The sequence below is a fragment of the Dreissena polymorpha genome, chromosome 6 (assembly GCF_020536995.1).
Source record: "Dreissena polymorpha isolate Duluth1 chromosome 6, UMN_Dpol_1.0, whole genome shotgun sequence".
Taxonomy (NCBI): Eukaryota; Metazoa; Mollusca; class Bivalvia; order Myida; family Dreissenidae; genus Dreissena; species Dreissena polymorpha.
The window spans coordinates 65,191,248-65,263,336 of NC_068360.1; the positions used below are offsets into that span (position 1 = coordinate 65,191,248).

Here is a 72,089-nt window from a genome sequence, read left to right on the forward strand (position 1 = left end):
ATAGGTATTAATATTGTTATAGTGTTTGTTGGTCGAGTGACGAAAAACGAAATTTGAAAAAAACAACAGCGGAATACGGAATATTTCATAGTACAGGGTGAAACCAATGTTTGCCTGAGAAAATTTGTACGCTAGTTACAGGCATGTTAACGTTTTAATTGTGCGTAGAACGAGAGGTAGTATGTTAATGAGAACATACAAAATTCATAGAACATAGAACATTCTCAATAGCTGTAGGAGTTAAATTTGCGTTCTCGATATTTTACGCACGTTTTATTTATAAGCAGAACATAAATAAACAAACTAGCATTTAAACTAACACAATTTAAGGAATACTTGTTTCTTTTTAACTTCACCACAATAATAGTAATAGTATGTTTACTTTAATTAACCAGCAGGTGAAGCGTGAAGTGACATATACTACATAAAGGACAATAACAACGCTGTGTACAATAGTCATATCATGTTACACGTAAAAAATGTCACGAGTAGAGTTGCTATGGGGTACACAGAATGCAGACTGAGGAGAAAAAAGGCATTAACATCGCTTATGTTATATCGAGATAGTTAAAATTGTTTCCACATCCATTTAATTCTTGTCCGCTCGGTAATGTGATATGATATATAGCAGTTAATTTATCTTGTTCTACACGGGGTCATCGGATGGATATAAATTTACAAAAAAACACACCATCAGAACCATGCCGCAAAACACACAATCATCAATCAAACGTGAATTATTTAATAAAGATTGAACCATTGAAGTTTATAATTCTTTATGATATGACCAGCGAATCACATTATGTTTATAATATACATACTTTAAAGCTAAGTGTCTCCATGTCTACACAATATAAATAAAAATACTAACCAACCTTTATCAATCCATAAATTTAATTATAATTGACAAATGTGTAGTAATTGTTGTCATATTTTAACGTTATATGGATCAAACAAACAGTGTACATGTATGCAACTACAATGATGTAGAATTCTGATAAATCTCGAAGTAAAATGATTTTGTGCATTTATAAAAAAGTAACATTAATCGCGTAAAATCTTAAGTGTACTTCGAGATTAATTTTTCCGTTTTTCATTATAGCCCTTGTAATACAATTATATTGAAGCTTGGCTGATCTAACGCAATTAAAATAGAACTTATAAATTTACAATTCAAGCTGATCTCTTCATACAAATGTAATCCAATGAGTTGATTGAGTGTTTAAACAACCTTGATATAAGTGGATTTTTCCGTACTACTGATAAATATCATAACTTTAAAAGAAGATCATGATTTACATCGACCAGATGAATACCTATTTTTAAGTAAAGTTAATAGACGTTTATTGTAGTTATGGATACAAGTAGTTGATTAGAATTATTATTTATATAATATGACAGTTATCAATTCCTTTTTTTATTACACGTGTGTTTCATAAACATTGTATTTTGTACACAATTGCTCATAATTATTCTTACTTTGATCATTTTTACGTCGCCATTATATCACATCAGTATAAAATATTACAGGGCTGAGACTCATTTAACTCTTGTCGAAAAACGCAATAGGGGTTAAATGAATATTATTCGATCGTAAGTCTGTCAGTCACGCACTATGTCCGCACTTTACCTTGTATAAACTTTAAACTCTTTTTGTAACACAGAGTTAACATTTGGGTAAACATTATTTGTTCTTCATAAGTAATAAACAGGCCCAATTCACCAGTTATACTGTGGTTTAACCGACACCATGAACGATGACTGGCATGTTTTAAGGATCCAATAATAAATAAATCACAAATGCATTCAATATGAATCTTAAGATAATCGCGTGCCGTGATGAATGCAAGTTAATTACCTGTTTTAAAGGAAGTTACTCGTATTAAGGCAGACAAGTATGAAATACGGAAGCATCTTAAGTTTACTTAAGTTCTTGTCAGGTGCAAATACATTTAGCGTAATGGATGCTAATAGTATCTAAAATCATTTTTGGCAAGCATGAGTGGCAACTGGTTTGAATATCATATGTTAAAGATAATACATAATTATAAATTGATATTATATTTTTTGCGCATGATTGCATGTGTGTTTCCTGATTTAAGTGTTCGTTATGAAAACGCATTTTTGGATTTCAACTGAGATTTAAAAGCATTGCTTTAGTTAAGAACGTATATACACAGATTTCTACGCACTTTACGGTATCAATTAATTTGCCTACTCGTGATTATTTTTAATTGCATATTGGCATGGCTTTCCAAACATGAAAAACTTACGCTTAGCAAATAAATCGATCGTATACATGAATTTTTTTAATTATGAAGTTTAGAAGTATTTTAACGAATGTATGTTGACAAAAAATAATACATATAATACAATAAGGTCGTCGTGGTGTAATTGAAATAGTGTTTGCCTAGCGATCAGAAGGTCACGGGTTCAACCCGACTGTGGGGTGTTTTTTAGATCTCACATCCAAGTACGTGTCCTATGCCAATCCAACGGCCTCGATAGCGTTTAAAATAATAAGTACTTTAAATACATTCAAGCTCAAATGAATAGGTTTAAACAAACAATATCATATACAACTAAAGTTTTATTTCACCTGTCGGAAAATTATCTCGTGCATGGTACAGTGTTAAAGTGAGTGTCGCCAAATAGTTCCACAAGTGTTTAAATATTTACAGAAATTTATTCAACAACAATTAATTAATTGCACATTGTAAAACAAACATTTCCTTATTCGTGCAAAAGGGGAATTTTGTTAACGCAACTTTAACTGTACATGTTTGTAAACAAGTCAACTGACAAATAATGTAGATTTGCCGATGTGCATGTAATAAGGAAACTAACCCTTGTAAAACGAAGACAGTTTGTTGGTGGATAATTAAATTGTAAGACACGTGGATAAAGTGTTTATAAATGGCTGGGTATGCTTCAATATTTTTACATTGACAGCTCACATTTCTCACGACAAATTGGTTACTATTACCATTTTAGTTGCTGACAGCATGGGGACTGCACTGAGGTGGCTGATTTTGAATTTATTTTGTATTTGGGAGTCAAGCTTTGGAAACGTAAGTTGACTTTTATTTCATCGCCAATGTAGACAGTATGTAATTTAATATTTTTATAATACATCGTTAATAATATACGATTTTCGTTCAGGGATACTTGTGATTTATGCTTTTAATTTAGTTAATAAAAAAACAGTATTCGATTATAGTAAAGGCTCCATACATGCACCAGAAGCAGACATTACAGTAGTTCATTGCGATTTTAATAGCGGAAATACACACATACATTTTACTTACACGTTCTCGTGTACCGGAAGAAGCATTTGAATACGGAACGTCTTCTTAATAGAGATGCATTAACGCTCTTTGCTAATGATATGCATTGTTAAGCAATAAACATTGCAACCAGAGTACATTTGAGGGTCATAAAATTACGTTTGAGATACATATATTATGTTTTAAAGTATTTACACATATTGATGTTTGTTTAAAAAAAAACAATTTGCACCTTCTTATGCATGCCTTCAAAATATATAAATAAATACGATTTGTTTTTAATGAACTTGCTGTCTAATTATTATCTTAGTTTCATAAATAAAACAATATTTAATTATGTAAATAAATAAATACACTAAATAAAAAGATACATAATTATATCAATCAGTGCATTAATACATACATTAATATAGATTTACCTAGTTTTAAGTATTTCAAATTTGTATAACATATAATTAGGAGACAGGTTACTTAAGTGAGTAAAACACAGGTTAAACTCATTTTAGGTCTATGGCGGACTATTTAATTACTAAATATTCACACAAGTACTTTTTATTGTGTTATAAAAATAACGTTGTGGTCTCAGCGTGTCTGTGAACTAGTCAAGTTTCAAACTGGATTTTCTTGTTTAAAGTCAGTTTTGTGAAACATTTGCGGATATGTATAAATGTTGAATCGCAATTGAAGTAAAACTTTTTTTAAAATAGTTTTTATTCTAATTGTTGGTATGGTTATTTTTCGTCTATGTTCGCATATTGAAAACGTGTGCGGTTTCGTATGTTTTTTGTCGTTACACATTCATTAATGTTCTATCTGCTTTTATTTAAAGTAATGAATCCTTGTAATCAAAACTGCTACTTGAATATCGCTGTGATTGGTACATCTTTAATTAAATAAGCACTTTGACATGCTCTTCTTAAAAGTGGTGTATAAAGATGCAACTTTTGCTTTTATGGCCGTGACTTTGATAATTACTTTGGTAAACTCAATTTTGTTATCTTGCCATATGATAAAGGCTACATCAATACACTTGATATTTGTTAAAATTTTAAAAGAGACGGAAGTTAATTGATATATTTAAGTATGTGTGATTAGTGGTTCTTATTTCATTGAAGTGTGTATTATCCAATATTTGTCTGACGGCATCTTCAAATAAGTAAATACACCTCATACTGTTGTTTGTATTGCTAATAAAGACGTCATTGAAAACATCTTAGCAATTGAATGCTTTTGTGGTATTTATTTAGAAAAGCATAATTCTTGAATCGTAGTCTATTGCTCGTTATCTACCCTTGCACGTTTATTTCTTTAAATGGTGTATGATAACTCAAACTCACATATACCAGTAACATGTATTATAAGCAAAGTCTCTGTTCAATTGAACACATTAGCTTCAATCTAGAAATTTAAATGACATCCGACTTTCTTGGAAAGGCGAAACAAAACACTAAATACACAGCAAACGATCCGTGTATTTTGTTAATCATATTATATATTATAGTTCTGTGCAATACATGCGCCACCGCATTGTTATTTTAGACAGTCTGTTTAAGCACATTTAAAAACAATTGTCCTTTTAAGTGTATGCATATACTTGAGGTAAACGCTAACTCTTTTAAGCAAACACATGCAATGAAGTAAAACATCGCTTTCAAAACTTATAGAACATAAGACGGAAACCACAGATCAGCGTTTGAAAATGATATCGGCATACACCTTTCATGAATAAGAAAATGACACAAGTGTACGCCTACACGTATAATTTAATATTTGTAAAGACTTATACGATCCACCCAGCTGTATAAGTTGATGAAAGCATGATTCATTTCCGACTGAAATAAAATAATCATGGTACATGTATGCAGATTTTTGTGTGCAATGATAAGACATGTCGCTCTATTCATCTTTGTTGGTTAGTCAATAAACAATAATTCTGAGTTTTCGAGCTTAGAAATAACACCATGAGACGTAATGTTTTAAAAAAAACTGATTGTTCATGGACCGATAAATATCGATGATGCTAAATTTATTTTGATTTTAACATTATGTCTGACACATATTTGTGCATTTGAAATACGAATTATATATTTATGATGTGCTCAGTGTTTAAACATTTTTGTCATTCATAATGAGTACTTTTACAACGTTTATTTTGTTAATATGAGTCTCTAGAAAGATTAGCGAATTTCAGTTGTTTACATTTTATCCATAACTGCATTAAGTTGTTTAATATTGGTTAGACCGACAATCATTCGTTGACAGTCGTGAATCATTCTAACAGTATTATAAAATGACATGGAGGTGTAGTAAAGTTTGTATTTACGTGCTTGATATCGACCTGGGGTAGCAATCAACGAAGTTGCACGCACAAAAATGCTTCAAATTTATTTGCGGTAGAATTAATTCAGATAAATCTTTTGAACCACGTCGCCAAACGTGCCGGAGCGAAGCATTTAATAATTGGTAATTGGTTGTAATTTTTGATAGTAATGTCCAATATTAATCGCGTTTAACAGCGCATGCACAAAGCAAACATAATGTGCTAAGAAAATAGAGCGAACTCCTAGCTGGCGAGAGTTTGTGAAGGATATTAATGAAATTAATCATTCGAATTTTCGAAAAGTCAGCTGTCTTATATTCTCTTGAAACATGTGACAAAAACTTATTATTTATAGCCCAAGGCGGTCACTAAGTTTTATTTACGATGCTGCTTCAACGAAGCAGCTCGACACGTTATCATACCGTGAAAACATTCTTCACAATTGCGACCTATGTAAAAGACCGACGCCGATTGAGTTAGCTAAATTTTCTCAATCGGCATACCTCGCTGATCATCATTGATAAAGGTAAAGGCAGCTTGGTTCCCGTACTCTTTCAACTTGATCGAGAGGTTCGGGACAGGAACTAGACACCCAATTTTGTTTTCGTAACCCAAAATTTTCGTACCCATTTTTTTCGTAACCTTTTTTTCGTACCCAAATGTTTTTTCGTACCCAATATTTTTTTTCGATCCCAAATTTGTGTTCGTACCCAAATTGTTTATCTCTAACAATCTATGTACCGGTATTTAGGCTGAATGGGTCAAGTTCCATACGGGTACTACTTCCCCGTACCCCATTTACTTTGAAGTATACTTCACCGTACACCGAAATTTCTATACCCAAAATTTTTAATACGAAAAAAACTTAGGGTACGAAAATTTCGGGCACGAAAAAATTATGCCAAAAAACATCTTGTTCTAAATAAAGCTTTACCATGAACTGTGGATTCTCTAAAAGTCCATGTACACTGCAGCTATGCCAATTCTTAAATTAAAGATGCGGATAAATGACACGGAATACAAATTACACAATGGTGGTGATTTAGATAAACTTAAATTGATTCATTTATATCCATCCTCTTCAAAAGCATCGTCACACCAGTACTGTCAGTACTTTGATTTCAAGCATGTCCCTTGTGCTGTATTACCCTGTCTGGTAAAGGGTGACTAACCTGAAATAAGGGACGTTCATATGGTGACAAGCGTTTATCATTAAGCGTTGTCATAGTATTTGTATATTAAGGTATCACAGGTAAACAAGGAAAACATTTATATCATACAGAATGCATAACAGACACAGAAAACAAGTATGCATACAATTTTTGCCGATAATAAACCATGTCTTTTTTAACATGCTTATACGGCGACCTTACCTCATCTTGTTCCAAAGTGTAAATTAACATCAATGCGTTGACCGTGACACTGAATAATTATAGAACATAAGCATTCTGTATGATAATATATATATATAATTACATCATCGCCAACCAAACGTTAAGCGACTCATAACGTACACGTCTTAAGCAATATTTAAAAATTGATATCGCTCGCTTTTTCTGAACCACTTTGATCCAACATGAGTCATTAGACAACGCTCTAAAGGGAAATTTCTTGAAATGTTTTCCAAATTGAATGCATACATTACGAATTATATTAATAACTAATAATCTAAGTGTTGTATCTCAGAAAATCCGGTAGGGATTAATAAATTGCGTTTGATAAAGAATACGATGAACTTAATACTGGACTAAAATAACCACTTTTTGAAAATTAAACATAAGTGAATTTGTTTCTGATGTTCTGCAATATAATATGAGAATGATAAGTCTGTACTTATTTATGATTCCGTTGTGAGCATTGGTTTAAATTCACTTGTCATATTTTTTCATGACGGTTATGTCTACTCTATTTAAACGGATCGTTGGTTTAGTTGTAAAACATATGAGTCGCTTTGATCTTTTTAATGATTGACATTCAAAAGAAGATTGTGTTCATATCACTAGTTGTTATCGAACGCAGATGAGAAAATGTTTGTACCCTACCTTCATGTTTTACATGCAACCCTATTTCTTGTTTAATTGCTAGTGGTAACATTTATATACACAGCGTTTATGTAAATATTTCTTTGTCAACAGATCGCCAAAAATTTTAGCGTTGAATTGCTCGTGTGTGAACGCAATCGTTTGCTAAACAGTTGAAAGTTTGCTACTTAAGGACTTATACGGTACTTAAGTTTCATGCATATTCATTTTTCCATGAAACACCGTTTTTGCAATGAGTGTATTTTTTTCGAATATACAAAAATTTGAATAGTTTATAAAACAAAATTAAAGCATCATTTGAATGATATGCGTATGTAAGTAAACATATCAACAAAAATAACATACATAAAGATACAATCTGTTAACAATATGAGTTCGTAACCGCAATAGAACTTTTGTGAGCATTGTGTGACAATAGTATCGACCTTTTGTGTGTATGTCAAATATCACTTTCACAAATTTGATGCTTAAATGTAACAATATCCAATGTGCAGCAAAAGGTGCATATGATTAAATGCATATCAAATAAAACCTAAATATACCCGAAGCGTGTTTGTTTCTCTTGACGGATACTGTATACCACTTCAATCAAAATAAAACTTAACATGATATGTATAGTGTATTAGGCAAGTGTCTTTTCGTGCTTAAATGTATGAGAAGATTGAAAAATGAATTCATGGTGGGAAACTTTTAATCACTAGCGTAATCTTGTATTAATTCTACACTTGTAAATATATTGATTTGCTGATATAATAAAAACAATGTGGTAAATCGTTACAAGGAAAACGTTGTATTTTAATTGAATCTTTCATTGTGTAGTAATATTTAAATAATTAGTGATCTCTCACGCCTACGCCACTCGAAATAGTCCTAAAAAATCCAGATAAACGCAGAATAACAAGACACAATATCGCTTTATGCATATATTCAAATACAATCAGCATCTAAATTTTACACATTCAAGCAGACGAAAAAATATTTTGGTTAAATTGACATAATTGTTTTACAAAAGCACCAAAAACAAAAATGGCTGCACTTTTAAGCTTACAAAAAGTGAGCCTCTACGTTATACATGTTGCAGCATTTATACCAGCCAATAGTTTAAGTTTAAGTCTACTTACCTCCCTAAACTCGTATTTTCTCAAACGATTTACTAATTGCCATAAAAAGCCAAAACTCTAAGGATCTTGCTCTTTTCACCAAAGGTTTTATTAGGATAAAAAATCACCATGTAAATATTATTTTCGTCATAGTTTTGTTTGATTGCATGATGAGTTGAAATATTAAAATATATATTTGCTCATCGTCATCATCCCGTGTGAATTTATAACAGTTGGTGTAAGCAGACAACTCTTTTTGGATTGACGGTCGTTAATCAACTAACACATGAACGAGCTATTTATGATCAACACTAAACCTAAACTCTCGTCAATCTTCTAACACGTCTTCTGAAGGCGATGGTCATATTTGAGAATACTCGTGAGCTGCGCACATGTTTCGTCGTCTATGGCAATACAATGGGTACTTGACCATTTTGTATCAAATTCTGTTGACATAGACGACACAGCGTGTTTAACTATGGTCCATTTCGTATAGAGCCTTCATTTTTGCTATAGGCGACTCGACGTGGAAAACATAAGACCTCGTTGGGCCGTAGAGCGTTTTTGAATAGCGAACTACTGTCATCATATAGCAGTCGTAAAGAGTTTTGGTGATGCTTGTTAAGACTTCAAATGAGGATACATTGAAAGTTATAAATGGTCGTCATATTAAAAGCACGTGTGTCAAGTGTCACGCTATATTGCTGTCTGTTATGTTTTATCAGGGACGACACATTCAGCTTAAATTCAATTTTGCGTTTAATGAGGTATTTCCAAATGCTTTTCGAGATATTTGCATTAGACTTATGAATGCTTATATATTGTTTCAGGCTTTACCCTCGGGATTTTATCGTGATTCCTCTCATACCTGTTCATATGGAGAGAAAGGTACGTTAATGCATAACGTTCTTACTAGATCTTCTCACGAACAATTGTTATTGTTTGATATCTTATTTAGACTTAATATGATAATCATATATAGAATGAAATAATGGACAGGTTCTTACCCCAGATTGAAAACAAATAATGAACACGGAATAATTCCACCAATCTAGATCAAATTTAAAAGTGTGTATCGTGAACGTCTGATCGACATGACGCGTTAAATATCTCCGTTTTATTAAATCTTAGATGAATAAGCATGTCCTATTATTTGGAATTACAGCTAAATTGCCGAATCACGAATGCGTCAAGATCATTATGCTGTATGACAAAATCAACACAGAAAACAGGTACCTACCAATAGAGGTTTATTAAAGTTAAATAATATGTTATGGTCATGCTTGATTGAGATATTGCATTGGTCTTTGTTCTTTCCTGTTGTGGAATGCCTTGGTAAGCACTTTAACAATTACTATATATTGTTATGACGTTTGCGATATGTAAACAAATATCAGAATATCTACGTTCAATCGTTAATGGGCATACAGTATCACTGAATAAAATGCTCGTACATATTACTCAAGCAATACATCATTTGAATAAATAAAGTATCATTTCAAAAGTAACGTTTGAAGTTCCTTGCTGATTCTGAATTCTGATTTATACAAAAACATACAATATGAGTTGACAGGTAAATCTGAATTGATTTAATAACATATACATACTTATGTACTTGTATTTACAGAAAATATTTTGGTCTTGAATATTTATGAATTTAGGACTGATTGCTATAAACCTATGAGTATGTTTGATATCATGTTAACGATTAAAGAATAATAGAACACGTAAAAAAATATTGTTAATGTACACAATAACAAAAAAAAACACCAAGCCCCATGGCCTTTTTTCATTTTTTAAATACTTTAAATACTGCTTTAATTTTATTATCTTAACGTTTGAATGATCGCACCAATTTAGTGGAACTGACATATGCGGATTATGTACCTATATACTCTGTAATAATTGCCTCTTAATTTGAATGTGACAAAGTGTTTTTTGATTTTGCTTAACGAAGAATAAAGTATCCGCCTGTATTTATATAAGTGACTTTATTCCTAGCCTGATTGCTATTTGCTATTTAGTGTATTCACTTCATTCTAATATTTCTATTAAGTTACATTTCAGTTTTATTGTCATGAAATATATATTTTACTTAAAATTAATGAAGGGGTGAATCACCCAACAATGGTATATACAATTATTAATTCCTTTAAAGTTTTATTTTCATCATTTATTTAAAAAAGCACGACTTACCCGGTAAGTATTGATTAGTTGTGAAAACAATTCAAATACTGTGTATATACGATACATGTTTGTATTGTTGGAAACATAGTCTAATTATTTTTTATGTTTTTTTCTCATTACGTCCATTTTATAACTATTTATTTAAACGTTGCTTTCATGATTTCATATGATTTTGATATGACTGAAATAACCCTTCAGTCGGTGGTATAATGCATACAAGAAAACAAACTGTCCCTTTTATTTCGCAAAGATTCTATTTATTTAGTTAAGTTGAAAGTCGATTCTGCCATGAGTGATATAAAGACATAACGGTATTAAACGAACGATCACACCTGTTTTCCGAATATTGTTTATTTGTACATACATTATTTTTATAGACACATGTCACACGTGCAAGCTTATTTCAGTGGTGATCTAGTTAATGTCTAAGGGTTATTTCTGCATGCATGTTATATAACGCTTACTATTTTCAGCTCATCACTGTCGGAGGTTAATGTTCAAATTGGAGAAGAATCTTTGACGTATCTCATGAGCGACCTACATTATCCAATAAAAGCCAGCACCCGTGTGACCGCGTGGATGCAGGACACGATCATCCCAGCCACACCTATCAGTCACGTGACAGATTGCGTAATCGTCGGGCACCTGGAGAATAATGTCTATGACAGGATTCATATTTCTTTATGCGATAAATTGGTAAGATTTGCTACTGGTGGAACGAAATAGCTATACGTTAAAGTAACATAATTTCGCACAATATTTCGTAATATAAAATTAACCCATACAAAATCAGTGTTCCTTAAAGCAAAAGCCAAAAAGTTATCGCTAGATGTGGCATGGTAACATAGATTTATCGAGTCAAAAATCTCGTTATTTTTTGTGTCACAATATAATTATTGCTTTTTAATTTCCCGCAATATCTATTCATACGATACATGAACACAAACTTGGTACATGAACATATATTAAATATAATATAATCTTGCAAAAAGAGCCTTTAGTATTTGTTAACTCTTGTTAAATCTCTGATTGACCACATCTAGCGTTGAAATTGTGGCCATTGCTAAAAGGAGCATTGACTGTTTAATGTGTTAACTTTTTTTTCGAAATAATGTACGAAATTTTCGTAGGTTTTGAGTGTTAAAAGTAATTCGTGTAATATTTAATTTCCTGGAAATGCCCAGGTGAAATAATAAAAAATTAACAGGGAAGGTACAATCATGCTTGACCGCGATACAAAGTTTAAACACTAAACACTTGATTACATTTCAAGCATTATGTAGCTTCTTTTTATATAGCGTGCATAAGGCATGATCAAATATTAGTTGTGTAAGGCATACCGAATGACATGGCACATCCTTTTACAAACAACTCTTACTACTTGAATATAATCACCTTTTGTATTGCAACAGTAAATTTGATTCTAATCGTGACATTTATTCGACCCTCATAAAAGTTGCAATTGTGCAAAGTTGCGGTGGGGTGGTGTATGTCTTAAGTGAAACATTAAACATCATGCGGCGAAAATGAAATTTTACCATTGGGATGATCCGCGTACACAATTCTAGAGCAGTTAAGTCAAATTTTACGTTCGTAATAATGAAATCGAATACATCTGTATAATATAATATTTGATTTGCAAACATATATTTTGAGTGTCCATATAATATTTTAAACAGGTCATACTTATTTTCTTAACAACAACAAACATTTATTTACAGCTTCTTTGTTCGTGTGTTTAGCCTGCACAGTAAAAGGGACATTGTCCGTTTAAGAAAAGTTCACTGCCCAAAATTGTCATCTAGACATATGCCCAGTATCATACTATTAAAGTCAGATTTGTATAAGTAGAACAATGTTCACGAAAAGTATCCATAATGTCTAACTAAATCAAAATGATTTTAATAATGATGGCAAATATTTTTTTGAAACATTTCGTGTCGTTACATGTATGTTTTGCTCCTGTTTGATGTAGGGTATGATGTAGCATGTAGGGTATAGAATGCTTATGCTGCAAATATCAAAATAAGTGTGCTGCTTTCAGATCGGATGGTTTGAATACGGCAACTGGTCTTACACAATACACAATTGTCCAGTTCTGCCGGCACTTGACAAACATGCAGCGCATATGGAAATCTTAGTATCTAAGACAGAAAGGCAGTTTACGGCAAGAGAGGTCGACGGGCTGCAGGGTATAGCTACTTTTATAACGCATTTAATTCGTTGTTTTTGTTGCGTCGACATTGTACCTTCTAATGGGCGACCATTAACGTATTTAGGTGTTGGTCCTTTAGAATATCAATAGTAGTTTACAAAGAATGATGGTATATGTTTTCATTTTATGCGGAATTATAAACATTACTGTGAAGAGAAAATAGAATTCTTAACAACATCGCAAAGAATGCAACACAGGAAACATCATCTGGGGAGAAATTTTTGTTTGTATCCACTACTTTTTTAACATAACATCAACTATGAACATAAACTGATAACAAATTTATTCAATTGTGTGCCAATTGTACGCAAATTATATGCACAGCAATCCCCCCTTCCCAAAACTAAACGGGTGCATGTATGAATTCGTACGAATATTTTACTGAGAAAGCTTAAAATCTAAAAACACGACAGTGATACAAAACGAATCATTTGTATTTATGTGAGGATACATCATGTATCTTCTCTATCATATGAACACGAACAAATGATCATATCGTGTTTTTATTTTGTTTTAATTAAGACCGTTCCCATATTCGAGCGCGACGGGAGACAACACAAAACCTAACAATCGAGACTGTTCTTATTCTGGATGAGTTATATATTGCCAGAATGGCCAAGGCAGGGTACAGCTCAAATGCACAACTAACGAACCTTATGCAATTGAAATGGTCAGGAGTAAGTATAACTATTTTTTCATTGCACTTATTTCCAATATATCATGTAAGTTACTCGTATACAAACTTTATGCATATACGTGCCGCAACTTTAGATTATTTGGCATTAGTATTAAAATAAGCTTGATTAAACTCGATGAAACACCAGGTAAGAAATCCTGCTTGGTTTTTATATGCAATATGTTTGCAATTGTCTTAAACATGTAGGCAATAACACTATAAAATGCTATTCGAATATGCTCATCGCATTTGAACTGTAAGGAAATGGGTCATGTTTGAAGCCGTAAACGAGTCCACATATTTATTTAGTTGTAATTACTACATACATTGAAAGAAGAAGTGTGTCCTCCTAAAGGGTCATAAACAAGTTGTATTATACAGTTTTATGTCATAGTATACCATTTACTGTCTCTTTAACACGCAGAAAATCATTTATATTTTAATATAATACAGACACTGAACACTTGTCGATTTATATGACCTCTTTAAAGTATGTATGTGTTAATAAGTTACATTGAATGATATGTATAACAACTAAATACTTATGGATCTTCACATATGTAATGTGTATCGGTCCCTAGTTAAACGCTCTAAAGAAAACAGAATGTTATCATGTTTCCTTAAAGCCAACGATGGGCATTTAATTCCACAGTTTTTAGGGGACTTTGTTTTAAACTTGTTTTTAAGTTTTCCTGATCGACTAATGAATGCAGGGTTAATTTCTTACATATTTGTCGACGCAAACAATCGAATTGCACTACTTAGCGTTTTTTCCTTTTATAACAGACAGTATTTTTTTAATTACGACCTGACTGCGGTAGTAAAATGTTAATATATTTTGTGTTTAATTTACATTTTTACTTAACAAAGCACTTGCTGATGAATGTTATTAATAAACTACAACATGTTGCTTCTTTAATATAATAGCATAACTAAGATATTTATAAATACATATTGTTTATCAGTGTAGCAATAAGATTCAACAATGAGATCTATTGGTACGTAGTGGTTATTTTATTCCCACACAAACCATTTTCAGTTACGGTTAAAAATGCATCGATTAATTAGCAGTAGGCTTTGTAAGAGACACATAATGTCCAATATTGACAATAATAAGTTTAATTATGTAGGCCCTTTAAAATTATTACTTCATACTTATCTGTGGGTTTGTTGATTACTTGTATTGTGCAGGTCCTTTGCTAATGCTTAACCATTTTTTGTTAAATATATTTGATAACGATTACTTAAATTAAGTAGGTCATTTTATAACGGCAATTTGAGTAGGTGTGTTGATAATGATTAGTTAAATTTTAAAGATTATTGGATATTTATTACTTTTATTATGTAGGTCCAAGCCGAATGGGGGAAGGCAAATGTGCTGGGGTATAAGGTAGTTCTAGAGATCAAAGAAATCGTCTTCTGGAGAAAAAACCCGGTATTTATTATATGTTAATCGTCAGAATGAGGGTACGAAGCGAAATGTAGCCGCGCTTTAGTATATAGTTACTAAATACTACGTTGCCATGCATATTTGATGAGCTTTTTGAGTGTTATATACGTAAAATTGATTGCATAGGACTTAGTGACACGATTATTGTTTCCATTTTCTATCTAGTTGTTAATAGATGATAAAAAGGGGATACGTTTGAATTTCGGTTTATGATCGATTTCTATTGCTCACTAAAACACACGAGTGGCGTAGCCATTCGTGAAAATATACTTCAACTAAAACGACGAGCATAACAAATAAACAAACAATAAACTTTCACAGCACATCTGTTTATTGAGACGTCATCAAGTGTAATGACGTCATAACATTTTTGTTTCATTTTTTTTAAACAAGTGTCCTAATGTGTGCGTCATTGTAAGTATGTATAGCGTTTTGGACGTGTTTCATGCATGCATAGTCTTTAAAAGGAACGTGCATTTTTTGATTGACACAAATTTAGGTTTTCTACTGCATTTGTAAATATAACATATAATATTTTCACTGAAATTGATAGTTCCTTCCCCAAAAGTATTATATTTTACACAGTTTTACCGTAAACCGCAAAACAGAAATGTATCTAAACTAGATATATGCATTATATGTGTCGTTACTAATTTAATATCTAACTCTTGAAACCTTACCAGTTTGCATTAGAGAATGCTTAATATAACTATGTTTGTTCCATTGTTTACGGCGCTGTATCAAGCGGTTACTTGTATCTTGTCGTTTTTAGGCTTGGTACATCCCAAGTAAAACACTAGGAGACACACTGATTAGTGTATGCAGCGGCACAAATTCTAACAACCTATATATGGAGTATGACCATATACATGTGTACACTGGGTATGTGAAAATGTTATTATTTTATTTGACGGTAATGCGTTATATTGAAAACACATGTTATATTGAAAACACTACCATGAATTCGTTTTATTACCAATAGATCTACCTTTATTCAAATCGAACCTGCAGACGAAATAAGTCACTAATGATTATCGTGTATATTATCGTTTGAAGCGTTCACAAACCTTGGGAAAACAAAGTTGTCGATGCAAAAATATAAGGTAACTTGTCGTAATAAACAATGTTGTCGAATTAAATATTTTATAGCTTATCCATTCATAATGTTGTTTCAATATGAAAATTCCCTGAAGAGAAAACTCTTTAGGTTTATTTTTATTAGTGTGCATTTTGTAACATGTAGGTTACATTCACATGCTTGATAAAAGTGATATGAAACAAGAAAAAGCGGGTACGTTACGCGAGTCTTTTAATAATACCGGCGACTGCTTCACAACATTTTTTAAACAACAGTCGACAATTACATTTTTTATACAGAACGACTTCAAATGCTCATCTTTTGCAATTATTATTGTGAATGATAAAATGTGATTTCTATAATTAAAAAACGTGCTATTCGTTTGTATATGTAAATTACAGCTTTTTTCATATGTATTTAATCGTGCATCAATCAACGCACACATACATATACCTATCGCGTATTATCATGGTCTGTCTATACTCGTAGCATCACGGGCACAGATGTGGCAGGAAAGGCGTACCAAGGCAAAATATGCAGCGATGTTTATAAATGTGCAGTTTCTACGGACACTGGTGTGACAGAATACGTCACTTCCGCCCACGAACTTGGTCACTGGTATGATTATGAAAAGTATTTGGTATCTGGGTAAACTACCTTAATTTAATAGATGGCATAGCTGTTTGGAAATATTCTTTATTAAAACTAACCTAACTGAAACACAATGAAAAAGATATTCTCATAAAGTTGTTCGTCATAATGTGAATTTGAATGGGTATCGAATCGGTTCGTGGAGTATTTATCAGTGTCCGTGATAGCTCGGTGTTTTGTTTTATACATATGCCTTTCTCTACTACAGTATGAACATGTATCACGACGGTGACGTAGGGTGCCCATACCCCAACGATGGCATCATGGGTAGCAAGACTTCCGGTTGGAGCACGTGCAGTGTCAACAGCATGAAGGCACTTCTGCGGTAGGTTTCTGTATTCACATATGTGTTTTACGTCAGGGCTAAATTGAAAAAAAAGAATACCTTTAAATGATTGAAGCACCTTCCGATTCATATGCATTAGACCAGCCCGTGTCGAGTTATAATAATTGTGCGCGCGTAGTGTGCGTTGCCACTATTATATAGAATACTAATTATTTTATCGAATTAAAGTACATTCAATGGAAACGTATGCTTTTTCTTTTTTTTAATTGAATAAAGGACAAACACATTACTCAATTTATTTTACGGCTATACATATATCATAGTTATACCATTGTTATTAAATATAATTATACTTATTCAGCTAGTTTGTGACGGAATTTCATACTTTTATTATGTGTATTGTGATATCAACACAATTGAAGCCTAAATACCTTTTTCTAGAACGCCCACGCAAAGAGCTTTTCGACTATGGATAGGTATCTTATACGGTGTTCCGTTAGTGTCACTCGTTGTTTCGGATTGTCGACACCTTAATCATAATGGCGAAAACGAGAGCAGTTATATTTGGGAGCAAAATTATGATGCAGGAACATGAAGCAAGGTTGAGAGTTCACAATTCTTGATCGCTATGATAAGATAGCGATATCGTATCGTAATCCTGTGTATTTGCCATCTGGCTCCGCATTCTCGACCTTGCTTTTTCAAAGCACTGAAATACAAGAACATGATGCGGTAACTTTATATTAGTATCACGATCTCGCACCGTATTCTCGAAATCTTGCGTGGTGATTTCGCAATCTCGCTTCGTAATATCGCAACATGATTTGCATCGTAATCTTGTAACATCGCAACGAGATTTCGCACTAACGACGTTTGATTTACAAAGACAGATGAGCGAAAATACCATGCCATGTCAATAAATTAGGTCGCGAGATTACGATAATACCAATAAGAGGCGAAACAGACAAAACGATGACGATGATACCCTATTTTGGTGATTTATACTAAGCATGTGTCGAGAATACAAGACCACGATATTGACGTCGCAATTGAGCATTTCGTTTGCATATGCGCAGACAAGTCAGTTCAGTATAAGTTATATTTAGCAAATGTTATTGTTGCGTACATGTCACAATATCTCTACTTTAAACCATTGTTAAGCTTTCATTACTATTTAATATGAGCGTTTGGCATCCAAAATGGTCTCGTTCACATGTTGACATCTAACGGGTAAAGTATTAAAATCTATTTGTATTTAATTACTTAAATGTCACGGCAACAATTAGACGCATTTGTTAGTTCCAGTTAAAATTATGTAGATATGTATATGTCGGTCTGTCTTATTGTCCCGTGTTCGAATCTCGGTCAGTGCACATTTTCATAAAACTTTATATCTTGCATTTCTAATAATTTTATTAAAAAAAATTATGTCTCTTTTCCAAAACTATGAAACTCTGTACATAGTCAATTAAATATTATTTTGCCGTTACTGTCAAGTGTTGTACGCATAACTCGGGGTGTATGCTGTAACTCTTAGTCCACGCTTGTAACTGTCAGTACCTAAACGTGCGGTACGCGTTGTATGCAACAACATGTAGACTTTTCAACAAGTGCAAACAGGCCACAACAAACAAGTAAGACATTTCACCCTACAACAAGGGACAATTCTGGTCTGTTTAAATTACATATTTTTCAATTAGATTTCATTTTGCGAAGTATACACTTGTATTCACGTTTGGAACAACGACTTGCCATAACCGAACAACGTGATCTGTGTTAAAATAATATAGCCATAAAGTGATAAACGTTTATTTCGTATTAAAAATTGCTTACCCCCTTTGTAAATGATATCCTTTTTAACAACTGCATCATAAAAGTATAGCCTCTGTTTTAAACAATGCTCTATTAATTTCATAAAAGTGAAAGTATTTATTTTACTATTCAGGAATACTGCTCAATCTGGCTGTCTTACTACAACAAATGTTGCATCCCCCCTCGCAATGGAACTGTCAGAGATATGGCCAGGTTAGACTGTAGAAATAATCGCCCTTTCTATGCTATGCAAGGGGTTTGCGCATTATGCGGAGATATTAACAATGATTATTTATAAAGAGTGGTTGATAATATGCGTATTAGTTAATAGAAAATTGGGCATAATGGTCTTATTAAAAGAATCTGTGCTTCATTTGCATTAGATTAATGCATGTTTACTTTATGCTAGCATATTGAAGCTGTATAATTTGCAGCAAATGCAATTTAATTTTCAATGTACAAACCAAAGGAGTGAGCACTATTACAAGCATTTATTTATTACAACAAATTTAATTTCTTTTCCGTACTGGTGTTTTAGGGATGATATACACTGACAACGAGATATGCGAATTTAAGCACGGCCCCGGATACAGATTCAGGAAATTTCCATTAGCAACTTTGGTACGATCTGCTTTTAATTTAACAACCTTGACCGAGTTTATTAAATTGTTAACACTTGATCAACCGTAATTGAAATACACATAAGGACATGCAAGAACGGATATCAGAAGATAATCGAAAACAAAAAAAGCATGGATAAATAGCAGTGCAACATTAATTTATTATATTAGACAAAGTTGGATGCTATATAAATGCTCTCTATATCACAACGCTGATGTGTTTTCATACTTAACATGGCCGACTGTTGTTGTGTTGTTGTTTTTTTAACAAACCATGCATATTCTATATATCGGTGATGCGCTGAAAGATATTATCGCATTGAAGCTAATTTAATTGTTGAAATAGTGTATTGTTGGTATATACAATGCGGCATGTGTACCATTTAAAGATAAAAACAAAATGAAAATAAAGTGATTACTAAACGATGATTGATAGTGTATTATTTACCGCCCAATTCTTATGCTCTTGATTTTGTCTCCAGTGTTGATTGGCAAAATGACTTTCGTAATAAAGAATGCATGCATCAAATACTAGTGTGTTAAGCTCCATGTACACATATTTTACATGTTTTACTTCGTTACAGGGCTCGTGTTACTTGCATTCGTGTATCAATATGAATGTCAATTCCACGGACTACGGCATCATGTTTAACTACCTAACCCCCACTGATGGTAGCTACTGTGGTCCTGAAATGGTAAGATATTTATCTTAAACTTGAATAATAAAAATACGATGTTTTCGGAGTAGCTTTTGAAAGTGAGTGTTGACCTAGATAATTGCAAGCAAATCGACCTCAAATATAATAAAGTTTACGGAAATTCGAACTTTCAAAAATTATTTAATATATAACAATAACTGTTGTGGTAAATGTTCTCATATTGTTAAAAAAAAACAGTTAACATTTTTTAAATAAATGTAGTAAACCTTTATTCTAAGATTTAAAATATTTCCCAAAATGTGTGTCGGTACAGTCATAATCAGCTTACTTTAGTCATTCACAGAAATAAACAACTGTCCTTTTTTGCCTACACAAACATCACTTTCAATGCTACACTTCTCGGGTGGGGAAGTAAATTACTTTTGATCTGTATTCCCTTGTGCTATTTGTGCATATAACTCGTTTTATGTTTTATTTAGTACGTGAAAAAAATAACTCAAACACGGCATACATATCTGCTATTTTTAAATAAATAGGCAACCATATCATAATAGTGTTTTATCCAGGCCGTTTTAGCGTGGCGCAGCGCCATGCCCCCTTTTTTTAGCGCCACGCTGCCCCTTTTAAAGCCAATCAGCGCCGCGCTGCCGTTTTCAAAGGCCGCCGCCCTGCCCTTTCATGAGCATCCGCTTTTTTCCGCCGTGCGCGACCTTATTGATAACATCTTGATTGCCTCTTAACCAAGCTTCTAAGCGGACTATTATCAGCGAAGATTCGCGCGTTTGTGAATTCGTCATGCGTGAACAACCATGTGTCAATATCAATCGATAATTTCAGTGGCTTTTCTACACTCATCGGTCCGTAATGTGTATTCCTCCACGATACAATCCTGCACAGTTACTTTGGAGACTTGATGAAAACCTCGATGTTATTCACGTGGAAATTGTGCATTTCATGCATAATTCAGTTATATCAAAACATTTTTTAAGCGTAACTAAATTATAAAAAAACACCAGTTGTATCTGTATCGTTATCGTCTCTAAGATAATAAATTATTGAAAGTTTTCTGTTACGTATACTAATTAAACAAAATGCGAATCGCGTATTAGCGGACAAATTATACGATTTTAAATTGCTATGCGCACCTGTCGCTTACATCATTTTAACAAGATGGCGGACTACACATTAAAAAATAAATTGTGACTCGGCAAAAATAGCAAATTACGATTGAATTAACGATGGAATTCATTCATTTAGAAAGGGATTGATAAAATGCCTCTGATAATCGACAATGCATACAAAGTTTTAGATACCAACAACATATTTATGAGTAATCTTATCAGTGAATGTATGTCACGTACTCGAGTGTTTGTAAATTGTTAGTGTTCAGTTCACTCGCAAAGTTAAAACATCTGACAAGATAATCGTTGGAAAATGGGATAAGACAAACATGGTTTCATTTATATGTTATATGTAAAATCAGATTCGTATGCATATATTTTCTTATTTTGTTTGTTGTGCTGTACAGTTTACTGAAACAGCATGGAAGTTAAATGGCCATTGCAAAGTAAATATATTAATATTAATTCAAGTAAGTTAAATGCATCAATAACCATTAAATCATGTGCTTGTTTATATATTTATGTTTTTTCCGACAACTGCGTCTGATGCGATTACATGTTTCTCCCAAAACCAGGTATTCATGGAACGTTTTGTCCCTTTTTGCCTAAACTGCGCGTTAAAATGCCCTTTTTGAAATTAATGCGCCATGCCCCATTTACCCTCCTGGATAAAACACTGAATATGATATATATATTATATATTTTCTATTATCATCGTTAAGTTATTAACTTGTGTCAAAATTGTACATTTTGTAACTGACTTCCCTAACAGCTTCTCGTCAGAAGGTGTCGTAGCGTTGGCATCAAACCTTTATGAATAAAATGGTTGGGATAAGAACACAGCCAAAATATGATTTTCCGTCGAAAACAGTGTGCGTCTATGAATGCAAAAAACCTGTATAATAACCTCTCCAGCAGATGATTTCTAATCGTTGTAAATGCATTAATGTTAAGTAAAAGGTGGTTGCAAATCGTGCCTGGTGACGTGCCCAAACCAAGCCAGCTTTCGTCGTTTGACGGTCGCCAGTAAGGGGTCTTGTGGACCAACAAATGTTGCATTTATGTTCCGGACGTACTCGTTGGTCTTGTTCTTCGTGTAGAAGATGCGGAGCAGTCTTCGGAGGAGACATTTATGTTCAAAGGCCTGTATCCTGCGTTCTGTGTCCGCGTGAAGCGTAAATGTCTCGCAGCCGTACAGTAGTATGGAGACTAACAGAGGCTTTTAGAGCTTGTACGTTGTGGGAAGGCTTATTGAACAGCTTGTCCACAACCTGCTCAGTCTGGCCATCGCTGCGGTTGCCATGGCATTTCCTGTTCGGAACTCAGCGGTACTGGTACCATCTTTGGTCAGGGTTGTACCCAAGTACTTGAAGCTGGTCACTTCTTCTAGCTTCTCGCCGTTCATGGTGATTTCTGCACTGGTGTTGGTCGTGCTGTTCACCTTGAATTTCGACTTTTCCTTGCTGACCTCCATTCCGTATGCTCTTTCTCTTTCATACAGTCTGTTGGTGAGATCTTGAAGTTCGCTGCTGGTGCAACCAATGTCAATGTCATCAGCGAATCTCAAGTTGGAGATGGGTCTTCCACCAATCGAGTTAGAGGTATGGTGGTCATGGCGACATCACTGACATCACTGACGCACATTAAACTGATGTCTTGAAGATCTCCCCCTGCTGTCCGCTGAGAAATACCGTGCTGCGAGCTTTTCCGTAGAGTTTATGAATGACTTGGGCTTTTTCTCTGTGAAGGAGATGCGGAGCAGTCTTCGGAGACATTTATGTTCAAATACCTGTATCATGCGTTCTGCGTCCGCGTGAAACATCAATGTCTCGCAGCAGTAGAGTAGTATGGAAACTACGAGAGACTTTAAGAGCCTGTACTTGGTGGGGAAGCTGATGAAACTGCTTGTCAACAACGTGCTCAGTCTGGACATCGCTGCGTTCGCCACGGCATTTATTATTCGGACCTCAGCGTTACTGGTACCATCTTTGGACAGGGTTACACCCAAGTACTTGTAGCTGTTCACGTCTTCTTTCTTTTCGCCGTTCATGGCGATTTCTGCACTGGTGTTGGTCGTGCTGTTCACCATGATCGTCGACTTCTCCTTGCTGACCTCCATCCCGTATGCTCTAGCTCTTTCATACAGTCTGTTGGTGAGATCTAACAGTTCACTGCTGGCGCCACAAATGAGGTCAATGTCATCAGCGAATCTCAAGTTGGAGATGGGTCGTCCACCTATCGAGATATAGGTGTGGTAGTCATGGCGAGTCTCCTTCATTTATCTTTTCAAGAACAAGGTTGAACAAGACGGGAGAGAGCAAACATCCATGACGGACGCCCACTGATGTCTTGAAGATGTCCTCCTGCTGTCCGTTGAGAAGTACTGCGCTGCCAGCGTTTCATAAGAGTTTTGAATGATTTGCACCATCCCATCGTCGATGTTGAATCCTCTCATCAAATGCCATAGACTATCATGCCATACGCGGTCTGTAGCTTTCGTAAGCTGTGAAAGAGCTCACGTTGGTGTTGCCGGTATTTCTCAAAGATGATCTTGCAGTTAAATATCGGTTCCACTATGCTCCGCCCAGCTCTGAATCCAGCCTGCTCTTCGACCAGCAGTGCCTGACTTGTCAATCGATAAAGGATGATGCGTAGCATGCTTTTCTGGGATGACTGATGAGGCTGATGGTTCGGTAATTCTCGCACAACGTGAGGTTGCTCTATTTCTGTAGGGGTCTGACCTGTGACTGGGTCCACTCTTTTGGCCACTTTTTCTCCTCCCAGATCTTTTGCCACTGTGCCGTCATTGCTGCAGTCGTTGCCTCTCCGCCGAGCTTAATCTGCTCGGAAGTGACGTTTTCCACTCCCGGAGATTGTCCTGCCTTAAAACTACGCACTGTCTCCGGACTTTTGACGTCCGCTTCTGTCCTAGTATCGTTCCTATGGAGACTGGAGTCCGATTGAAGTGGATAGTAGTAGAGGTCACTGCAGTATTTGGTCCATCTGTTTAGGACTGCGGCATTCCCGGTAAGGAGGTTCCCGTCAGCGTCTGATATAACAATGGCCTTGCGCTGACTGGTCTTCGTGAGAGTCTTGAGGGTGCAGTATAATTTCTTACTGCTGCCCGAGGTCACCTTTTTATTGATGATGATATATTATTCCTAAATCCATTCCTCCTTGGCCTCTTTCATCTTCTTCCTTACCTCCCTGTTCGCTTGCTCGTAATTTGCCCTATAGTCCAGGCTTGTGTACATTTCATGCCTGAGCTCTCTTCGTTTGTCACATAGGTCCAAGATTTCGGTCGTCAGCCATGGCTTGTTCTTCCTTCTCTCTCTCACAAGCTCTTCTTTTGCCGATGCCAGTAGGACAACCTTGATGTTGTTGGTTATGGTCTCGATGTCATTGTCTGAGATGTTCAGGGCTGCAAACTTGCCACCTATCTGCGCTCGAAATACCTCTGCATCACTGGATCTTTCAATTTCTCCAAGTCAAATATATTAAATGTTTTATACAATCATATTAATTACAGTACATATGGGTTAGATTGTACGAAAAATACAATGTTTAAGAAGTTGTTTTGTTTTTGAAAATATGTCGTGCGAAAATCTAGGTAACCATTTATTGTAGTCCTACTGTTGTTTATTTAGAGTGAAAATGACATCACCATTAATGCCAACGCCGATTTACATTCGTTTAACATGTCAGGACAGGCACTTGTCTTATGTTTTATGTGGAAAATGTAGTAATACAGAACAGAACAGAATAGTTTATTTTTACGTATGCATGTGAGGCTCATCGACATTAACATACATATGAAAAATCGACATTTGTTGAAGTACACACAAAACACACATCATTTTAAAGAACGGTTAATTTAAATAAACAGGAAATAAACATATTAAGTCAACATATTTCGTAATATTGTCTCATGCGGTTAATGAATAGTGATCACTCAATGTTATGCGTATAGTTTAACAATTGTAACAATTATTACATAATTCTGACCTTATTGTCTTTGTAAAATATAGTATTATCTTACACTACATAAATATGGCATTATCTTTTATTTTAAAGCATTTGAAACTTATCATGGCTACATACATACATATTGGCTCTACTGCTAAGTAAAATTATTTTGAAGGAAACCTGTTTTTTTATTTGATCGGCATGAAACCCTGAGCACGTGTGTGTGATATAGTGCTCGTTAAATAAACTTGGGAAAAACTACATATATGCTGCCGGACGTCATAAATATTTAGTTGATTATGAAACCAGCTTTTAGAATTTTTAAATGTATGTTCAGTCATAAGTATATATGATAATTTTTTAGAACTACCATTCATAACACTCGTGATACATCGGCTCCGGACTCTTATGTAAGATAGGCAATAAATCGTCTGCTGATCCAGAGTGATTCTGTAAACGATGGAAGGTCACACATCATCGACGTATTTACTATAATTTCGATGTTTGTCTCTAGAATGTCGAAGGAATCTTGACTCAATTGTCTTGTGTACCGCGTTTAATGTTGTACCGCTTTAATAACATACATACTAACAATCGCATTGAAATAAAAAATAATAATTACTAAAAATATTCATTTATATGTTCAATCAGATCTGCTCCACCCAGCTGGTTGAAGGGGTACCCCAGTGCATACATTGGAACAACACCGGCCTTTACCTGTCCGTATTCGAAGTCGTTCCGGGTGGATGGTCAGACTGGGGACCCAACACGACATGCAGTCGCACGTGTGGAACGGGCATCATTTACAGGAGAAGGACGTGCAGCAATCCAAAGTATGCGGCACAGAGTATCGAGACGATTGTTATTATGACTAACAATAGTATTCAGACAAGATACAATTACATGACTTATGACTTGAATGAATTTATAAAGATCATAAATGCTTCTTTGTATAAATAAATAAATAAATATATATATATATATATATATATATATATATATATATATATATGTTAAAGTGTTATTTATATGCACTACTCATTGTCATTTTGTTTGTACATTGTAAAACACCATCTGCACTGTTTGTAAATTATGTAAATGATTTATTGGACTGTAGTGGTCAGTTTCAAGTGTGTCATAAATTTCTCATATTTTAGACCAAAGAACAGTGCATGGTGCGAGGGAAATGAATATAAGTCATTTGTATGTAATACCCAGGTCAGTATCACCATAATATTTTTTATCAAACACATGTGATATATTGTCCATATGCATATTAATAAAAACAACGTAACTTTAACACAAATAATCACCAGACATACAAATACTTGCTTGAAAGGTATTTGATTTAGACTGCCATTGTTGTACAATATTTCGTCTATATTCAAGTACATTCTAACTATTTATTCTTACCAATCACATATTATAAAAATAATCCAGCTGTCTTATTGTTAAATAGCATATGCCTACACAATAATACGCGCACATTTTTGGTGTGACTTTCACTCGGTTTAAACCACATAGGGCTTATAATTGAAAGATGCAAAGGCGGAGGCCCAGTTTCGATCAATTCGTTTGATATTGTATTACATAGATAAGTAGTCATTTGCCCTGAATAGAAAACTACCAGATGTTAACATGAAATTTATCTCCAGATCTTTTGTGGAGTTTTTACATTCTTATTTTTATATATAAATGTATTGTAGCCTTGTCATAATGACCCGGATGTTGAGAGTGAATTAAAAATTGTGCGCGCATCAGAGACATGCGCAACCTTGAAGGCCAACAACGTTTACAAAAAACTTGGTTTAAATGCTTCCTTCTTCCTTGACAGCGGGATACAATTTAATAGTTATGGTTAGTAAGACATTAGTTTATCTCGATAATATGTCTATTTATATTCCAAGTAACATATTTGTAACACATATAATCATTTAATCAATGCTTACAATTCTACAACTCTACCCTTATTCTGCTCCCACATTTTTATAACTGCTCTTTATGGATCGTTGACAGCATTCGTTGTGTTTTCGTTCCATACTTTCTACAAGATTGTAATCATTTTAAAATAACAAAGTCGGGATAATTACAAGTTTTCAAATGTTATCGTTTATTTTAGATTGGTGAGGGAGTTAAATTAGTTCAAATGTGTTTCCTAAACGAAAAATGTGTTGCACAAATGACCGATATTTGTGCTTTAATGTAGAATATCAAATGAGGAATGATGAATTTAATGTTGACTAATCAATGAAAAATATAATAATAAAGTAAACGCTTGTATTTGTTTCTAGATAATATTTATATTTTCTAAAAGACAACATATCCAATATATCGTGAGCAGTGTCAGGTGCTTGTTGCCGATCACATTTTAGTTTAGAATACCACTTTTTGTATCAGAATGCATCGAAATAGCTATTGCATTTTATTAGACCTATTCAAATTATAAATTATTATATTTTAGTGACTATCCATATGTAATATAAAGAAGTGAAACTCAAGGTGCTGGAGCAGTAATGCATTCTTATTATATTCAATTTCGTGGTCCTTTATTTCTGGCAAGTCACCAACTGCCACAACAGTACGAAACAGTAAAATAAAATAAATGAAGAAAAAATACATGTTATAGCTACACAGATCATATTTAAGTAGTAAACTAGTGTTATTGTCGTTCATTTACTTATCCATTTGATAATTTATCGTGTGTACATTCGCAGACTACGGGCAGTGCGAGGTGAAGTGTAACAGCGTCAACCCTGTGTACTATTACCAGAGGTTTGGTCTGATGCCGGATGGGACACCATGTGACCTCCATGAACTCGACTCGTTTATAGAAACCAACAAACTCGCTCGGAGGTCTGGTCGATCCGGCCGTTGTGTACAGGGCTACTGTCAAGTTAGTGTTATTTCATGTGGTATATGATATGATATGATATGTCATGATATGATATGATATGATATGATTTTATATTGTTTGACATGTCATGACATGATATGATTTGATATAATTAATGTATGATATTTCACAATTAAGAGATTAGAAATATTTGCTTAGATATATAACAAATGACTCTCGCTATGTTTGTATTTGCAGATGTTCGGTTGTGATAACGTATCTGGTACAAAGTCGAATGACGAATGTGGGGTGTGTGGAGGAAATAATTCGACGTGCAACGTTGTAACAGGAGTGTTTAACGAGCTTGTTGCCTGTATATCCTTCTATCTATTTTAATACGATCGATATTTAACTTATAATTATATTTATGAAAAAAGTTAATAATTGAACGACGAATATGTTTCGAGACACATGATACACGCTATACAATCGTCGCTATAGGCTTTGAAGTAATGTATTGTTATATCGTAAACCGTAAAAACAATGGTTATGAAACTGCGTCATGTCCTAATTTCTGCGATGGGCTATAACATGCAGTTTCATTGAATGTTCTTTACAGGGTGACGAAAGATTTTTTGTTAAAACTTAATATCTGTTAACCAAATCTTTCGTTACCGTCTGAAGCCAAAAAAAAGTTTTAAAATCGTTTAGACGAGAATTTGGTTTGTGAGTAATGCTCGGGTAGGTGTGAGGACAGACAAGCCCTCAACCCGTTTAAAACCCCAAATCAGGTGCAATGACCGTTCCAATGAGGTTATCCCAGGTTGGATCATTTATGCTTATAGTTGGTTAATAAGTTTTGTAAGTAGTGGATAAGAATACGGCGTCCTTGAATTTGCTGATAAAATTCTGTATTTAGTTTCGTTTGTTGTATTAAATAATAATATAATATTGTGATTTGTGCTGTGTGGATTGCAGTAAATTCGTCTTCTTCTATTTTTAATGATGTTATATTACAGTCTCACGAGGTTGTAAGCAGTAGAGGTAGCGTCTGTTATGTGGATGAAACATATTTACACCTATTTTGTTTAAAAGGTTTATGTACATACATCCTTAACTTGATAGTTGACAATCAGTTGTAGATTAAGCATATGTGTGTGTTAACAAATCTTTTTTTGAAATATCCCAAACATATAGGCTTAATGAATAGGAAGCAACGAAAAAAGAAGCAAAAATAATATATTGTTTAAATAAATTAATTTGGTTACATTGCGAATACATTGTTCAGACTTTGATTACATATAATGTGCAAATAGTCCAATGTATTAAAAACAGTTTTGTTGTTTTTGGACCTCAGATCTCTAGTGGACACAAAATTGAAAAAGACATTCAGATTCAAGTATAACAGTACTGAACACTGTTAATTTACGATCATTCTGTTTCGAATTTTAAATGAATAAAAACAAAATTTTAATCTTCTCGATACAATTCAATGTTTCTGTATAATTTATATAATTCAAGTAATATTAAAGCGAACTTAATTTTAAATGTGGTACAATGTTAAAACTTACTTTGAGACTGTATATATATTCAAAACAAGTTTTAATATATATATACATAACGTATTACTTGTTTAAGCATATTTATACACTCGAGTTCGTGATGCTGGTGTAACCAAACATTACTGAAACAAATTGAATCAATGGTAGTATCAACAGCACAAAAACCAACACAATTGTCAATATGAATGCAAGTATAATCAATAGTATATGCATAAAATATGTTTTTACTTGACGTATTCTATGTTCGTATCATTTTAAACTAATAGTGTAAGGCTCGTTTTTTACAAATTTCACACGATATGAAAGATGATTATTGACGGACCCCACGTATTTGCTTACATATTTTCGTACAATTTATCAACTAAGGGCATATATTTTTGTAATTACATTTTTTCCCTCGTAAACATGGTGTATAAAACAGAATATTTTTTAAAACAAGCAAACAGAGATTATCTGTTTAAACATTATCCGATTTTCGTTATGGTACACAGCATCTATAAACAATATGGTTGATGTGGGTAAACTATTTTTAAAACAGTGTGAAAAAAAATAATTAAAAAACGAAAAAAAGTGTATGTTACTTTAAAGCCACACAACTTATTTTGCATAGTAAATTTAGGTATTAATAAGAAACCTATTTTATCTATGCCAATTAAAATATATCTTATATGGTTGCAAGGTAGAAATCCGTCTTTTTTTCGCTTTAAAACATAATCGCGTTTGTCGAAATGGACGTATACGTCTAGAAATCCTACTTTCGGTTTCAAAAGCGGTACCGTTTAAAAATAATAAATACTTGCTAACTAGGCTATAGATTTAATTTTATCTATGCTAGTTAGAATATATCTGGTCGTTACAAGGTAGAAATCCGTCTTTTTGCACTTTAAAACTTAAAAATAATCGCGTTTTTCGAAATGGACGTATACGTATAGAAATCCTACTTTTGGTTTCAAAATTTAAAAAAATAATAAATTACTTGCAAACTAGGCTATAGATTTATTTTTATCTATGTCAATTAGAATATATCTGGTGGTTACAAGCTAGAAATCCGTCTTTTTTTGCGCTTGAAAACTTAAAAATAATCGCGTTTGTCGAAATGGACGTATACGTATAGAAATCCTACTTTCGGTTTTAAAATAATAAGAAAATATTAAAAACTTACTAACTAGGCTATATATTTAATGATAATTTTGCATACTTTCAAATTGCATCTATGTGTATTGTTTAACATGTATTTCATTTCAAGGTTTGTGGCTTTAAGGTATGGGTACCTATGTTACAAAGTATATTCAAAACTGTTGTTTAGGGTTTGTATACTAATTGGGCATATCTAACGTGTTTATTGGTGTTACAATGAATTTTAAAAGAAATAATTGAGTTTTATAATCTAAAATGATCCAGCTGAATAATTAATTAAAGTGATAATATTGCTTGAGAGCCTTTTTTATTTAGTGTTTCAACTGGACGATTTTGTGAACCGTTATAAATATATTTTACACCTAAGAACGTAACAAATCGTGATTTAATCTGAATTGAGTTTTCGATTGGGATTGTTTTAGACGCGCGCCAAAAAAAATCTGAATTAAGTGTTTGATTGAGATTGTTTTAGACGCGCGTTTGGTTTGTGACTAATTCTGGATTAAGTGTTAGATTGAGATTGTTTTAGACGCGCGTTTGGTTTGTGACTTATACTAAATTAAGTGTTAGATTGAGATTGTTGTAGACGCGCGTTTGGTTTGTGACTAATTCTGGATTAAGTGTTAGATTGAGATTGTTTTAGACGCGCGTTTAGTTTGCGATTTAATCTGGATTACGTGTTCGATTAAGATTGTTTTAGACGCGCGTTTGGTTTGAGACTAATTCTGGATTAAGTGTTAGATTGAGATTGCCTTAGACGCGCGTTTAGTTTGTGATTTAATCTGGATTAAGTGTTAGATTAAAATGGTTTTAGACGCGCGTTTGGTTTGTGATTAAATCTGGATTAAGTGTTTGCTTGAGATTGTTTTAGACGCGCGTTTGTTTGGTGACTTATTTTGGATTAAGTGTCAGATTGAGATTGTTTAGACACGCGTTTGGTTTGTGATTACTTTTGGGGAAAGTGTTACATTGGCTAGCCCTCAAAACAATGTAAACACCAAGTGCATTTACAGTTCTAAGGCGGTGATACCAATGTTATCATTGTATACGTATTATTGCTGTTCTGTTACACAACTAGTAGATAATGACAATAATTTATCTTTTTATATTTTGTTCTAATGTTTTTATCGTTTGTTTGTGTATTTATAACTTTGTTAATTATGCGTTTTCTGTCCATCTTGTAAGATTTATTTCGTGTTACGGTTTTCAGGTTTAGTTTTAACACTTTATCATAAAATCTTAAATTATTGGTAATTTACCAAATATGTACATTAAATAAAACTAAAATATATCAACACAATTTTCTTTACAGTTGACACGAGACATGTGATCGATACGTTACCTTCTGGGTCCTTCAACATCGTGTTCTATTTCAACTATAACGCTATGATATACAACTTCATAGGTTGTAAATATAGTTCAATTGGAGTTAACAAGTTGGCTTTTGAAAGATATGTGTATGCATAGTTAGCAGATGCTATTAATCGTTCAAAAAATAAGTATTAATAGAAACTTGATACAAATCATGTGACGTGTTCAGCATCTTGTTTTTGCATCTAGTACACCAAATAATTTAATATTCAATGGTAAATATTATAATTAAATACGCTAAATATCGTTTCAAGAGTATGCGGCCTACATTAAATAACACTGCCTAAATTATATTCCGTCAAAAATACTAAGTATATGTGTGTGATTTTTGTAGAGCTATATAGCATGGAGAACAGGGGTGTAATGATGTTAAGCTACGTGCGTCTGACAAACCCGGTCAACTATGCAGGGAGCTACTGGTATGGTAACTTCAGAACACAGTTCCTGTACACTGAGGGTCCTATATCACGACCAGTTGTCATTAAGGTACGCGTGTGCATGTCTAATAGTACACACCCTTAAAAATATGAGTCAAAAGTAGCAATAGAAATTGAAACCTTAACATAATAGAAAAACATCCGTGATACAGCTAACTGTAACATATCAAATGTAGGTTAAATAAATTTTGAAACAAAATCACTAAATAAGTCCCGTAATATTTAGAAACATCTTTGTCGAAACAAGTGTTGCCCAGAATCAATACTAGTGCATAGTGATTGAACATTAGAGTTTAAGTCCCCGTTCGCGGAATAGATCGTTGTTTTGCATATAAATCGTATAACGATAAATAAACTTGACATAAATTCATTGAAATATATTTTATATCGAGATTGACATCGAAAACCTGGTCAAAATCGAGTTTAAATCGCGAAAATAATATAATAAATGATCATAAATACATGCAATAGGCGAAAATCATTGCAGCGTCGCGAGTTATGCAAATCATATGTATTTTAGCTTTCGCTAAACAGTATTAGAATATGGAAAATAAATACATAGATTTAGCGAAAACATAGCGTTGCTCAGTTTTCGTCTGTAACAGATGTATTTGCATTTGTTCTTAACTTCTCTCCGCTAAATTCGCCCGTATCAGCAAATGTGTTTGTTTGGGTTTGAATTAACGTGTCGAATCATGAATATTAATTAGGTCGTTTTCGTACTTTTCCGTACTCGACCCCAAAATAAAAATCGCTATATAGTTTGTTTTTTAACCGATTTCAACCAGATTTTCAGTGATATCCTCAATAAAAACACGTTTTCTTACGATTCTGCCCATATATATAATTCCGCGAACGGAGACTTTAACACACACAACAACCCAAACGCTCTATGTTTTGCAATGTCTTATTGGCGGTCGAACTAACGCCTACATACATCGCACTCTTTAGAAGCCTCCAATATCGTTTATAATAATGCGAATGTGCATTTGCTTGTCCATGTCATTCAGAGAGTTGAACACGTTCGTAGATTGATCCGCCCCTCACAAAGAGCTTCAGGATAACATCATTGTGTAACAAATAAATACAAAGAGCTTCAGGACAACATCATTTTATAACAAATAAATAGTATACTTCTACTTTTTAACGTATTCAGTGTAAGGTATTTTGCTGTACATTTACTTTTAATACTTTCAATATCATTTAGCCGTCCATCAAACATCTTTAGCGTGAATAATTGTTGCTTCAGTACGCAATTATTGTTAGTGTTTATGTTTTTTTCAGTTTGTCCAGAAAGGCTCGTCTCCGAACGTAGGAGTATATTATGCTTACTCCTTATCATGTACGAATATTTTCATATGACCTTACCGCTGCAAGTTTACTTACAAAAACATTGTTGTTTATAAATATTATTTAACAAATGGCTTTTGAAAATAGAATAAACAATTTAAAGCAAACCACTATGGCCCCATGTCATTCAGCTATTGTCCAATGTGTGGTGTGTTTTATGTATAGTTCCATATTTTATTCATGCGTAATCACTTGCCTAAAATAACGACCACTTGACAGTAACTTGTAAGAGTTTATTACAATATGTTTTTGATAATGTATTTATGTAACTGCATGCATGTGAAAATGCAACTTGTCTAATAATAAGTATTTCTTCTAGTGGATAATTGTACCGGTTCATGCGGAAGCTACGGCACATGGAACCAAACCCTATGTGGATGTCAGTGCAATGCCGGCTACTTTGGTAACTAAGAGTATTGCCATTACCGTTGTGATGTGTTGTTTTGTTATTGTTTTTATAAGAAAACGCTCTCCTTTCTAAATATTGCCAGATCAAATTAAAATTTGATGTCGATTTAAATCACCGCCTTTGTTCGTGTGTCCCATATTCAAGTGGATTTTCATTCTAAATCGATGTAAGACTTAGGTAATGGTTTGTTTGTTTCGAATATTGTGTCTTTTATGGTGAAGTGCATTTGTTTCAGTCAATTAGTACCGAACTTAATTGTAGTTAAACGTACTCATTCGTTACAAGAGAAATACGGCCAAATCTTCGAAAGTTCACTTCCAGCCTTTCTTCTGCACAATTTTAAATTGCTTTAACACAGATTAAGAGTTATTCAGTCTCTGATGAGAGTAAAGCCTTTATATTCTTGATTTATGTTCCTTTGAATCCAATTCAGTTCTACTTTAACAAAATATAACTTATAAAATCGTTTTGGTCCTAGCGTTATATTACAGATATCTCTTGACAAATACAAGCTATTTTATATATTTATTTTGTCTTCTTAAACCTTCCCTTATCTTTGCGCTAATACTATATTTGTATGAAATTATTTAATGTTTAACCGTGCAGCAATATAAACATGTTAATCGTCTGATCTTATGTAATTCATGTGCTGCATAAGCATAAGGCCGTAAAATGTTTGCAGGCGCTTCGTGCAATACCACATGCAATAAGATTTGCAATAACGGAATGAGCCTGATGTCGACTGTGTGCGGCTGTAACTGTCTTGGAAACACGTACGGAACAGCGTGCGAATGCAGGTATCTACAAATAGGAATAATACCACTTCATACACCTTATCGGGAGAGAAATCTCTTCCAAAGTCTTTTACACAGGAACGGTTCAAGCCTAAGAATGGTGATCTAATCGAGGCGAAATAAATATGGTTAAACAACAGATACATTTGAGTTGAGTTGTGTGTATTAAATACTAGTTTTTTAAATGTCTTTTACACGACTTTACGAAAAGGTCATATCTTTATTTAAAGGGGCCTTTTCACAGATTTTGCATGGATTGAAGATTGTCATTAAATTCTTTATATTGATTAATTTATACATTGGACCTAAAAATCTCTAGTAACAAAACAAAAGAATTCAATTTAAAAAAAAGAAAAAAAGTAACCCTCAACTGGGGTCGAACCACTGACCACTAAAGTCCTGGAGTAAAAGTCTCCCGTTTAGACCACTCGACCATCCATGCTCATACTTTTACGACATGTATTATGTATTTATATAAGCAATCCTCGTAGTTTCACAAAATATAACGACAACAACAGAACTTTCCAAATTATTTAATCGTTTCGCGTTGCAACGCTTTATAATTTATAATGAACACAGGTGGGAGTAACTTACTCTGGATAGTATATGGGCCAAGGAGTCCAAGTTTTTTTAGTAAATATATATAATCGTGTTTTATGAGAAGAAAAACCCCAACCCCCTACAAACATATTCCAAAAGTTTATATTTTCTTTGCAACAACTGTTTTAACCCTAAATTTGATTTACCTGAAAACGAAAGTCGCCATTACTCTTGAACACGGCTTAGCAGTGAATTACACTGACAGAGCCAGGAACAGAATCATCCAATGAACAACAACGACGCTTTAACAACTGTAAATAAATGAAAAATACTTACTCATTTTGATTGTATTGGACTTAATTTTTTGGGGTAAGTGGCTGCATACGCATGCGTTATGTGACACGCCTCGTTGTTTTAAAGGAATAGGACGCGAGCTATCGATTAAGGGGAGAAAACTAAAAAATATTGTTTAAAAATATGTCGAATATTTATTCGGGTGGATAATAGGGCTCGAAATACTGCTTGGTTTTCGGCCGACTGTGAGTAAACGGCTGGACAGATTTCTTAGAGGTAAATTTTGTTTGAAAGGTTTTCCAATTACCCATAAGAGGACCAATAGATGATTTGGATTAAAGCTATTTTGGCCATTTTTTGCGGCCCGCGAAGACAGGTCTATGATAAATTCTAGTTAATGACCTTGTTATGATTTCAATATCAGAGGGTGTTTTTTCATGGCTCTTTGTCAATGTTTCTCTCATAAAACACGATTATATATATTTATTTGAATATATTGGGCCCCTGGGCCCATATACTATCCAGGGTACGTTACTTCCATCTTAGTTTTTGAAATCGTAAAAAGATGCATATAATGGATATTTTAGAGCATGGTTAATGTTCAGTAGTACTATTTCCTTACAAATAGCATAACTGAAATGAAAATTTACGAATCTGAAACAACTTTTATTTTTTATTTTGTCAATTTACCAAAACGTGAAAAGGCCCCTTTAATATGGTTTAATTTGGAAAACTATAGACTAATGATTGATAATTCGTTGAAACTAGTACATTTAGAAACGATATTTCTCTCCTAATTTTCTTTCGGCAATGTTATTTTCTGGCTTTGCCTTTTTATTGAATTATTGCTATGATTGCATTAAATACAGTTTATGTTTAAAGTTCAGAGGCACATTGTATTTTAGATTGGTTTTATAGTTGCTGTTATAAATAAATATTATATTGATTAATGGCATCCATACACTTCTAAAATAAGATTAGACTAAAAATATAATCATTTATCAGCATCCATCTTGAGTCTTACCTTTTACATAACTGCAAATAACTAAAATCATGGTAAAATAAAAGCGCCGAAGGCACTGCAATTGTACGATATTGCATAACCTTAGACGCAACTAAAAATGAGATTATCGCATTTTAAAACACAAGCTTAGATTAAGCACAACAATTACACTTGTTGAGAGTGTTTAAACGCAAATGTCGAGTTGTGTGTGCACTGTTTAGCATCGTTTGAATGAATCGGAGATACTTAACACAAAATAACAGCATCATGTCTGTTTTTAGACTTTCTTAAAGTGTAGCAAATATGATTAAACAGTTGTATTATAAAAAACAGTTTATATAAAATCAAAATTTGCAATCACCGTTAAATTATTATGTCGTCGTAATATCGAACACCCTTTTACACTACGAACGGAATTTCTTGATAAAAATTCCCTTTACAGATACCCGTTCCAAGACTATTGATGTAAATTCCCTTTACAGATACCCGTTCCAAGTGTATATTTCCTTTACAGATACCCGTTCATAGTTTAAATGTCCTATACAGATACCCGTTCTAAGTGTAGATTTTCTTTACAGATACCCGTTCCAAGTGTAAATTCCTTTTACAGATACCCGTTCCAAGTGTTAATTCCCTTTACAGATACTTGTTCCAAGTGTAGATTACCTTTACAGATACCCGTTCCAAGTGGTAATTCCCTTTACAGATACCCGTCCCAAGTATAGATTTCCTTTACAGATACCCGTTCCAAGGCAAGGACTGTCAGGACTGCAAGGTTAGAACGTGCAAGAACGGAGGCACGTTTAATTCGACCGCGTGTCGGTGCTCATGTCCGCAGGGATTCGGAGACTTAGACTGCGGCTGTGAGTTAAATGTGTTTGATACATGTTCTGCGATATAGTTTTATGTCAGAAAGACAATAACTTGCTTCATTTTGAAAGAAGTAAACGTTAAATGCATACGCATTGGATCTTGCAAATTATTGTGTGTTATTTCACAGGTGTAGACCATGTGAAACTTGAGGTTTCATAGTATTTAAAACATTTTTTGAATTAAATAAGAAACACTTTAAACACTTTAAAATTTCATATCATGGCGTTCTACTATGAACCAATGTATTCTTTATTAGAGCAGGCAATACGGTGACTTTTTTAATTTGTCCAATATAATTCAAGCATCATGTCAAGACAAAACGAACACGACAACATGCGTGACTAACGTTGGGAAGGGCTGGTGTGAGTCGAAGAACGAACAGATGGAGCAGGATTGCTACATGTCTTGTGGACTTTGTGGTAAATGCTTGTACTGTTTCTGTGTTCAGTGTATGATGCCCAGTCTCTGTAGATAACCTTAATATTACTTACGATTATTCCAATATGTGCTTGTCATATATCATATACCTCAATCTGTCTCAATCTGTATTATTTTTAATTAATTGTGTACGATTTGTGTTATAATGTTGAACATTGGCCTTTGTATTGATTGATCATAATATTTAATACATCCGTTCCGTAATCAACCCTTATTTTATTTATATTTTTTTTAGTGCCTGATCCAACAACAACAAGTGTAAGTGTGTTGATATTAAATATGTTTATTCGTACGTAAAGCGTCAATTGAATCTGTCATAAGAAAGTATCTCAATAATCATACTGATCTACTGATATTGCATGATCAGAATAGATAACCACAATCAACTGTCTTTTTAAATTATATAATTATGTTTTCTTTCGACTTTAAAACCAATTTTAACACCCTTCCACAATTTTTGAAAATACTTTTCTAAGGTGTTGATCCTTACTTTCTTTCTTTTGTGTGTGTTGTGTTTGTGTTTTGCGTGTTGTCAAAGCATGTTTCGATAGAGGCTATATATATATACATAAGGCAAACGTCTAAGTGTACAGAAATGTATTCGAAGAACTTAAGAAAACGTTAGCACTGCTAGTGTTGCTGAGGATGACGGGCTATTCATAACATGCATCATGATTTAAATATATAATATTGTTTTTATGGAAACTTATAGTTATGTATTTATTTAATGTCCGGGAAATTTCTCATTTTATAGTACCCCATGTATTCTATAATTGATCATCCTACATTTAAACGAGCCTTATTTTACATGCATAATGTCATTTCTTAAATTGCTTTATACCACAAACGTAACCTTTGCTTGATAAGAATGATACCATTTAACCGAAATATAAATGTGTATTAATGCATGGTAAAACAATACATATGGACCGTCCTCTGTGCAAAAGGGGTCGAATGCATGTGCGTTAAGTGTCGATTAGCCAGTGCAGTGCGCACACTTTCCGCCTAAACTGGATTTTTGCAAAGAAGAGACTTTCTGTAAATGTCAAATACCATACAAGCGAAAAATGTCTTCCCTGATTAGCCTCTGCGGACTGCACAAATTAATCTGTAACGAAACTTTACGCACATGCATTGACCTCTTTTTCATAGATAATGGCCCAATATATTGAAAATGTTTAAATTTGTAAAAACACTGCTTTACTTACCTACACCATTTACATAATTACTTTCATTATTACACAAAAATCTTGTTATTATGTAAATGTGTAATACTTTTAGCACATTCTTTTACACAAATAATGCAGACACAAATATAACGGTATTGTAAAACAATTTTTCGGATACAGTTTTATTTCTTGTGTAACGTGTATACCGTTTGTTCGGGATATATACAACGACAACAAACACCAGTGGTATTTTTCAACACACGGATTTTGCTGTGGCTTTTCTTAGCCGTTTGATTAGATACTCAACTTTCTCAATTTTAACTGGAATCAATTAATATTTACACTATTAATGATTTATAATTATTGTCTTATTCGAATGAAGAACTTTCATCACTAAACAAGCAGATTTCTTATGAAATGTGTGACTGGATGTCTTTGATCAATTAGGTGATTTGGGTCACCTAAGGGGGCCTTGGGTTGACTTTGGACAACCAGGGTGACTTGGGTCACCTAGAGTGTCTTGGGTCACATAGGGTGACTTGGGATGACCTGGATCGACTTGGATCAACTTGGGTTGACTTGGGTCAACATGGGGTAACTTGGGATGACTTGAGTCGACTTTGGTTGACTCGGGTCCACTTCGGTTGACTTGGGTCAACTTGGGTTGACTTTGGTCGACTTTGGTTGATTTGGGATGACTTTGGCTGACTTGGGTTGACTTGGGTCGACTTGGGTGACTTGAGTCACCTCGGGTGTTTTAGGTGAGTTGGGTCACCTCGGGTGTCTTGAGTTACTTGGGTCACCTCGGGTGTCTTACATCTATACCAACGAGTCTGCGTTCAAGCGATAATAAGTAGCTTGATATACTCAGGCTGACCTACGAGACCTGCCGACCTGACACGTGCACTAACTTATATGTCCAATGAGAACCTGTGACCCGGACTAATATATGAGTCTCTAGGCTACCCAGCAAGCCTTGGTATATTGCGCAAAGTTGCTTGGATCACCCTCACTCAAAAGGCATCCAAAGTCACAGAAATGTCCCTGGCTTAGGCTGACTTAAGAGACCAGAAAGCCTATCCAGCAAGCTATGGTATATGCGCAAAGTTGCCTGGGTTACCGCACTCAAAAGGCATCTTAGTAACAGATACTGCCAATGGTATGTGGTCTCTAATTACTGCAACGTATTTAAACGTTGTGAGCTGTTCGGCAATCGAACGCAGACTGCCTGATTCCAGACGAGCAGCGCTTTATATACTGATATTTCACGTGACCCGCTTGTTAAAGACATCACCCAACTATTTCATTTCATGAAAACACAACCCTACCGTTTCAAACAATGATGTAGAATACTGCGACTATATTCTGTAATACATAGTGTGCATCTTTATAACCGATATGTATTATTAAATCATCAAATTATGATCAATCCAAAATGCACACGCTATTTGCGTGGAACTTACCAAAAAGTCAAATACTTACACACGGGAAACGTACTTTCGTTTTAATGTAAAAACAAGGGATGAACTCAAAGAATAATGAACCTAAAGGATAAAGTACCGGCGAAAGTCTTCATACTTGTTGTTTTTAACACATTGTCATTCGACTTACTTGTTTGTACACGGAATTCAACTAAATTACAATTTGCCAATTTATTACTTCGTTTATGCAGCATATGTATATGTTAAATTAAATGCCTTTATTTGTGTAAACTAATCTTGTTTACGATAAGACAAGTATTTATCTTCAACATAATGTTTCAACCATCATTCACAACGTTAGCCACTGTGATCATTGTAAGGAAACATATTTTATAAATAAAACGACGTTCACGCAAACCTCTGAAATCGTAATCACTTGTACAAACTGTGCCGCCCCATATCATAATCTGAAAAATATCCAAACTCGTTTGATGTAGAATATTGATGACGTAAACCCACAGTGTGGTCTGAATGAGTAACTTGTTAACGTAAGTTTATCCCATGTAAATAAATATAATGTTTCCTAATTGACATAAACGGTAGGAATATTACAATTTCACAACTTTTTTAGTTTGAAGTCCCTAAATTGTTAACAACAAATTACTACGCATTATCTAAACAATAAAACGTTATATAAGATACATGATGCATAATTGCTATAATAATATTCCTAGCGTTTATTTTCAAAATGTGTGAGGTAATGCTGATCGTTAAGCATGCAAACGTCACGTAAAATACATGAGCACACATTATCACTCATTTTAACAGTAGAAGGCACAATTTTCAAACTCTTATCTCTTTAACAAGATATATGTATGAGTATACGGTTGGCCTTATCCACCAACCGCACCATACTATTCAAACACAAAAATATAATATAAGAAATAGAAAACCTCACTTAAGGCCCAATGTGTGTGCAGTATTCGACTTTAGCGTAACAAGGTACATTTGATGGAGAGCTTGTTTTAGTCGTTGTCCTGTTTGTGATTAATAAAAGCGAAATTATTAGATTCAACAGCCTTTGTAACCCTTAATACCTTGCATTGACCGTTCCAAGGCGGGTACCTCAGTTTAAATAATGCTATGCGTATATTTGTGTTTTTGTGTTATAAATGTAGTGAATAAGAACACGATTTTCTCTTTTGATAGTGTTTCTCGAGAAACCATTTGATGTTATGAACACTTAGTTAGCAACGGGTTTGTTTCCCTTTGTTTATATTGCACATGATTCAATCTTCTACAGGTTGTCACACAAATTTCTACGATATTTAGTAGTGGAGGACCAAATATTACAGTACTGCTAATTTTCCGTAGTGTTTCAATAAGAGATACTTGTTTTATAGACCGCACATTTTTTAAATTTTAATAATAAAAATAAGTACGCAATGTATCTTGTTTTAAATCTGAATTGAAGACATCACTATGATTGGAGTTAAATGGATATCATCGTCACATATAATATTTTTGTCTACCCAGTTACCACATACCACAACTGTGTCTACACAGTCTCCAAATACCACAACTGTGTCTACCCAGTCTCTACCTACCACAACAGTGTCTACCCAATCTCCTTATACCACAACTGTATCTACCCGATCTTCTTATACCACAACTGTGTCTGCCCTGTCTCCCCATACCACATCAGTATCAACCATGTCTCCACATACAACGACAGTGTCCACCATGTCTCCACATAGCACAACTGTGTCTTCCAAAACTCCGGGTAAATATGTTTATAATTAAATAATCGGTGAGACTTTAAACATGTTTGAGTCTATTTTTAAATGAGTCATTTAATTGTGTTAGCTCACACTTAAAGAAGTTTACGGGAACATTTCATGGAAACCTTGGCATTTAAATTACCTAGTAATAACGTCATATCACTGTTAAGTCCGCCTCATTTACTGACCATTTTGTTGACGGTCTTAATTGTGGAACCACATCAAAAGCGTTCCTGTGGTTTCTTGTTATACTTCTATGTTTTAATCAGTAAAGATCTTTATTCAAATCACTGATGTGATATATGTTATATTTGACTGAACTAATTCTTGATCTAGAAAGATGTTTTGTATTTTAAAGACAAATCATATTTTTACATGACCTTTTGATAAACTTCCAATTTACACTTGCGATATGAATTTATGTGTATACAATTACGCAGACAATCAGTCGGTATTCATAAACTCGACACAACACTAAATTCATACTAGTCATGCTTGTACTAAAATAACCTATGTCATAATTTATAAATCTGTCTTAACCATACTGAAATAATTATTATGTTATAATCACAAACATTCTTTATTTTTGTTTTTTTAATATGGAGGCTATTCGTTGCCAAAAATCAAGCCTTGTCAACATGACATTTTATACTTAGATCGCACTGAATAGAATTGTTTAAATATGAAATGTTGCTTGTAATCGGTCTTTTGATTACTGTATCTCAGTTTTACAAGTTCAATTTCCACTTTAAACTTTGAAATTGACATCTTTCAAATTAGTTAAACTGCAATTCGCTTTTGTAACTTTCAAAACTAAATTCGCCACAGGTATCAAATGTACGTATACGGCACGCTTTACACAGTACACCTTACCGTTGGTGAAATAAAACTGCATCAGCTATCACTCTCAGGTTGACAACTTCACACCTGACTTTAAAAAACATAGGCGATTAACATAAGTAGACGATTTTGCAACTTCCATATATGGCGATTTTTACGAAAATAGCCGAGGATAAAGAGGAGGAGCCAACATTCATGACATGAAAGTAAGAAAGGTAACTCTGAAGTATTGATGGTGCACGGCAATAACTATAGTGGTCGCACACTAATGTGACAAAAACCAGGTATATGTTTATTTATTAGATAAAGGGTAGCGGGTAAAATCGCTATACATATGGATGCTCGGCTCCTTTTGTTGTTATCTCCCGTATCTTGAATAAAAGTTTGAAATCGAAAGTACGGTGTTTATTATTAGACCCAACATTGCATTGTCCCTGCCTGATTAGCTTGTGTGCACTGCACAGGCTAATCTGGGACGACACTTTTCGCACATATATTATGCCCAGTTTTCTCAGAACGCGACTCAATAATTCACTCTTATTCACCCCTATGATAATAAAATTGTTGTAATTGAGTGAATTGTTTACTTTGTACATACCCAAGCAGGTCGTTTGTTACAAGGGTTTGCAGAATTAGCAGGCATTGACTGACATGAATCAGTTTAAATGGGCTCAGTGAAGAATAAAATACATTTGAAGCATTCAGACGAGCTTTGTTGAAACTGCCTGTTCTTGTTCTCACCCCCCCACCACCCCCCCCCCCCCAAAAAAAAAATAATAATAAAACAACACACACACACACACACAAACTCTTTGGCACTGGTCATACTGGAACTCAGGGTGTACTATAGCATGAGCGTATGGAGTGCATAATGTATAAGCACGTGCTGATAGCCACGTGCAATATAATTCTTTAAGGGGTAAAGATATCGCAAAACTAGCACCGGATTCGGATTCAGGGAGACAAAATCCCATAGTTTGGACTATGTTATTGTTTTATTTCAATGGAATTTAAGGTATACTGGATTTTGAGCTTCTGTCAAAAGTGTGCTGCATTCTTATCGAATTTTATCATTTAAACTCAATAATGCTTTAACGGGTCAAGATATCGGAAAATTAACACCGGATGCGGTTTCAGCGAGCAAAATTCATATAAATTTTACTATCTTATTGTTTGATTTCGATGGAGCGAACGAGCGAGAGAGCGAGCGCATTTCGTTTTTTTGGACGTTAATAGGACGTAATTAGGAAAAGGGTGCTTAATGCAAAGCAATATTGATTATAACTTTTTTATTTGTTATTATTTAAAAAAACTTTTTTATTTTTCAGTTTTTGTTTAATTTTTTTTCAAACTTTTAAGCAACACTACAAACTGTTTACGTTCGATTAACATCGTGGTATTTCAAGCATAAATAAAAAAGTTAATGTGTTTCCCATTATGCGACTCATATCTAATGCAGATATTACTGCGCACACTTTCCACCAGAGTAGACAATGTTTACAAGGACGTGAGTGTTTACGTGCGTGGGAAAATTATAAAGATCACGACCTCTATATGCATGAAAATCAGCTGTTCAATCTGCTGAGGGTTGACCTAGTTATCAGACGGATGTAAACAGATGGGCTATAAAATCATGTACAGGGAAAACGTGCACAATTATTCAACGTGCGTGCGTGCGTGTGAGCGAGCGAGCGTGTGTGTGTGTGTGAGTGTGCGCGTGCGTGCGTGCGTACGTACGTACGTACGTACGTACGTACGTATGTATGTATGTATGTATGTATGTATGTATGTATGTATGTATGTATGTATGTATGTATGTATGTATGTATGTATGTATGTATGTATGTATGTATGTATGTATGTATGGAAAATCGAATAAATAAACATCAAATAAATAAATTGATTACAAATTTGAATGCACTTTTTTCCTTTTTCTTCAAGTCCTTAAAGCGCCTCTCCGTATACCAGTACAAACAAATTATAACAACAATGTAATCGTTCCATGCAGATATAGTTAGTAGAATTATATTTGATAATGTGCATGATTATCAATAAAAACGATTATTTTGTCAACCTTCTCTATATCACGGTATAGACGCATATCGGTGGCCTTTCTGTCAAAATGCTGCCTCTCTGTTCATTCTTTGCTGCCTCTCTGTCATAAACTAGATAATGGATGATCGTTATTCACAAAACAGATAAGAAAATCTAAATTTAAAACCCGTAAACACATTTGTGCATAAAAGAGGTGGTCCATGAGTTAAAGCCTATATCCAGCCACAGGTTCACAGTATTCCGCATGTCCAAACACTTATCGCAAACTCTATCGAAGATGGAATGGTGACGAGGATTGTGGAACAAATCGTGCATACATGCCACTTTGATAACGTTTTAACTTAGATTTTCCGATATATGTTAAATATCTTGTGTCATTGATATCATCTTTATGATCACATCTTTACGTTCAATGTACGCTTTATAGTAATTTTCATCAATTTTACTTACAAATGCCTGCTTTCGTTTACGTGGTGGCACGGAAAGCCTCTCGATCGCCTCACTTTTCTGGCACGGGAAGCCTCACTGGGACTGAGTGTGAGAGCGTTGTTTACAATTTCGCACATAGACACCAAGTACTAGTACTTGTCCCAGGAAACGGACTCGAGACCGTTTCATATCAGCCATAGGCTTAAGATTCAATCGGGCTAAAATAAATAGGTTGAAACTAGCAAGAAGTTGAGTCATTATCAGTTAGATACTAAATGTTCAACTGCCAAACACTTTTTTATATTCCAATTTTCTGAGAATATGTAAAAAAGGAAATACCGTGTATATAATTAGGTAACGTTGAACAGGACATTACATTTTAACTAGAATTCGGGTACAATATATAAACTACACGTGGGACTCGTTCTTATTCCAGCCGATAAAACACGGGCCGATACGATGGCAAGTGATGGTAATCATTCCACCGGTGCTATCGTTGCCATTTCCGTTGGCAGCGGGGCCGCCTTAACCCTACTTAGTCGTCGTAGTGTTGTGCACGGTGTTCCGCGCTCTGAGCACAAGGTAGGTCATGGCAAGTTAAAAAATAAATATTTAAAAAAACAAAAACAAGTAAATGTTTTAATCGAACCTATTAAAAAAATATGTTTCTTAAATCATTAGTCAGTTAAGTCATTACACACTCTGTATTGTGTTCACAATTGCAAAGATGCAATATACAATATACCAAACTAGTATTGTTAACTATTAATTTGCTTCCAATCTTATGTTGTTTACACTGGTGTTGCTACATATATAAACAATTAAAGCAAGCATGTACCACATTTTGCAGGAAATCATACACTTCTTTTGAGCTTCATAGTCCTTTTCACCATACCTTAGACGATACAAATACTGCGATCGCTCATAACAACGAGCACGAAGAAGATGATCTTGATGGTACTGTGTACCATACACCAGACGATACACATATTGCGTCCTCTCACAGCAACGCACACAAAGCACAAGGCAACGAGAGCCTTAGCAGAGATGGCGACCATGACAAGCATGCATATCTTGGTGTTATCCTTGCCGACAACACAGTAGTTCGAGAGCTACGTGACTATGAAACCGGCGATAGACATATGTATCTATAATTAGAGTCTAGAAACGGAAACACAAATGACGTACAAAGATACGAAGACGTCTAAACACGATGACCCTGACAATCCTTCCCATGGATGTAACTACAACGACTACAATGTAGATGAAAACGTTATATTCAGATGAACTAGTAGTTGGCTGTTTTGTGACAGCCCGGATTACATAGCAGCACATTACGTATTGTAGAATTGAATCAACCTATTGAACATTATGAACGCATATGATTTCTAAAATTACGGGATTGTAATTACAAAAATTTAACCTATATATCTTTTTTATCTTTGCCCTTATTTAGTGAATATTTTACCTGTTTAGCTCACCTGACCACAAAATACCCAAGGTGAGCAAGTGTGATCACCCTTATGTCCGGCGTCCGTCGTCGTGTGGTATACGGTGTGTGCACTGCGACATCAACTGTTCGTCAGAATTTTTATCTGGTCAATATCTAGCCTGACTTTGAATCTGAGTCACATGCGTCCAAAATATAGTCACCATGTCAAATTTGAGAAACAAACATGAAACCATGGCAACATCTAGATGAAGATGGAATCTGGATCAGGTGCGTTCAAAAACTTGGTCACCAGGTCAACTTTAAATAAAAACCTTGTAACCACTCATAAATTAAGTCATAAATTAAACTTCTGTTACATGTGAGGCAACTCTTGTCAATATTAAATATGGGACTGATGTATTGCCAATCATGTGTGCGTTATTGTTATCCGAGGCTCGATTAGGTTCGGGTCCCCTTTCGATAAATGCGACACATGCATCAGTGACAATGTCCATCTGTACGTCTTTCCGTCTGTGCATCTATGGGAAATTGTATGTATCAGTCATAACTTAGCCATATATTGATTGATTTTTGTAATACCTTTGCACTTATGTCCAACAATATAAGAATACATGGTGAGTGTAGCTCCCGTCTCCATAGGTCAAAGGTCATGGAAACGCTTAAGGTTAAAGGTCAACTCAGGCCATAAAACAGCTTGAAAATTCTTGCCATTTCTCAGGCCATAACTTTGCCATATAGGGATGTTTGAATAACTAGCCAACAAGTTGACTATCATAAGACGACATATCGCGTGTAACAACCGTCTCTCAAAATCGAAGGTCAAGGTCTCATGTAGAGGTTAAAAGTCAAATTTCACCATAAACACATTGCGCTTGAAATAAGCGCAGTTTTGATAACAAAATGAATGTTGATGCATTTATAAACACATTTCTTGTTCATGTAGGTCTAACCTATTGATCTTTTTTACGAAATTTGTATCTATTTCAAGTCTTTAACATTTAGTGTTCGCGAAATAAGGTGAGCGCGTACGTGCATCGTGACCCTTTTGGTATGGAAAGGTTGAAATCGCCATCAACCTGTGTAATTCCGTTTTTTTCCTGAGAGATACGACGACCATTGTTTACCAAAATAAGGTGTTGTGATAAGTCTGATCAAGTGAAGTTCTAGTAGTTTTAATAAATGTTACAGTGAGAGCAATACATATAAATGTAACTTCATTTAACTATGTACAGTTGCATTCATATGTATGTTAAGGTGATTGTAGCTGAGTAACTGATTGATTGGTAGCTGAATGACTGTTTGATTGTTTAACTCATGCTACAGTTTTCAATGCACAACTAAAACAAACTGAAATTCTCTGATTTAATAACTGTGTAATGTATTTTTAAATTATACTAGTAGTTCAAAATAACGTGTAATCTAAAGAACTAATTATATATGAAAATATAAAGGTAAAAGTAACCATGTTTAGTTATATTAGTAGATATGTATACATGTTTGTGCTAAGGCGTATGCGTGCTTGTGTGTTTGTGTGTGCGGGTGTGTGCGTGTGTGTGCGTGTGTTCGTGTGTGCGTTTGGGTGTTGTTTGGGTGGGTGGTTGGGTTGGTGGGTTGGTGTTTGGGTGGATTCGTTTGCATGGGTGTGTGGGTGTGGTTGGAATTTGTTTTTTTGAGCGGGTTTGATGAGTGTTGTTATGGTGATGGGTGTTTGGGTGTGTCTGTGGTTGGTTGGTTGGGTTGGTCGGTGGATGTTTGGTTCTGTGTGGGGGTGGGTGTTGGATGGGGGGGGGGTTGGTAGGGGGGGGTTGTGTGTGCGTGCGTGTGTGTGCAGTTCGTTTGTTGAAGTAAATGAGGTCCTTCCGCGCCTGAGACTGCATTCTGTGAGGCCCCGGAGCGTGCCCCAAGCACTTCTACTTTAATAGAGTCATTGACTTTGGGACGAATGTTGAATTATAGTTACAATTTAGTGTTTTGCTGAAATATATTGTATTCTGGTGTGATCTTGTGCTGTTGGGGAAACTCGAAGTACCCTGGAGAAACCTACCTTCCCGATATGGTGACATCAAACCAAACTCACATGCGCCTGGAAAGGGCTTTGAACCCGGATCGCCTAGATGAGAAGCAAGCGTACAAACCACAGCAGTTGTCGTTGCGTTGCCATGTTTCTTAGTATTTTCCTTGTGTATATGAATATGTTGTCAGAATATAAGGAATTGCAAAGCGTACGTTCTCTTGAGATCCAACAGAGTTGATCTTAATATTAAACAAGTCAATAATCGTGCCAATATGGTTATGGAGTAATTATCACAGCCTTGTAAATGTAATGTACTAATTGGATATAATGACACCAAGGTTAGCAATGTTACTTACATTTTCTCACAAAGATGGATGTAACCCAGTCTCAATAAGATTTATTTGAAAAGGTAAACTCGTGTTTTGCTCGGAAGAAATGCAAATTAATCATATTAACTGTATTACAAAATCCAAGTCAATTGTTGTCATCAAGAGTTCAAACTGAGAAGTGCATTACCTTGTTAGTGAGCACTAATTGTATGTGTTTATCCAACAGCTGATTACTTGTAATGTATAGCGCAACAAAACATGAAACCTCAAATTATTACTTTAGTTGTTTCAGTGATGCTCTTTAAAGATGTCTTAATCGTATAACAATAATAGGTGGTGGTTGTGAACTTCTATTTTACGACAAATTTTATGACGTAATATTACTTCGCATGGATTTATTATGTTTTGTCCTGCTCTGATAAATAGCGTGTCATGTATATGGGTCATGCTCTGTGAAAAGGGGGTGGAATGCATGTACGTAAAGTGTCGTCTCTGATTAGCCTGTCCATTCCGCACAGGCTAATCAGGAATTACACTTTTCGCATTAACTTATTTTTTTCTAAGTATCACAGCTTCGCGGAGGCGGCTCACAACACCGACGGAGCGCATTTCTCAGGATAATGATCAAGGTAGCACAAAGCGCACGAGAATCAGCTGTAGTTCCCGGAATATATCTGTGAATACAGTGTGCAAGTGCATATTTGAATACAATAGTAAACTTACTCATACTGGGTCATTTGTAAGAACAATAACTTTGCTAGGGATTTCAAATGTTGCTTAGAAAAAAAATGCGGTGAGCGGTAGTATATCTCTATTAAGACTATTTTAACTAATTCCATAAACCGGGACACACCCGACAAATATGCGTTATACTTGTGTTTTTTTGTATAAATTTAATGAAGGTATAATTTTAATAGCACATATAATTTAACTGATTATGTAATAAAGTTTCATACAGGTTTAGAAAATTCACACATTTTCCTAGCATGCCGGTGTTAATTAAAGCTTTCTCCTCGTCATTTCTGTCAGGCGTAGAGAATGCCGTCTTCTCCGTCGTGTCGGACAACGTAGACGGGTTGATTAAACCTGGTAGCAATGTGACCATCCAATGTTGTTTAGACCCTACCGACCTGTTGCCAGGTGAGCAGACGACGTAAGTACCTGGCTTTTTCATCATAGGATGTTTTCGCCATAGGATGTATAAATAAACATAATGAATAACTAAATACATATATATTGTTATTTATTTATTTATTGTATTTATTCATATATACATATATATTTCTGTTTTTCGACTCTGATCGTTTTGTATCTTTCTATTTCTAAACTTTGACTCGTTTTGTTCTGTATTCTGTTTCTTCCTCGTCGTCTTTCATCTCTTCATAATAGCTTTTTTTGCATCTTCATCGCCTTTATCCGTGTCTTATTTCTCTTCGTTTTCTCCTCCTATTCCCATCCCTTGCCTCCGTTGTCTTGTAGTAAAAATATATTTGTTCCTATTCTTCTTATTATTATAATTGTATTTATGTTAAACACCTTATCTCAGCGCCTATAACGGATACAAACATTGATATAATTGGAAGAAAAGAATATCGGTATTATGATCTGTACGGTGTACGTCCGTGATAATAAAATGACGTTGTTTTTTACACGTGACGTTATGTCGCTATTCTAGGTGACATCAGCGCCTACTGGACGTGCGAGGGCTCTCTCACAATCCCGCCCTTGTTTGAGAGTGTGCAGTGGATTGTCTTCATAGAACCCGTAGAATTCTCTTCCAGCCAGGTATTGATCTATAGCTGTATTTGAAGCAATTATTACAAAGTTTGTTCCAACTTTAGTATTGTAGGGTAATACTTGTGTATGAAGAAGTGCTGGCACCTCACATAATGCAGCCTCAGGTCCTCCAAAACATAACATAAATAAAAATAAATATACATCTAAAGCTACTACAGATGGCAAAACTGTGAAGCCGCTGACAAGGTTATAGCAGAACGATCGAAGATTACCATACCATTCACAAGAACTTAGGAATATTTCGATTTGATAACAGTGTACAAACAGGGTTCAAAAGTCGCTTTCAAATACGGTATCAAGTTACATAGCATTTCGCAAACTGCCATCTAATGTTTTGGTCCATTTACACATATATACATAATATAATGCGATCTTACTGGGGTAGTCGATTTTCTTTAAATAAACTCCCATGTACTGAAACATTCAACATTTCGTTTCTGATATAATCTCTAAGCTTTACAAGTTAAAGGATCAGTCACAGACGGTATCTGCAATTTGTACTGCGCATTGTTGTAATTAACAAATAGTCACATCAAACATGAAAACTTAACAATTAACACAAACAAGTAATGTAATCGCGGTTGATAGACCCTTAAATATGCATGTGCATTCCGGCTTTTGATGCACATTCGTTGCGATTGTACTTTACAACTGCTTTGCCCACGTTAATTGTATGTTCACTGATGTATTCATAACGACTATGCTTGTCCAGGAAACGTGAGTATACATTTTGAATGCTGTATTTGTAACAACGACACCAGAGACATCACTATAAGTCACATTAAACCACATAAAATTGATGAGACTTTCGTTTGATTTGCCCTACCAAAACATCGAACAATCTTGTTTTTTTTCCCGCAGTTTGTTTTTACAGAAGATCTATTTTGTACATCAGTTTAGAAAACATCTTTAACAACGTAGCAATTTATTTATCCCTTCATTTATCGAAGGTTAGCCTGGTAGCATTAAGCTGTTGTGTCATGTCTTAAAGGAAAGTTTAATTTACCCTCTAGTTGCTCTAAATCATTATGTAATACATATTTTTGAAGATAATTTTCGCTCTGCGGCATTTTCCATTTATCTGTGTAAAGTTGTTCAACTGTTTTCAAAATATCACAATAGGAAATTGAATGAAAGCCATTACCACGTGCATATATATTTTCTTTTATGTGAATACCATGAATCAAAGCTAGATATCAGTTGAGCTTCTGTTTAAGGTATAAGTTTAATTCGTTAATTGCGTTTTCTCGTTGCATACCATTTACAATTCTTAAATCCTTTTCAAAGAATTTTGAACGCTATTTTGATAGTTGGCAAAATTTCATATGAATATGATACAAACGCTTCGTCGAAATGTGCTTTTGTGGTAAAACTGTACATATCTTCCTGCTTAGCGTACCACCTGCAGGTGTTCAGTATATACGTCGGCATATGGTGACTTTATTCATATTTCAATATCTTGATGGTGAAAAGGTTTTGAAATGTTGATGATCATGTTACATGGGATAAAAACATTAACATAGAAAAAGGGGTACACTCCGTTATTTAAAAGACAATATCAAAATCGTATAATATGGGAAAGATATGCGTTATCCCACACATTGTTCGCATACGTTTACACATTTTCGGTTAAAGGAAAATGTAATTGCTTACGCACATCTAATGTAAAAACGTTGAAAGTTTCAAGAAGCGATAAGCAATTACCTTTACCTGTAATGTGTTTATCCTTTAAAAGCTATTTGATTGTCAGCGATAAAACCATTCTCTTTTTACATTATACAATTATAAAACTGTCATGTCATTGTAACGACATCCGCGTCTATATCAAGTAACTTATTTGCACAAGAAGGTCGGTGGTTATGCGCAGATGGATGAAAAGTCTTAATATGAAAGAAAGAAAAAAGAAACGAAGAAATTCCCATATTTAATGATAATAAGGTTAAGTTGAATATGAAATTCGACAGTTTTGAGGTTCTTTTTATTTTGCAAGGTACTGTTTTCTTACCATATATTATTTATCCGATTAAAGTGCGTAAACAATTATGTTGACTGATTGGACATGATTGCATGCGTGATTTTGGGCGATAAGGGAAAAATCTGTTACTGTATACGCATTTACGGACAGTTAGTAACATCTTTAACACACAGTATGATAACCGCGCCACGTTTTATATTTTGTGTTTAGCAGTTCAAAGTCTGAACTTAGTTAAATGGAAAGACAATTAAAATACAAACGTATTGAGATCTTATTCATATGATATGTAATGTGACTCGTAATGAGTATGCTATTTCCAAAACCTTATGTTGATAGTTCGGAGTTTGACATCGGGCTTCTTGTGATAATATCTTAAGAAAAAAACATCACGCACAAAAGGTATATGACACTCATTCTGTTTAAACCGTCTTTAATATTACATGATATTTTCTTAAACTGTTCCTAACATTTCGTGCATAAATACTCGTATGCAAGTGCGCCTTTTAGATAATTTAACTATTTTATATGGGCTTATTTTCTAAATGAGTCACAGTCCTGAAGAAAAAAAAAGAACTTAGCGGATTGCAGGACTAAATAGCCATGACTACAGACGACAGGAGGCAGCACTTAAACATAATGCTTAACAACCCATGCAGGATAAGTTTATTGGTGACATCATTGTTATGCAACAATATAAATATCAAATAGGTCAACAAGCAAGTTTTGAGCATAAAAATACTTTGTATGTCTTACAACACATATATTTTGTATAGCACAAATACATATTTTATTGTAACTGGGTAGTTCCATACATTTCGGACTTATGCCATTACACTATATACCATATTGTATAAAAAATGTAAATATCAATTGAGAGCACACAGAGTTATTTATATTATCCGTTTATACATGTACCATGCGTACATGACCTCGGCATGTATGTTAAAATTGTACATAAACGCGCATAGAAGTACGTTGTTGTCGGTAACTTCACGAATGTCGAACATACTCAGGCATATATCAACGCAACAGAAGATGTTCTAGTAACATACTTAAAGTTGTAATTGTTGAATATATAGTCTGAAACAAAAAATTCTAAAATTCTAATCAACCCTAAAGAGTCAGTGTAAGTACCAGAGCAATAACATCCTCAACAGAACGTGTCAGTACAAATGCATAGACATTCTCAAGAAAAATTATCAGTACCTATGCAATATCATCCTCAACAGACAGTGTTAGTAGTAATGCCATACAAACAAGGGACGTTGTCAGTACCAATGCAATATTATCTTAAGAGACTGTGTCAGCAATGCAATGACATCCTCAAAAGGCAATTTTAGTGCAATGGCATCCTCGAAGAGCCAGTGTTAGTATCAATGCAACGATAACGATTTACTACTGTAATGTCAACATCAAAAAGATGTGTCAGTACCACTACGATAACATATCAAAATAAAGTGTCAGTATCAATGCAACGATATCACCGAGAAACAGCGTCAGTACCAATGCAATGACGTCCTCTAGAGACAGTGTCAATACCAATACAATATCATCCTCAAGAGGTTATGACAAGTATTAATGTAATGAAATCCAAAAGAGATTGTGTCAGAACCAATGCAATGACATCTTCAAGAGACAGTGTCAGTACCAATGCAACGATATCACAGAGAAACAGTGTCAACACCAATGCAATAACATCCTCAAGAGGCTATGTCAGTATTAATGCAATGACATCTCAAGAGAAAGTGTCAGCACCAATGTAATAACATTCTCCAGACACAGTGTAAGTACCAATGTAATGGCATCATCAAGAGACAATGTAAGTACCAATGCAATAACATATCAAGAGACAGTGTTTGTACCAATACGATAACATATCAAAATAAAGTGTCAGTATCAATACAACGATATCACCGAGAAACAGCGTCAGTACCAATGCAATGACGTCCTCTAGAGACAGTGTCAATACCAATACAATCCCATCCTCAAGAGGTTATGTCAGTATTAATGTAATGAAATCCAAAATTGATTGTCTCAGAACCATTGCAACGACTTCCTCAAGAGACAGTGTCGGTACCAAATGAAATGACACCCTCAAGAGACTGTGTCAGTACCACTGAAATGACATCCTTATGAGACAGTTACAGTACCAATGCAATGACATCTCAAGAGAAAGTGTCAGCACCAATGTAATAACATTCTCAAGAGACAGTGTAAGTACCAATGTAATGGCATCATCAAGACACAATGTAAGTACCAATGCAATGACATATCAAGAGACAGTGTTTGTACCAATGTAATGACATCTCAAGAAACAGTGTAAGTACCAATTCAATGACATCTCAAGAGGCAGTGTCAGCACCAATGAAATCACATCCTCAAGAGACAGTGTCAGAACTAATGCAATGACATCCTCAAGAGACAGTGTCAGTACCAATGCAATGACATCCTAAAGTTACAGTGTCAGTTCCAATGTAATGACATCCATAATAGACAGTGTCAGTACCAAAGTAATGACATCCTCAAGATTCAGTGTTAGTACCAATGAAAAACATCATAAAGAAACCGTGTCAGTACCATTGCCATGACATCCTCAAGAGGCAGTGTCAGTACCAATGTAATGACAGCATCAAAAAGACTGTGTCAGTACCAATACAATAACATCGGCAACAAGTGGCGTGGTCGTTGAAATGAAATTAAATTCCTTAAGGACAATGGCAGGACCAATGCAATAACATCTGCAAGAGAAGTGTAGGTGTAAATGAATTATCATCGACATAAGGCAGTGTCTTTTTATATATGACCAGTACCCATTTATTGACTACCAAAAGAGATAATAAAATGCAATAACGTATTTAAGAAACAATATCAGTAAATATACAATAACATAATCAAATGACACTGTCAGTACCAATGCGTTGACATCCGCAAGAGACTAATTCAGTACCATTAAAACAACATCCTTTAGAGACAGTTTCACTACCAATGCATTGACATCCGCAACAGAAATTATAAATGCAATAACTTCCTAAACAGACAGTGTAATTACCAATGCTATAAGAACCTCAAGAGACATTGTCAGTACCAATGTATTGACATCATATATCAGTACCTATACCGTGATATCATCAAGTAACCGTGTCCTAAGTTTTTACGTGAATTCCACAAGAGGCTGTTTCAGTACCTATACAGTGACATCCACAAGGTACAGTGGATTACCTATACAGTGACGTCATATAGAGACATTGTCAGTACCTATTCAATGGCATTCTCAAGCAGCAATGTCAGAACCTATGAAGTGACATCAGACAGAGGCAGTGCCAGTACCTATACAGTTACATTATCAAGTAACAGTGACAGAAGATATATAGTGAATTCCACAAGAGGCTGTTTCATACATTTCATAAAACATGTCTTTATAAAAGCGTTCGTACAAAATAACCTTATCTTTATGTCGATTTGAAAACATATTGACACACCTCATTTGACTAAAACGCAATGAAATAAATATGATAAATTGTCGCACATTATTATTGAACCTGTAAGATTAAAGTGTTGAATGAGCGATTTATATATCCGGATAGCACATGCGTATACATCGAAAGCAAACTACACTTAAGTTCTTACTAAGCTTTTGTTATTTTTTTATTTTTTATTTTTTATTTAATATAACTAAAAAAGCAAACATTATACATGTACATACATTGCAAACACTTTTTCCTTCAAGAAGATAAAAATACAGTTATGGGTACATATGCACGTACAATAGAATGTTGTTGTTTTTTAAATATTTTTTCTTCAAAATATACCCACTCCGCATGGAACAATAGTGATAATTGTGGTTTAACCATAGATTATTATTTATTTCTTTTTGCAATATGAAGAGTAAACAAAAGAAAGTAAAAAGTAAGAAAGAAATATAAAAAAGGAGAAGCTGGAAGCTCAAAACTGACCGTCAAGTAATCTCTGATAAATTGTATTGAATTGTTCAAGATTATCGTTTTTTAGGGCTATTTCTTGTTCTATATCAAAGCGTAATTTTAGGAATGTAAGGACATTGTTGAAATCATATGGTTGGTGCATTGTTTTCAATTTAAATATATAATGTTTCATTAAATAAATGATGAAATTAATTGTTTGCATGTTTTTATTATATTCCATCTGTCCAAAACAAATTAATTCGTAGTTAAAATATAATAAAATGCCTTTATCATACATGTAGTCCGCTAATCTGTTCCATAAATGTTGTGCTACCCGGGATTTCAAAAACAAGTGTTCAATATCTTCATCGTATTCATTGCACAGATCACATAAGTTAGAGTTCGTTAGTTTGCACCGGAAGAGGTATGTATTTGTAGCTGTTAAACGCATAATATATTTATATTGAAAGCATCTTAAATTTGTGTCCGTACAAGTTTTGAACACTATAGTGTATATTTTTTCCCAATTTAACTCTTTATTTTGAAAAATATTTTGCCATCTATTTTCCGCATTCGAAATTGTATTTTTTATTTCAGATAGCTGAAGATTTTATAAAAATTTATTTGGTTTGTACGAAGTTTTGATTATATCTAGTAATGATTTTTTCCTTGATCCTGTTAGAAATCGCTCGTCTACAAGTTCCAATATGTCTTTTGGTATGTTATTTATAAGACTATTGTATTTAAGAAAGTCATTGTCTGATGCATTAAAGATATATTTGAAGTCAGTAAAGCTATAAAGTTTCTTCACGCGAAAGTCAATTAACTGATCGACAAATACGATTCCTTTGTCGTGCCAATCTTTCCAGTACAAAGTTTTATTTTCAATTTGTATTTTACTATTATTCCATATAATATGTTTGCTGAAGTTGTGTTTATAGCAATTTTTACATGTATTCCATCCTTGAATTATGTTTTTTTTAAATCGTTGTCTTTACATATACGTTTAATATCATTAGTTTGTAAATTTGATTCAATTAGTAATTCTCCTCCGTATTTCTGTAGGATTGTATCATATATACACTTCCACATATTATTATTTTCTGTAAGCAGTCGTTTAACCCATGACCCCTTTATAGAATTTAGGAACATTTCAATGTCTGTTAATTTAAGGCCTCCATTTGTATAATTCATTATTATTTTGCTGCGTTTTATTTTGTCGGGTTTACCATCCCATAAGAAGTTAAAAATTTCCTTAGTTATTTTTTGTATGGTGTGTTTAGGAGGGTTTGGTAAAACAGTGAATGGATATACTAATTTTGGTAGGGCGAATGTTTTTATTACTGTAATTTTCCCTAGTAAGGTCAATTTTCTGTGGTGCCATTGTTTAAGACAATTACTGAATGCACATAATTTTGGTTCTAAGTTCATGGACATATTTTTTATTTTACAATTATAAAAGGATAACCCAAGAGTGTTTGCAGATTCTGATGTCCAAATAAATGTGTGGTCATTGCAAAAACGGATTGTAGTATTCTTGAAAAGCCCTACTCTTAAAACTGTTGATTTTTAATTGTTAAGGTTTAATCCAGATGTTTTCCCAAATAGTGTTATTACATTGACCAAATTTTCAAAAGAGTTTTGGTCAACGTTGTTGAAAAAGGTTGCGTCGTCTGAGAAGAGCGACTGTTTTATTTCTATTTTATTTACAACAATACCCCTAATGTTCTGGTCTTTTTCAATATTATAATTAGACAATATTTCGATACATATTACAAACAGGGACGATGAGAGGGCAACCTTGCCTAACGCCATTTTTATCTTAAAACTTTCCGACATGTATCCATTGTTCATAATAATAATACTTATATCATGGTAAAACAGCTTTACCCAACGGATAAGATCATCGCCGAAATTAAAATTCTGTGAACACTTAAACATAAATTCATGATTTAAAGTATCATATGCCTTTTCAAAATCTGAAAAAAATAAAAGACCGGGTATTTGTTTGTTTTCAAGGTATTCGATTATTTCGAAAATTAGTCTGACATTCTCCCCAATATATCTCCCTTTTATGAAACCTGTTTGTAAAGGAGCTATTATTGAGGATATCTTTTTTTAAATTCTATTAGCGATGGCTTTTGTAGCTATTTTGTAGTCTACATTAAGTAATGATATTGGTCGCCAATTTGTTAAACTAGTGGTATCCTTGTTAGGTTTAGGGATTAGTGATATAATGCTTTGTTTTTGAAAGTCAGTTAGATGTCCATGTATAAATGAATAGTTTATTGATTTGATGAAAGTTTTTTTAATGTCATCCCAAAATGTTTTATAAAATTCTACCGTTAGTCCATCTGAGCCCGGGCTCTTGACATTTTTCATTTCTTTTAAGGCATTATAACATTCTTCTTCGGTTAAAATACCTTCAGACATATTTTTATTGTTTTCACTAAGGCGGTTTATCGGTGTGTTAAAGAAATCAATATTTGATGTTTTATCATACTGTTTTTGATAAATGGATTGATAGAATTTCACTTCTTCTGTTAATATTTCATTTTGATTTGTTATAAATTTATCATTCACTTTTATACATTTAATAGTTTTCTTCTCTGCGTGTTTTTTTTTCTAGGTATGCGTAAAAAGCACTGTTTTTTTCATTACTTTCAACGTATATAGCTTTTGATCGCAGGAATATACCGTTGATTTTTTTGTCTCTTAAATTATCCAATAACATTTTTTTATTTGATAATTCTTTTGTGTCTATATTATCCTTACGTATCAAGTTTTGTTCAAGAGCTTCTATTTCTTGAATGAGTTCTTTTTCTTGTTGATTGTCTTCTTTTTTCTTCTGACTAGCAAATTTTATAGTTACATTTCTAATATTTCCTATTACCAATTCCCATTTAGTGTTTGCGTTTGAGTGTTTATTGTTGTTTAAAACTTCTTGCGATGTGTTTTTAATTAGTGATTTATATTCGGTATTTAAGAGAAGGCTGTTGTTTATTTAAAAAATAACCAGGTCCCCGTTTATTTGATAAGAAATTCATTTTTATTATAACACATGAATGATCTGTTTTATATCCTGTTTGAATAATACAACTTTTTGTTATACTGCATAATGTATCTGTGATAAGAAAAAAGTCAAGTCTGCTGAAAATTGGCGGTTTACCTTTAGAGTGTCATGTAAATTGACATTTATTAGGATTATGCATTCTCCAAACATCGATTAAATTATTTTCGTCCATAATTTTGTTTAAGTTATCTCGACAATGTTTATGTGTGTCGGCTCGGCCGTTTTTCTTGTCTAAATTAGTGTCTAAAACAGTATTAAAGTCACCCCCGATTAAAATATTTTCGTTGGTATCTTGTAAGAATTTAGCTGGAGTTTTGAAAAGAAGGGTGTCGTCCTTGTTAGGCCCATAAATATTCATAATCGTAAGACTTTGTTCATTTCTAGTGTTAAGGCTTGAAGACGACCGGTATAATTTCTTTGTAATTTAATAGTTTTACTGGCAGTGTACCGTTAATGAGGATTGCTACTCCTTCGCTGTTTGATTTCGTGCCACTAAAATAGGCTTGTCCCTTCCACTCCCGTTCCCATGATTCTACTATGCTTTTGGTCGAATGTGTTTCTTGCAATAGGTACAACGCATTTTTTTTTATTTCTTAACCATTCGAAAACTTGATTTCTCTTTTGTTTATTACCTAAACCTTTAACATTCATTGATTATATTACTGTTTCCATTTTATTTTATAGTAGTTTGATTTGAACCAGTCAGAGAGCTTCCAGTCATTCAATTGTGTCAAAGGATTCATTTTTAGTGCTACGTGATTATTATTTGTTGACGTGTTTTATTATAAAAAGAATCGTTCCAAACAAGGGTGTTAGCGACCCTTTACTATTCATTATTTCTGTACATGTAAGTATTTACTGTACAAGCAGTTGTGGCGTTTTTACTTATGAATACAAGAGTATTTTTCCAGCTATTCACTTCAATCAATTTGTGTATAATTATATGTAGTTAATGTGAATAAAAAAAATATTAATTGTAATGCCAATGTAGTTAGACTATTTGTTTTTTGAATATGTGTTCAGTGCTCGTTTTAATTTTTTTAATAGCGTGTTGTTTTTTTCTGTTAAAAGAAGGTACTACATCACGATATTGTAACATCGTATGTACAAGTACAAGTATTTAATTGATGGTAAAAGTTACATTGTGCAAATATACATCACAATAACAATTAATCATAACAATGCAATACATGTAGATATATTATCATGCAGAGTTTCTAAAGCAGAGTGTTCAACGCAGTTTTAGTATTATTTTTATATCTTGTTTAGTACACATAAAAAGTAACATATGTGTAACCATTCTGGTGTTATTTTTTTAACTTGTGTATCTCAAGATTATATATACTTATTAACAAATAATTTACCATTAAAATGTCTACAAATGTTATTCATCATGTTAACAATTATTCTTACGCAAATGATCTATATAAATCTTCTTTTTTAATTTCAAATTAAAGCCAAAAAATGACTCTTTAAGGTGTTATACTATATTACCTTAGAACTAGTGTACTACACAATAAAGGTATTTTTTTTTAGTAAAGTCGAAAAATCAAGATAAAAATAGCATACTTGTATCAAAAAAACACAATTTCATCATATACAAATAGAAAAAGACTATATAGCATCTTCCCAATTATAGATATTTGATTAAGATTCACATAAAATAAAAAAGTTACCACAGCTTACGCAATGGTGTACAACACAGTATGAAAATATGCTTTTTCAATATGTTCCAATCATGAGAAATGCCTGTTCAAATAAAATTTACATTTATTTGCAGTAGTTTGTCTATGATTAAACTTTGAGTTTTAATAAAAATCCGTACACTTATCTTCAAATTGCATCACATGATGTATATGCTTGACCCTATTAAGATCTAGATTTATCTCTTTTTTTAAAGTTCAAATTAAAGCATAAAAAAGACTCTTTAAGGTGTTATACTATATAAACTTAGCAACATTGTACTATATAGTATAGGTATCTTTAAGAGTAAGATTCAAACTGAAGGCTGAACATAGCACAAATGTATCAAAAGAAAGATCATATACAGTTAAAGGTAAGTACTATTCATTATATTCTCAATTATACAAATTTGATATACATTTGATACATAGATACACCTTCGATGGAAATGTTACAATTTACATTTCCTTTCAATAGTTTGTCATTGATTTAACTTAACGTTTTTATAAAAATCAACACAATTATCAAATTGTATAACAAAATACATATGCTAACCCTATTTGTCATTCTCACATCGAAAAAAAACAACAACAAATGCATAAAAAAACTTTGAGATTGACTAAGGGTTCATACAGGACATATGTTAAATTAATGTAAGATGTAATTAATGTAATTTACAGGCATATTTTTATTTTTAAGATTAAATGAATAACACCCCCCACCCTGTAAAAAATGAATGAACAAAGATTACTCTCACATTGAAAACGAAATTGTGAGAATATCCTTGGGGGTGTTTGGTAAAAAAAAATCACTTTACCAGTTACAACGGCTTTTCTTGGTTATGCCTAGTATTGTATTTCATGCACTTTCTGAATAAAAAAACACACACAACTAATCTTACTTGCTTTTAGTTGTGCACCATTCTACTTTGCATAAAAAATTATACGCTTTTATTTAGTGTTATTATTTAAAAAAAACATACACTTCTGATTTATATATTTTTAAAAAAGGAGCTGTGTATTTCGCCTCGTGATGCAAGTATAGTATGCTAATTTTAACTTAGTGTATACTTTTACAGTGTATGTACCTTCATATTAAAACATCTACAGACTCTTATCGTCACAAAAGGATTACAATTTTCAAAGCTTACATATAATTCCAATATTTGACATTATTTGTTGTCTTTATTACAATACTTTATTTAAACGTGTTGAGTGGTTCTCATTGTATTAACAACTTGATGTAATACGCTTTTAACTCACATTAGTGTATATTGGAGAGAAAAAAACAGGCATCATATTTCTTGACTAGAGAATAATTGTACATGGTATTAAACTACTCTGTGGACTTCTATGGCCATGGTAACTCCAACCAGTATTTGAAGTTACTGAAGTGTAGTGTGTGCACGTGGTCGTGATAGTCTCTATATTTTATGCTGCCTTCATTGGTCCATGTCGATTGTATGAGGTCTTTCCTCTTCAGTCGTACACTTCGAAACACCTCTTGGTTAAGTCTTGTCAGGTCTTCATTTATATACAGTTTCTCGCCTTTAAGGTTCTTTTTTTCGCGCATTATTTGGGTCTTCTTCATCCGGGATTGCAGTTTTACAATAATTTGTCGGTGTTTATTTTGTTCAAACTTTTCCACTCTGTGTGCTATGTCAATGTCTTCCTTGATTGTCGGCATGTTTGCATTAAGTGTTTTCAATACTTTGTTCACAGATTCTTCAGCTGTTTCTCTTTCTTTATCTACACAGCCAGATAGCCGTATGTTGTTACGTCTGCTGTATTGCTCGAGTGATTTTTCATCATGTATTAATTGTTGTTTTGTCATTTCCATTTTTAATTGCTATTTCTCTTCTTTTTCGTTATTTAATTTTTCTTCTAGTCTTTTAACGTCATTTGCGAGCTTGTCGTTTACTTGCTGTTTTTCAAAAATGGTGCCCTCAAGTGTTTCGATTTTGTGCATCACTGATTTTAATAGTTCATCCTTCATCTCTTTAATTAGTTCTCTCATCATGATTTTTAGCCCACTATCATTCTTGGTCAGCATATTACATAGTTTTTTGTTGATTTTCGCCAATTCTTTTCTCATCCAATTACTTTCATCTTCTACCTCTGTATCACTCTGTTCACTGATATCTTTAACCTCATTAACCGGATTTATTTTTGATTTCTTTCTACGCTGCTTCGAATTCTTTTGTTTTGTTTCGCCTACTACTACACTCGTGTCAGCTTCACTCACGCTGCTTACACTTGCTGCTTTTCGTTTCTTATTCGCATCTTCGATTTCTACGATTTCTGTTGAGTCGAGTTGAGTAACTGGTTGCTCGACGTTTGCCTATCTATTTTGCGCAGTTTAGTCACCGTGATTGGCGATAGTCTGTGTACATTCACTTAATCTCCTTATGTAAACATATATCCTCGTGCTTTTACTGATCACGTATACGACTTTACATGAATAGAAATGGCGTCGCCCACCCCTGCAACAGTTTACACTATGAACGACATATTAAAAGCCATATTTCTGATTATTGTCTTTGTATATAAGTAGATTTAAATGTTCAAAAAGGTTACCAAGTGTTTTTCAAATCGACGTATCCTTCCAAAATCACCGAATTATCACTATTCACGCACATAAACATATTTTAAAAACGAGCAAGTTTTTCCATGTTCGTGTCACAGGGGAGTTAACTCTCAGCTTTATCACATGAAGGCTCTCTGTAATTTATTACTTCAAATCAATACTTTTACACTCGCATTTTGATCGCGAACAGACGAAACACCACTCATCGTTTACAAGGCATTACAATCTAACATTATGTTATATTGCGTAAACATTTTAAAGATTATTGCAATTTGCATTGTGTCAGGAGAATAATTGTTCAAGATGAGCATAAATACTCAAAACAGATGCAATGTAATGCAAAATATACACAAACTGCATATGGACAGTTATACAGACAAGAGGTCACGCTACGAAAGTAATGCCCTTCGTGTACGTTTTGTGTTAAATACGTATTATTTCATAATTAAAACGTTATGTAAATATAAGCCCACACATGATGACATAATATACTCATTATTTTTTTCCGATAATGATACTTTATTTACCTCTTTCATAGGTATGTGCCGGTCGAGGTCATCCTGCTCCATACCGTACATACATTCGTGTGTTAGTATGAGTAATCAGTGTTGTAATCAAGTGTTAGAATATAATATCCTAATACATACACATACACTATACCATCTACAAATGTTTAAACATCTTTAAAATGCATATACTCATTAAATTGCTTTGTGATAAATTGACGAGTTTTTTTTGTATCGGGCTATCAACATGACGAGATTTTCGTCCTATGTTATAAAGTCAAACACTCCAATGATATATCAATTGCATTAGTATTGATAAGGAACTCGTTTGTATGTCGCCCGATACCGGTTGAATCTTGCCAAAATACCCCGGCCACTACGAAAAATAACGGGAAGTACGTACAATTCGAGGCAAGTATGAGATTCCACAAATCAAAGTCTCGGGAAATACAAGGCAACATTTGTGTTGACACCATTTTGAAAACGATTAAGAAATATTATTGTTGAACAACGTATTCTGTTTTCAACTAAAATATGATAAACATTCACAGTCATATTATAGTTATTGTATCGAATGAAAAATGGAAGATTTATTTTGGAGCCAGTTTGTCTTGCTTCTAATATACTTCTAATTAAAAAAATGTTACGAGTTTTGGCGATTTTCACTTTGTATATTTGGATCAAAAGGAATTGTAATTATATAAGTGTAGTGTAACCAGATAAACATTCCGCATAATCCACTTAAGTTAAGAGCGCAGACTATATTTTATTAAGCTCTTAATGTTTAAAATTTAAACGCAACTATGCATTCCCTATTACGAGTATCTTATGTTCAAAAGATAAGAAATGAGTGTCCACAATTATTTCTTTAAAGTTGTATATTGAAGGGTTGTTTCATGATAGTCAGTTTGTACCTACCGGCAGCTTTAAATAATTGATTAATAAGGGCTTTAGTTCTTGCTATCTTTACGTACTTGATAGCGACAGGGAAGTGTCTCGTTAGAGCGCGTGATCACAATTTTTACCAAACATACGTGATTTATCTTTATACAGATCTATCCGACAGCAAACTTTCTTCTTCAAAATGTTGAACAAGTTGACAACAATACTTGATGAACATATATGAACTCACTTTGGGTGAATATTTTTACATCCGCTTAAAGATAAAACGCTGCACGTATATTGAATAGCTGAGCCCCATAATATTTTTTTAAAGAACACAGCATATAATTGAACTTCAACATAATTGTCATGGAAAGGAACACATCGATTGAGTTATAACGTAAAAAGGATTCGTGTCGTAAACAAATAGCATTTAAAAATATAACAATTCATCTCAAAGTCAATGCATTCGTATTGAAGCTGCACACTATATTTCAGTTAAATCACTTTACATGTCAATGTGTTGTTCTGTTTGTGTTTGCATGCAGAAAAAGAGAAATAACTTAAATCAAAACATCTTGTAAAGGAGGAACAAGAACAATGATACAATAAAAATAGTAGAACAGTCGACACACATGATGAGTGATTAACATTATTGCCAATACTCGAAATCATTTTTTTAAATTAAGAACGTCCAAGGACGACGCGAATAACCGTATGAGACAATTTCTGATAGAATGTTTTCTTTTGAAAGATGAACTTAAATGAAACTATCATCACAATGAATTTATCACTTACATGGTCATGTTAGAGTCAAACTACACCTGCACAATATAATAAAACGACGGTTTGTTGACTAGAGGAAGAATGATTAAATTTTGGAGTAATGGAGATAAGTTAGGGCAGGCTGTCCAATTCCAATTGGAAACTTTGTCGCTTTATTTATAATATATATGACGATTTAACGTGTGATCAAAACACATTTGGGTTCTTCTCTGTGAAAAATGGGTTTCATGCATGTGCGGAAAGTGTCGTCCCTGATTAGCCTGTGCAGTCTGGGACGACACTTTACACACATACATTAAACCCCCATTTCCCAGAGCATGGGCCAACAGTATTGGATGTGAAAGTGGCTTTTGATAACAAACGGTATAGATGATTTACAATTTATATTTACAGAGTACTCCCGATTCACCAATTTTAGCGTAGCATGGAAACCAGTATCATAAGATAGAAGTGTAGTTAGATATTTAAATCCTAAGATCTAATATATCACAAACGAATTTATACCAATTAAGTATAACGATAAGCTACATTAATATTCGATTTTTATATAAACAAATATATCAAATTCCTTTTGTTACATATTTTAAACATAAAAATTAATGTGTGTTTTTTTTGTTTTGACATGTTTAATTTTCAACTCTTTGACCCACACATCCGGCGATAAGCTAACAAACAGTGAAAATTATTTACCAAGTCCATATGGCGATATTAAATAATCAGCATTTTGAGATCAAAGTGAAGTTAAAAAAACATGCGATACCAAATTCAAACTTGTTGGCGAACAGAATGTAGGTACTCTGCTTATAGATAACAAAATTATTTTTCATGTGGGTTTTGGCTAATTTTCTAAATGAATTAATCCGTATCGTTACGATTATATTTTACAAGGTTGTTTGTTTGTGTTTGTATGTGAACTAATTCGAACGGGTTTTTGAATCACGGCATACGTTTGGTGTGTACGATATTTAAATCAACATTGTGTAAACTTAATAATCAATTGCTAAATATGAACATTATAATCATAACTTACAACGGCAACAACCAGACTCTGCTAAAATAGTAACATTTTTTTCAGGAATGGAACGTACGTATTTACGACAACACTCACCGCTAGAGATTTGGTTTTTATCGATGTAAAAATGGTGAAGAATCTTTCGACTAATCAAATTGGTCACCATTTTAACGACAATCGGAGGACAAGTTACCTATGGAATCAAAGTTCGACCACAATAGTCGTGGAGCTGGCGGTCGGCGACGACGTGTGGTTGATTTGTATTTCTGATAGCCTTATAGCGGACAACTTCGATTCACATTTTTCTGTTGTTTTTTTATTTATTAACAATAATGGATTATTGTAAGTGATGTATACAGCTCGTTGCGAATAAAGATAATGACTCGGTGGTTTTTTGTGTGTTTATAATCACGAATTGAAAGGTTTAAGCGCCATTTGCAGATACGATATAACATGCGTTATACGGATCTCCTTTCTACTGCAGTAGTCGGTAAAGGGGATATCAGAAAATAAACACACACAGTATGTATCTACGCTTATCATTCAACATGTATGCGTACGGTTTAAGTGAAATCAGTAAAAATCATAATGCTTGATAATCGTGTCTAGCTAGCAAGATATAACGTTACAATTAGACACTGCCTATTTAGGATCAGCATAGACTGAAAGTTGTGCATTTTTATCTGCAAAGATCGTATACAAAGCCTGTAGTCATTCGTTTACCTCAAACACCTAAAATAGTTTATCTAGTCCTGTGGCGCGTTGCATAGTGAACTTGAGCATTCTCTGACAGTCGATATATAGCTGACATATTGTTGAAACTGATATCAATACAAACAAACAAACACACAAAGTAGGAAATTTGTAGGAAAAAACGAGATAAGATATTAGTATATCAAACTATCTTCATTTTAACAGTATTAATGAGATAAAATAACTTACACTTATTTGGATAAAATATTAAAATATTCCTTTTGAAAGCATACTACTAATTTTGAACCTAGTTCAATACATAATTTAGTTCGCCAAGCAAACAGGCCAACTTGAGTTTTCTAAACTTAGTGTTTGTATTTTTGATTGATTTTACGACTATCGTTGCTACATTCGAAAATACATGTTATTAATTAGAAATCTAAGCGCATACTTTATTTACCCTTAAGATCTACTGAAGATTCTTGTCATTAAAAATTACTATTTTCTAAAAAAAGAGTGGAGAATCACTGCTAAATGATTTTTGGGCCTAAAAACAGATGTAACATAATGTTATACGCTAAAACACGAAAAGGCTCAGAAATTGTTATTTGTGAATATATATACACATAGTTAACTTTCAAATCTATATCATAGCCAAGAAAACCATAGTATCAGTATTTAATTTAGGCCAATGATTCAAGGCAATCATCGTTGTCTTGTTTATATATGTTTTAACACACAGGGTATCCACCTCAATGCTTTACACTGACTATTCCAACGATCTGTATGTTTAAACTAGAATTGCGTTTTATGTATTGTGTTGTATCAAATTATAACTGCTGATGTTAACACACCTGTATTTAATTATTATGTTGCTTGGTTCCTTTATTCACATACCAAATTTAATGCCGTTGTATGCGTTTCTTTAATCCGTTTGCTTAAATTGATGTTAGCAGTCTCTTGTATATTTTCACGTCAGAGGAAGTCAATTGCCCATTGACAATATACATTATACATGCATATAACTCTCTTAAAGTCGGAATGATTAATGATTACCTCTCTTGACATGACGCATAAAGAACAGGTGTCAGGCTCGCACGAAAGTAATGGACAACATAGACTAATATACATTTGTATACATACCGTCAGTAAATGTTATAAATATGCCATTCATTAAAAATTAAAGTCTCTACAAAAGACAAGTTAAGAATAATAAGGAATGTCTGCAAATAAATGAAGAATAATGTTTGGAGTGTATATCATTATTTATCTCACTCATTTGGTATACTGTATCCTTCACACAATGAACATTTGCATAACCATAGCTCATTCATTTATTTGTGTGGAGACACAAATTCAAATATATCGGTTACGTTCTTTAATTAAAACTTTTCACGTATGGTTCTGTTATTTAACCGGAAGGCTGTTGTTGTTTGAAAGTTTATGCCTACGCAGTAGTTTTACAAGATGGATAACATCACAACACTGATACAACGTTTGCAATACGTTATTGGCAGAATAATGCAGAATTATGACTAAGTTGTAAGTATTATTGTTAATACTTTAGCACGCTGAATATAAATACTGTACATAGAATAGGGAGAACGGGTACCCACGCTAGTACGTTGTATTTGTATAACAATATAAGTTATATGCGTTTACATTACACGCATTTTGTTTGTCTATTAGAGCTTTTGTAATTAAAATATGAATTTTACAAAAATAAAAATGGTATTTAAGAGCGGATGAAATTGTATGATATTGAAAATAAAAATACTTGTACAATACAGCATGTTTTAAAAACGCTTCCATTATAAATCGATATCATAACAACGAAAACAGTGCTCTAACTGAAAGATAATAGATATGATATCACGATTTCGCATAAGCCAAACATACTTGATTAATTACTATATAAACGTTACAATCATTGTTATGTACACAAACATATGTTATTGCCTAAAAAGTAAGTTTTTTTACCTATAGTAACTATCCAATACACAACTACTTACTTTTGTCAACATTTTTATATTGAAATTAAATTTGCCGTTAATGCATAATGTTCACACAGCAAATTACCTTGGTTGGAGCGTTTAAGTTTATTTTAATTTAAACGTTATGTAAATATACTGTTTAAAATGTATTACTTTTAGTTCAGAGACATGTAATTCGCTATTTTGTGACATAACCTCTCCGATTACATGCTCAATCGTATCAATAGAACAACAGTTTATATCACCACACTGAGACGAACTGTAACACTAATATGCAAGTAATATACGATGTAATGCAAAGTCAACTCTATCATTTATGGCATCGTTGAGCATGTTCCTGACATGTCCTGTTTACGCACCGCTCATGTTTGATAGAGAACAGCTGGTGACGAGCCAAACATACGATACTAGACATTGTTTTCTTCTAAATCAAAACGTGTTTGAAGTACCATAGGATGGTATATAACCTTAAAAATCCCAATAAGTATACAGCTTAAGTAAATTAATAAACATTACATGACTAAGGACCCTATTATGTCATTAGTGGTAAGCGTTATACACACCGATCTGATCTAACGTCAAATACGCTTTAATGAAGTAGGTAGTGCATTTTATACCAACTTTTTATGTACCAAAACTATATGAACACGTCCCTTCAAATCCATTACATTGTTTCCGATATTGTACGAATGTGATCGCACTTTGTTTGTAAAATATTTACCCATACTCAATCAACTAACCGACCATTTGAAGACGCCTATTATTTTTTTAAACTGTAAGTTTCATATCTTCAACCATATAGCCGATTTACCGAAAGTTTTTGTTGAATTGCTTGTAGATATGTGTTTTTTCCACAATTTAATCAACAACCGTATCTTGATTATTAACCATATCCTGTTTCAATAAACCGACTAACGCCGTATTGTAACAGGAACGTAATGCTCCGCCAAATCAATGTTGTAAGGTCAAACTTGTGAGAAATTCCCTGAAAGACGATATTGGTTACCTATAGTAGGATAGTTGACACTGCGGATGGAACGATTGGTCGACCAGCTTGCTGCTGGTGTGGCTGTGTGGTTAGCATGCACATTGCCAATAAATATAGCGGGCGCAGATTCTGGAATGGAACGTGATTTACATTCTCACTTTTCTGGATTCATGATTACCGCACTCTAACAAT

The 72,089-nt window shown here is 33.8% G+C and overlaps 2 protein-coding genes across 2 annotated transcripts; both read left to right on the forward strand.

The window, feature by feature from the left end:
* The first annotated feature begins 2,837 nt into the window (after positions 1 to 2,837).
* On the forward strand, positions 2,838 to 47,632 carry LOC127834798 (A disintegrin and metalloproteinase with thrombospondin motifs 1-like). Its single transcript, XM_052360846.1, has 29 exons — positions 2,838 to 3,071; positions 9,580 to 9,637; positions 9,915 to 9,981; positions 11,410 to 11,632; positions 12,981 to 13,128; positions 13,674 to 13,828; positions 15,176 to 15,262; positions 16,050 to 16,159; positions 16,845 to 16,973; positions 17,215 to 17,331; positions 19,238 to 19,317; positions 19,643 to 19,725; positions 20,309 to 20,419; positions 26,122 to 26,303; positions 26,628 to 26,688; positions 27,177 to 27,327; positions 28,185 to 28,363; positions 28,562 to 28,676; positions 32,315 to 32,407; positions 32,708 to 32,859; positions 34,095 to 34,152; positions 34,480 to 34,563; positions 35,252 to 35,366; positions 37,939 to 38,063; positions 38,376 to 38,492; positions 38,747 to 38,769; positions 42,638 to 42,884; positions 46,643 to 46,788; positions 47,057 to 47,632. Exons 1-29 carry the CDS (start codon positions 3,006 to 3,008, stop codon positions 47,075 to 47,077), a joined length of 3,303 nt encoding a protein of 1,100 aa, XP_052216806.1. The 5' UTR covers positions 2,838 to 3,005; the 3' UTR covers positions 47,078 to 47,632.
* Positions 47,633 to 50,988: 3,356 nt separating this feature from the next.
* On the forward strand, positions 50,989 to 56,227 carry LOC127835755 (carbonic anhydrase-like). Its single transcript, XM_052362194.1, has 3 exons — positions 50,989 to 51,142; positions 51,678 to 51,787; positions 56,087 to 56,227. Exons 1-3 carry the CDS (start codon positions 50,989 to 50,991, stop codon positions 56,225 to 56,227), a joined length of 405 nt encoding a protein of 134 aa, XP_052218154.1.
* The last annotated feature ends 15,862 nt before the right edge of the window (positions 56,228 to 72,089 follow it).

Bases quoted from the DNA above. Each gene is read 5' to 3' on its own strand.
- LOC127834798 (XM_052360846.1), top strand. From the start codon at position 3,006: ATGGGGACTGCACTGAGGTGGCTGATTTTGAATTTATTTTGTATTTGG. The intron at 13,129-13,673 runs GTATAGCTACTT...GTTTTAATTAAG, and splicing joins AGAGGTCGACGGGCTGCAGG to ACCGTTCCCATATTCGAGCG. The intron at 16,160-16,844 runs GTATGTGAAAAT...CTATACTCGTAG, and splicing joins CATATACATGTGTACACTGG to CATCACGGGCACAGATGTGG.
- LOC127835755 (XM_052362194.1), top strand. From the start codon at position 50,989: ATGCCGGTGTTAATTAAAGCTTTCTCCTCGTCATTTCTGTCAGGCGTA. The intron at 51,143-51,677 runs GTGAGCAGACGA...TCGCTATTCTAG, and splicing joins CCCTACCGACCTGTTGCCAG to GTGACATCAGCGCCTACTGG. The intron at 51,788-56,086 runs GTATTGATCTAT...TGACATCTCAAG, and splicing joins TAGAATTCTCTTCCAGCCAG to AAACAGTGTAAGTACCAATT.